This window comes from Schistocerca americana, unplaced genomic scaffold (assembly GCF_021461395.2).
Source record: "Schistocerca americana isolate TAMUIC-IGC-003095 unplaced genomic scaffold, iqSchAmer2.1 HiC_scaffold_41, whole genome shotgun sequence".
NCBI classification, from domain to species: domain Eukaryota; kingdom Metazoa; phylum Arthropoda; class Insecta; order Orthoptera; family Acrididae; genus Schistocerca; species Schistocerca americana.
Genome location: NW_025726137.1, coordinates 706244 through 778332, shown reverse-complemented (window position 1 = coordinate 778332; position 72089 = coordinate 706244).

Below are 72089 nucleotides of genomic sequence, written 5' to 3'. Positions count from 1 at the left end.
GAAACACAGAAATTGGATCGGAATTAAAAACAAAAGGCACAATGCCGACTTACGTACAAAAGACCTAGTCTTCTTACCGTCTATGTTTTGGGCCTTCCCTGTGAGACCAATTTGAGATTCCAATGCTTCACTTCAGGTTTACTGTATCCCTTGGACCTTCACTTTGACCATGGATCAAAAAAATTGAATCGGAATTAAATACAAAAGGCACAATGACGGCTTAAGTACAAGAAGACTGAGTCTTCTTACTGTCTATACTTTGAGCCATTCCTGTGTCACCAGTTTTAGATTCCGATACTGCACTTCAGGGTTACTGTATCACTTGGACCTTCACATTTACGATGAAACACAGAAATTGCATCGAAATTAAATACAAAAGGCACAATGCCGGCCTAAGTACTAGAAGACTGAGTCTTCTTATCGTCTATGATTTGAGCCTTTCCTGTGAGACCAGTTTTGGAATTCGATGCTTCACTTCAGGTTTAGTGTATCCCTTGGACCTTCACTTTGACGATGAAACACAGAAATTGCATTAGAATTAAATACAAAAGGCACAATGCTGACTTAAGTACTAGAAGACTGAGTCTTCTTATCGTCTATGTTTTGAGCCTTTCCTGTGAGACCAGTTTTAGAATTCGATGCTTCACTTCAGGTTTACTGTATCCCTTGGACCTTCACTTTGACGCTGAAACACAACAATTGAATCGAAATTAAATACAAAAGGCATAATGCTGAATTAAGTACAGGAACACCGAGTGTTACTGTTTACGATTTGAGCCTTCCCTGTGAGACCAGTTTTAGATTCCAATGCTTCGCTTCGGTTCACTGTATCCCTTGGACATTCACATAGACGATGAAATACAGAAGTTGCATCGGAATTAAATAAAAAAGGCACAATGCCGACTTAAGTACAAGAATACTGAGTCTTCTTACTGTCTATGTTTGAGCCATTCCTGTGTCACCAGTTTTAGATTCCGATGCTTCACTTCAGGTTTAGTGTATCATTTCTACCTTAACTTTGACGATGAAACACAGAAATTGCATTGGAATTAATTACAAAAGGCACAATGCCGACTTAAGTACAAGAAGACTCACTTTTCTTTGTGTCTACGTTTCGAGACTCTCCTGTGTCACCAGTTTAGAATCCGATGCACAACTGCAAGTTCACTGTATCCCTTGGACCTTCACTTTGACAATGAATCACAGAAACTGCATCGCAATTAAATACTAAATGCACAATGCAACTTAAGTACAAGAAGACTGACTTTTCTTAGCGTCTAAGTTTTGAGCCTTTCCTATGAGACCAGTTATATATTCCGATGCTTCACTTCAGGTTTACTTTATCAATTGGACCGTGACATTGACGATGAAACGCAGATATTGCATCGGAATTAATTACAAAAGGCACAATGCCGACTTAAATACAAGAAGACTGACTTTTCTTTGTGTCTATGTTTTGAGCCTTCCCTGTGAGACCAGTTTTAGATTCCGATGCTTCAATTCAGGTTTACTGTATCCCTTCGACCTTCACATAGACGATGAAATACAGAAGTTGCATCGGAATTAAATAAAAAATGCACAATGCCGACTTAAGTACAAGAAGACTGAGTCTTCTTACTGTCTATGTTTGGGCCATTCCTGTGTCACCAGTTTTAGATTCCGATGCTTCACTTCGTGTTTAGTGTATCACTTCGACCTTCACTTTCACGATGAGACACAGAAATTGCATTGGAAATAATTACAAATGGCACAATGCCGATTCAAGTACAAGAAGAGTGACTTTTCTCAGTGTCTATGTTTTGAGACTCTCCTGTGTCACCAGTTTTAGAATCCGATGCAGAACCGCACGTTCACTGTATCCCTTGGACCTTCACTTTGACAATGAAACACAGAAACTGCATCGCAATTAAATACTAAGTGCACAATGCGAATTAAGTACAAGAAGACTGACTTTTCTTAGCGTCTATGTTTTGAGCTTTTCCTATGAGACCATTTATAGATTCCGATGCTTCACTTCAGGTTTACTGCATCCTTTGGACCTTCACTTTGACGATGACACTCAGAAATAGCATCGGAATTAAATTCAAAAGGCACAATGCCGACATAAGTACTAGAAGACTGAGTCTTCTTACTGTTTATGACTTGAGCCTTTCCTGTGAAACCAGTTTTATATTCCGATCCTTCACTTCATGTTAACTGTATCCCTTGGAGCTTCACGTAGACGATAAAACACAACAATTGCATCGGAATTAAATACAAAAGGCGCAATGCCAAATTAAGTACAAGGAAACTGAGTTTTCTTAGTGTCTATGTTTCCAGCCTTTCCTGTGTTACCAGTTTTAGATTCCGATGCACGAATGCGGGATTACTGTATCTCTTGCACCTACACATTCACCATGAAACACAGATATTGCAACGGAATTAAATACAAAAGCACAATGGCGACTTAAGTACCAGAAGACTGTGTCTTCTTAATGTCTATGATTTGAGCCTTCCCTGTGAGACCAGTTTTATATTCCGAAGGTTCACTTCAGTTTTACCGTGTCTCTTGGACCTTCACTTTGACGATGAAACATAGAACTTGCATCGGAATTAAATATAAATGGCTCATGGCCGACTTATGTACAAGAAGACTGACTTTTCTTAGTGTCTATGTTTTGAGCCTTTCCTGTGTCACCAGTTTTAGATTCCGATGCGCAACTGCTGGTTTACTGTATCCCTTGGACCTTCACATTGCCGATAAAACACAGTAATTGCATCGGAATTAAATACAAAAGGCACAATGCCGACTTAAATACAAGAAGACTGACTTTTCTGTGTCTATGTTTTTAGCCTTTCCTGTGAGACCAGTTATAGATTCCTATGCTTCACTTCAGATTTACTGTATCCCTTGATCCTCAACATTGACGATGAAATACGGTAATTGCATCGGAATTAAATACAAAAGGCACATTGCCGACTTAAGTACAAGACGACTGACTTTTCTTAGTGTCTATGTTTACAGCCTATCCTGTGTGACCAGTTTTAGATTCCGATGGACAACTGCAGGTTTACTGTATCCCTTGGACCATCACTTAGACGATAAAAAACAACAATTGCATCGGAGTTAAATACAAAAGGCACAATGCCGACTTGAGTACAAGAAGACTGACTTTTATTAGTGTCTATATTTTGAGCCTTTCCAGTGAGACCAGTTTTAGATTCCGATGAATCACTTCGGCTTTACTGTATTCCTCGGACCTTCACATTGACGATGAAACACAGTAATCGTATCGGCATTAAATACAAAAGGCATAATGCCGACTTAAGTACAAGACAACAGTCTTTTCTTAGTGTCTATGTTTTGAGCCGATCCTGTGAGGCCACTTTCAGATTCCGATTCACAACTGCAGGTTTACTGTATCACTTCGACCTTCACACTGACGATGAAACACAGAAATTGCATCGGAATTATATACAATAATCACAATGCGGACTTATGTACAAGAGGACTGAGTCTTCTTACTGTCTATGATTTGAGCCATCACTGTGAGACCAGTTTTAGATTCCTATGCTTCACTTCAGATTTACTGTATCCCTTGATCCTCAACATTGACGATGAAATACGGTAATTGCATCGGAATTAAATACAAAAGCACAGTGCCGACATACGTACTAGAAGACTGTGTCACCTTACTGTCTACGATTTGAGCCTTCCCTGTGAGACCTGTTTTAGATTCCGATGCTTCACTTTATGTTTACTGTGTCCCATGCACCTTCACATTGACAATGAAACACAGAAATTTCATCGAAATTAAATACAAAAGGTACAATGCCGACTTAAGTTCAAGAAGACTGACTTTTCTTAGTGTCTATGCTTTGAGCCTTTTCTATGTCACCAGTTTCGGATTCCGATGCACAACTGCTAGTTTACTGTATCCCTTGGACCATCACATTGACAATGAAACACAGTAATGGCATCGAAATTAAATACAAATAGCACAGTGAGGCCTTAAGTACAAGAAGACTGACTTTTCTTAGTGTCTATGTTTTATACCTCCCCTGTGAGACCAGTTTTAGACTACGATGCTTCACTTCAGGTTTACTGTAACCCTAGGACCTTCACATTGACGATGATACATAGAAATTTCATCGGAATTAAATACAAAAGGCACAATGCTGCCTTAAGTACAAGAATACAGACTTTTCTTAGTGTCTATACTTTGAACCATCTCTGTGAGACCAGTTTTGGAATCCGATGCTTCACTTCAGGATTACTGTATCCCTTTGAACTTCACATTGACGATGCAACACAGTAATTGCATCGGATTTAAATACAAAGCGCACAATGCCGACCTAAGTATTGGAAGACTGAGTTTTCTTACCGTCTATGTTTTGAGCCTTTCCTGAGAGACCGGTTTTAGATTCCAATGCTTCACTTTAATTTTACAGTACCCCTTCGATCTTCACATTGACGAAGAATCACAGAAATTGCATCCGAATTAAATGCAAAAGGCACAATGCCGACTTAAGTACAAGAGGACTGAGTCTTCTTAATGTCTATGTTTTGAGCCTTCACGGTGAGAAAAGTTTTACATTCCGAAGCTTCACTTCTGGTTTACTGCATCCCTTCGACCTTCACATTGACGATGAAACACGGTAATTGCTTTGGAAGTAAATACAAAAGGCACTATGCCGACTTAAGTATAAGACGACTGTGTTTTCTTAGTGTCTATGCTTGAGCCTTTCCTATGAGACCAGTTTTAGGTTCAAATGCTTCACTTCAGGTTTACTGCATCACTTGGACGTTCACATTGACGATGAAACACAGTAATTGCTTTGGAATTAAATACAAAAGGCACAATGCCGACTTAAGTACAAGACGACTGAGTTTTCTTAGAGTCTATGTTTTGAGCCAATCCAGTGAGACCAGTTTTAGATTGCGGAGCTGCACTTTAGGTTTACAGTATCCCTTTTACCTTCACATTGACGATGAAACACAGAAATTGCATCGGAAATTAATACAAAAGGCACAATGCCGATTTAAGTACTAGAAGACTGTGTCTTCTTACTGTCTATGATTTGAGCCTTCCCTGTGTCACCAGTTTTAGATTCCGATTGACAACTGCAGATTTACTGCATCACTTGGACCTTCACATTGACGATGCAACACTGTAATTGCATCGGAATTAAATGCAAAAGTCACAATGCCGACATAACTACAAGAAGACAGACTTTTCTTAGTGTCTATGTTTAAGCCGTTCCTGTGTCACCAGTTTTAGATAACGATGCACGACTGCAGGATTACTGTATCCCTTAGACATTCACTTTGACGATGAAACACAACAATTGCATCGGAATTAAATACAAAAGGCACAATGCAAACTTAATTGCAAGACAACTGAGTTTTCTTAGTGACTACGTTTTGAGCCTATCCTCTGAGACCGGTTTTAGTTTCTGATGCTTCACTTCAGGTTGACTGTATCTCTTGGATCTTCACATTGACGATGAAACACAGAGATTGCATCGAAATTAAATACAAAAGGCACAATAACGACTTAAGTTCAAGAAGACTGACTTTTCTTAGAGTCTATGTTTTGAGCCTTTTCAATAACACTAGTTTTGGATTCCGATGCACAACTGCTGGATTACTGTATCCCTTGGACCTCCACATTGACGATGAAACACAGTAATTGCATCAGAATGAAGTACAAAAGGCACAATGTCGCCTTAAGTACAAGAAGACTGAATTTCCTTAGTGTCTATGATTTGAACCTTCCTTGTGAGACCAGTTTTAGATTACGATGCTTCACGTCAGGTTTGCTGTATCCCTTGGACTTTCACATTGACGATGACACACAGTAATTGCATCGGAATTAATTACAAAATACACAATGCCAACTTAAGTACAAGAAGACTGAATTTTCTTAGTTTCTATGATTTGAGCCTTTCCTGTGAGGCCAGTTTTAGATTCCGATGCTTCGCTGAAGGATTACTGTATCCCTTGGACCTTCACATTGACGATGAAACACTGACATTGCATCGGAAATAGATACAAAAGGCACAATGCCGACATAAGTATTAGAAGACTGTGTCTTCTTAGTGTCTATGATTCCAGCCTTCCCTGCTTGACCTGTTTTGGGTTCCGATGCTTCACTTCAGGTTTACTGTATCCTTTGGACCTTCAAATTGACGATGCAACTCAGTAATTGCATTGGAATCAAACACAAAAGGCACAATGCCGACTTAAGTACAAGAATACTGACCTTTCTTAGTGTCTATGTTTAAGCCTGTCCTGTGTCACCAGTTTTCGATTCCGATGCACGACTGCAGAATTACTGTATCCCTTGGACCTTCCCTTTGATGATGAAACACAACTATTGCATCGGAATTAAATACAAGAGGCAAATGCCGACTTAAGTACAAGAAGACTGACTTTTCTTAGTGTCTATGATTTGAGCATTCCCTCTGAGACCAGTTTTGGATTCCGGTGCTTCACTTCAGGTTTACGGTATCCTTTGGTCCTTCACGTTGGCGATGGAACATAGTAATTGCATCATAATTAAATACAAAAGTCACAATGCCGACTTAAGTACAAGAGGACAGACTTTTCTTAGTGTCTATGTTGAAGCCTTTCCTGTGTCACCAGTTTTAGATTCCAATTCACGACTGCAGTATTACTGTATCCATTGGACCTTCACTTTGACGATGAAATACAACAATTGCATCGGAATTAAATACAAATCGCACAATGCCGACATAAGTACAAGAAGACTGACTTTTCTTATTGTCTATGTTTTGAGCCTATCCTGTGAGACCAGTTTTAGATTCAAATGCTTCGCTTTAGGTTTACTGCATCCCTTGGACCTTCACATTGACGACGAAACACGGTAATTGCATCATAAATAAATACAAAAGGCACGATGCCGACTTAAGTACAAGAAGACTTACTTTTTTTAGTGTCTATGTTTAAGCCTGTCCTGTGTCACCAGTTTTAGATTCCGATGCACGACTGCAGAATTACTGTATCCCTTGGACCTTCACCTTGACGATGGAACACAACTACTGCATCGGAATTAAATACAAATAGCACAATGCCGACTTAGGTACAAGACAACTGAGTTTTCTTAGTGTCTATGTTTTGAGCCTATCCTGTGAGTCCAGTTTTAGATTCCGAAGCTTTACTTCAGTTTTACAGGATCCCTTGGACCTTCGCATTGACGAAGAACACATAAATTGCATCGGAATTAAATACAAAATACACAATGCCGACTTACGTTCTACAAGACTGTGTCTTCTTTCTGCCCATGGTTTCCGCCTTCCCTGTGAGACCAGTTTTACATTGCGATGCTTCACTTCAGCCTTACTGTATCCCTCGGACCTTCACTTTGACGATGAAACACAAATATTGCATCGGAATTAAACACAAAATGCCCAATGCCAACTTAAGTACTAGAAGACTGTGTCTTCTTACTGTCTATGTTTTGAGATTCCCTGTGAGAGCAGTTTTGGATTCAGATGCTTCACTTCTGGTTCACTGTATTGTTTGGACCTTCACATTGACAATGCAACTCAGTAATTGCATTGGAATTAAATACAAGAGGCAAATGCCGACTTAAGTACAAGAAGACTGAATTTTCTTAGTTTCTATGTTTTGAGCCTTTCCTGTGAGGCCAGTTTTAGATTCCGATGCTTCGCTGAAGGATTACTGTATCCCTTGGACCTTCACATTGACGATGAAACACTGACATTGCATCGGAAATAGATACAAAAGGCACAATGCCGACTTAAGTACTAGAAGACTGTGTCTTCTTAGTGTCTATGATTTCAGCCTTCCCTGCTTGACCTGTTTTGGGTTCCGATGCTACAGTTCAGGTTTACTGTATCCTTTGGACCTTCAAATTGACGATGCAATTCAGTAATTGCATTGGAATCAAATACAAAAGGCACAATGCCGACTTAAGTACAAGAATACTGACCTTTCTTAGTGTCTATGTTTAAGCCTTTCCTGTGTCACCAGTTTTCGATTCCGAGCACGACTGCAGAATTACTGTATCCCTTGTACCTTCACTTTGATGATGAAACACAACAATTGCATCGGAATTAAATACAAGAGGCAAATGCCGACTTAAGTACAAGAATACTGACTTTTCTTAGTGTCTATGATTTGAGACTTCCCTCTGAGTCCAGTTTTGGATTCCGATGCTTCACTTCAGGTTTACGGTATCCTTTGGTCTTTCACGTTGACGATGCAACACAGTAATTGCATTATAATTAAATACAAAAGGCACAATGCCGACTTAAGTACAAGAGGACAGACTTTTCTTAGTGTCTATGTTGAAGCCTTTCCTGTGTCACCAGTTTTAGATTCCAATTCACGACTGCAGGATTACTGTATCCATTGGACCTTCACTTTGACGATGAAATACAACAATTGCATCGGAATTAAATACAAAACGCACAATGCCGACATAAGTACAAGAAGACTGACTTTTCTTATTGTCTATGTTTTGAGCCTATCCTGTGAGACCAGTTTTAGATTCAAATGCTTCGCTTTAGGTTTACTGCATCCCTTGGACCTTCACATTGACGACGAAACACGGTAATTGCATCATAAATAAATACAAAAGGCACGATGCTGACTTAAGTACAAGAAGACCGACTTTTTTTAGTGTCTATGTTTAAGCCTGTCCTGTGTCACCAGTTTTAGATTCCGATGCACGACTGTAGAATTACTGTATCCCTTGGACCTTCACCTTGACGATGGAACACAACTACTGCATCGGAATTAAATACAAATAGCACAATGCCGACTTAGGTACAAGACAACTGAGTTTTCTTAGTGTCTATGTTTTGAGCCTATCCTGTGAGTCCAGTTTTAGATTCCGAAGCTTTACTTCAGTTTTACAGGATCCCTTGGACCTTCGCATTGACGAAGAACACATAAATTGCATCGGAATTAAATACAAAATACACAATGCCGACTTACGTTCTACAAGACTGTGTCTTCTTTCTGCCCATGGTTTCCGCCTTCCCTGTGAGACCAGTTTTACATTGCGATGCTTCACTTCAGCCTTACTGTATCCCTCGGACCTTCACTTTGACGATGAAACACAAATATTGCATCGGAATTAAACACAAAATGCCCAATGCCAACTTAAGTACTAGAAGACTGTGTCTTCTTACTGTCTATGTTTTGAGATTCCCTGTGAGAGCAGTTTTGGATTCAGATGCTTCACTTCTGGTTCACTGTATTGTTTGGACCTTCACATTGACAATGCAACTCAGTAATTGCATTGGAATTAAATACAAGAGGCAAATGCCGACTTAAGTACAAGAAGACTGAATTTTCTTAGTTTCTATGTTTTGAGCCTTTCCTGTGAGGCCAGTTTTAGATTCCGATGCTTCGCTGAAGGATTACTGTATCCCTTGGACCTTCACATTGACGATGAAACACTGACATTGCATCGGAAATAGATACAAAAGGCACAATGCCGACTTAAGTACTAGAAGACTGTGTCTTCTTAGTGTCTATGATTTCAGCCTTCCCTGCTTGACCTGTTTTGGGTTCCGATGCTACAGTTCAGGTTTACTGTATCCTTTGGACCTTCAAATTGACGATGCAATTCAGTAATTGCATTGGAATCAAATACAAAAGGCACAATGCCGACTTAAGTACAAGAATACTGACCTTTCTTAGTGTCTATGTTTAAGCCTTTCCTGTGTCACCAGTTTTCGATTCCGAGCACGACTGCAGAATTACTGTATCCCTTGTACCTTCACTTTGATGATGAAACACAACAATTGCATCGGAATTAAATACAAGAGGCAAATGCCGACTTAAGTACAAGAATACTGACTTTTCTTAGTGTCTATGATTTGAGACTTCCCTCTGAGTCCAGTTTTGGATTCCGATGCTTCACTTCAGGTTTACGGTATCCTTTGGTCTTTCACGTTGACGATGCAACACAGTAATTGCATCATAATTAAATACAAAAGGCACAATGCCGACTTAAGTACAAGAGGACAGACTTTTCTTAGTGTCTATGTTGAAGCCTTTCCTGTGTCACCAGTTTTAGATTCCAATTCACGACTGCAGGATTACTGTATCCATTGGACCTTCACTTTGACGATGAAATACAACAATTGCATCGGAATTAAATACGAAAAGCACAATGCCGACTTAGGTACAAGACAACTGAGTTTTCTTAGTGTCTATGTTTTGAGCCTATCCTGTGAGTCCAGTTTTAGATTCCGAAGATTTACTTCAGATTTACAGGATCCCTTGGACCTTCGCATTGACGAAGAACACATAAATTGCATCGGAATTAAATACAAAATACACAATGCAGACTTACGTTCTACAAGACTGTGTCTTATTTCTGGCCATGGTTTGCGCCTTCCCTGTGAAACCAGTTTTAGATTCCGATGCTTCACTTCAGCCTTACTGTATCCCTCGGACCTTCACTTTGACGATGAAACACAAAAATTGCATCGGAATTAAACACAAAATGCACAATGCCGACTTAAGTACTAGAAGACTGTGTCTTCTTACTGTCTATGTTTTGAGATTCCCTGTGAGACCAGTTTTAGATTCTGATGCTTCACTACAGGATTACCATATCCCTTGGACCTTCACATTGACGATGCCACACTGTAATTGCTTCTGAATTAAATACAAAGGGCACAATGCCGACTTATGTACTAGATGACTCAGTCTTCTTACCATCTATTATTTTGAGCTTTTCCTGTGAGACCTGTTTCAGATTCCGATGCTTCACTTCAGGTTAACTGTATCCCTTAGACCTTCACATTGACGATGAAACACAGTAATTGCATTGGAATTAAATACAAAAGGCAAAATGCCAACTTAAGTACAAGAGGACTGAGTGTTCTTACTGTCTATGTTTTGAGCCTTCACTGTGAGACCATTTTTAGATTTTGATGCTGCACTTCAGGTTTACTGTATCCCTTGGACTTTCACTTTGACGATGAGACACAGAAAATGCATCGGAATTAAATACAAAGGCACAATGAAGACTTAAGTACTAGTATACTGAGTCTTCATTCTGTCTATGTTTTGAGCCTTTCCTGTGAAACGAGTTTTAGATTCCGATGCTTCACTTCAGGTTTACTGTATCCTTTGGACCTTCACATTGACGATGAAACACAGTAATTGCATCGGAATTAAATACAAAAGGCACAATGCCATTTAAGTACAAGAAGACTGACTTTTCTTAGTGTCTATGTTTAAGCCTTTCTTGTGTCACCAGTTTTAGATTCCGATGCACGACTGCAGGTTTACTGTATCCCTTGGACCTTCACTTTGACGATGAAACACATAAATTGCATCTGAATTAATTACAAAAGGTACAACGCCTACTTAAGTACTATAAAACTGTGTCTCCTTACTATCTGTGATTTAAGCCTTCCCTGTGAGAGCAGTTTTGAATTTGGATGCTTCACTTCGGTGTTACTGTACCCTTAGGACCTACACATTGACGATGCAACGCAATATATGCATCGGAATTAAATACAAAATGCACAAAGCCGACTTAAGTACAAGAAGACGGACTTTTCTTAGTGTCTATGTTTAAACCTTTCCTGTGTCACTAGTTTTATATTCCGATGCACGACTGCGGGATTTCTGTATCCCTTTGACATTCTCTTTGACGATGAAACACAACTATTGCAACGGAACTAAATACAAAACACACAATGCCGACATAAGTACAAGACGACTGACTTTTCTTAGTGTCTATGTTTTGAGCCTTTCCTGTGAGACCACTTTTAGATTCCGATGCTTCACTTCAGGTTTACTGTATCCCTTGGACCTTCACATTGACGATGAAACACAGAAATTGCATCAGAATTAAATACAAAGGGCACAATGCCGACTTATGTACAAGACGACTGAGTCTTCTTACAGTCCATGATTTGAGCCTTTCCTCTGAGACCGGTTTGAGTTTCTGATGCTTCACTTCAGGTTTACTATGTCACTTGGAACTTCACATGGACGATGAAACACAGAAATTGCATCGGAATTAAATAGAAAAGGCACATTGCCGACTTAAGTACAACAAGACTGACGTTTCTTAGTGTCTATGTTTCGAGGCCTTTCTGTGTCACCAGTTTTAGATTCCAATGCACAACTGTAGGTTTACTGTATCCCTTTGAACTTCACATTGACGATGAAACACAAATATTGCATCGAAATTAAATACAAAAGGCACAATGCCGACTTAAGTTTAAGAAGACTGACTTTTCTTGATGTCTATGTTTAGAGCCTTTTCTATGTCACCAGATTTGGATTCCGATGCACAGCTGCTGGTTTACTGTATCCCTTGGACGTTCACATTGACGATGAAACACAGTAATTGCATCGGAATTAAATACACAAGGCACAATACCGCCTTAAGAACAAGAAGACTGAATTTTCTTAGTGTCTACGTTTTGAAACTTTCTTGTGAGATCAGTTTTAGATTCCGAAGCTTCACGTCAGGGTTATTGTTTCCCTTGGACCTTCACATTGACGATGCTACACAGAAATTGCATCGGAATTAAATACAAAAGGCACAATGCCGACTTAAGTACAAGAAGACTGAGTCTTCTTACTGTAAATGTTTGAGCCTTTCCTGTGTCACGAGTTTTAGATTCCGATGCTTCACTTCAGGTTTACTGTATCCCTTGGACCTTAACATTGACGATGAAACACAGTAATTGCATCGGAATTAAATACAAAAGGCACAATGCGGACTTAAGTACAAGACAACTAAGTTTCCTTAGTGTCTATGCTTTGAGCCTATCCTGTGAGACCAGTCTTTGATTCCGAAGCTTCACTTCAAATTTACAGTATCTTGGACCTTCACATTGACGAAGGAACACAGAAATTGCATCCTAATTAATTACAAAAAGCACAATGCCGACTTAAGTTCTGGAAGACTGTTTCTTCTTTCTGTCTATGATTTGAGCCTTCCCTGTGAGACTAGTTTTAGATTCCGATGCACGACTGCAGGTTTATTGTATCCCATGACCTTCACTTCGACGATGATATACAGTAATTGCATCGGAATTAAATACAAAGGGCGCAATGCTCACTTTTGTACAAGAAGACTGCGTCCTCTTACCGTCTACGTTTTGAGCCTTTCCTGTGAGACCAGTTTTAGATTCCGAAGCTTCACTTCAGGTTAATTGTATCCCTTGGACCTTCACATTGACGATGAAACACAGTAATTGCATTGGAATTAAATACAAAAAGCAAAATGCCAACTTAAGTACAAGAGGACTGAGTGTTCTTACTGTCTATGTTTTGAGCCTTCACTGTGAGACCAGTTTTAGATTATAATACTTCACTTCAGGTTTACTGTATTCCTTGGACTTTCACTTTGACGATGAGACACAGAAAATGCATTGGAATTAAATACAACAGGCAAAATGCCAACTTAAGTACAAGAGGACTGAGTGTTCAAACTGTCTATGTTTTGAGCCTTCACTGTGAGACCAGTTTTAGATTATGATGCTTCACTTCAGGTTTACTGTATCCCTTGGACTTTCACTTTGACGATGAGACACAGAAAATGCATCGGAATTAAATACGAAGACACAATGAAGACTTAAGTACTAGTTGACTGAGTCTTCATTCTGTCTATGTTTTGAGCCTTTCCTGTGAAACGAGTTTTAGATTCCGATGCTTCACTTCAGGTTTACAGTATCCCTTGGTCCTTCACATTGACGATGTAACACAGTAATTGCATCGAAAGTTAATACAAAAGGCACAATGCCGACTTAAGTACAAGAAGACTGACTTTTCTTAGTGTCTATGTTTAAGCCTTTCCTGTGTCACCAGTTTTAGATTCCGATGCACGACTGCAACTATACCGTATCCCCTGGACCTTCACTTTGACGATGAAACACAAAAATTGCATTGGAATTAAATACAAAAGGCTCATGGCCGACTTAAGTACAGGAAGACTGACTTTTCTTAGTGTCTATGTGTTGAGCCTTTCCTGTCTCCCCTGTTTTAGATTCCGATGCACAACTGCTGGTTTACCGTCTCCCTTGGACCTTCACATTGACGATGAAACACAGTAATTGCATCGGAATTCATTACAAAAGGCACAATGCCGACATCAGTGCAATAATACTGACTTTTCTTAGTTTCTATGCTTCTAACATGTCCTGTGTCACCAGTTTTAGATTCCGATGCACAACTGCATTTTTACTGTATACCTTGGACCTTGACATTGACAATGAAACACAGAAATTGCATCGGAATTAAATACAAAACGTATAATGCCGACTGAAGCACAAGAGGACTTAGTCTTCTTACTGTCTATGTTTGAGCCTTCACTGTGAGACCCGTTTTAGATTACAATGCCTCACTTCAGGTTTACTGTATCCCTTGGACTCTCACTTTGACGATGCGACACAGAAAATGCATCGGAATTAAATACAAAAGCCACAATGAAGACTTAAGTACTAGTAGACTGAGTCTTCATACTGTCTATGCTTTGAGCCTTTCCTGTGAAACGAGTTTTAGATTCCGATGCTTCACTTCAGGTTTGCTGTACCCCTTTCACCTTCACATTGATGATGCAACACAGTAATTGGATCGGACATAACTACAAAAGGCACATTGCGGACTTCAGTACAAGGAGACTGACTTTTCTTAGTGTCTATGTTTCGAACCTGTCCCGTGTCACCAGTTTTAGATTCCGATGCACAACTGCAGGTTAACTGTATCCCTTGGACCTTCACTTTGACGATGAAACACAAAAATTTCATCGGAAATAAATATAAAAGGCTCATGGCCGACTTACGTACAAGAAGACTGACTTTTCCTAGTGTCTATGATTTGAGCCTTTCCTGACTCATTAGTTTTAGATTCCGATGCGCAACTGCTGGTTTACCGTATCCCTTGGACCTTCACATTGACGATGAATAACAACAATTGCATCGGAATAAAATACAAAGGGCACAATGCCGACTTAAGTACAAGACGACTGACTTTTCTTAGTGTCTATGTTCTGAGCCTTTCCTGTGAGACCAGTTTTAGATTCCGATGCTTCACTTCAGGTTTACTGTATCCCTTGGACCTCTACTTTGACGATAAAGCTCAAAAATTGCATCGGAATTAAACTAGAAGACTGTGTCTTCTTCCTGTCTGTGATTTGAGCCTTCCGTGTAAGACTAGTTTTAGATTCCGATGCTTCACTTCAGGTTTACTGTATCCGTTAGAACTTCACATTCACGATGCTTCACAGTAATTGCATCTGAATTAAATACAAAATGCACAATGCCGACTTAAGTACAAGATGACTGACCTTTGTTAGTGTGCATGTTTAAGCCTTTCCTGTGTCACCAGTTTTAAATTCCGATGCACGACTGCAAGTTTACTGTATCCCTCGGACTCTCACTTTGACGATGAAACACAGAAAATGCTTCGGAATTAAACACAAAAGGCACAATGCCGAGTTAAGTACTAGTAGACTGACTCTTCTTACTGTCTATGCTTTGAGCCTTTCCTGTGAAACCAGTTTTAGATTCCGATGCTTCACTTCATCTTTACTGTATCCCTTGGACCTTCACTTTGGCGATGAAAAACAACAATTGCATCGGAATTAAATACAAAAAGCACAATGCCGACTTAAGTGCAAGAAGACTGAGTCTTCTTACTGTCTATGTTTCGTTCCATCCCCGTGAGACCAGTTTTAGATTCCGATGCTTCGCTTCAGGTTTACTGTATCCCTTTGACCTTCACATTGACGATGAAACACAGATATTGATATCGGAATTAGATACAAAAGGCACAATGCCGACTTAAGTACAAGAAGAATGACTTTTGTTAGAGTCTATGCTATGAGCCTTTTCTGTGTCACCAGTTTTAGATTCCGATTCTTCCCGTCAGGTTTACTGTATCCCTTGGACCTTCACTTTGACGATGAAACTCTGAAATTGCATCGGGATTAAATTCAAAAAGTACAATGCCCACTTAAGTACAAGAAGACTGAGTCTACTTACCGTCTATGATTTGAGCCTTTACTTTGAGACCTGTTTTAGATTCGGATGCTTCACTTCAATTTTACTGTATCCCTTAGATCTGCACATTGACGATGAAACACAGATATTTCATCGGAATGAAATACAAAAAGGCAGAATGACGACTTAAGTACAAGAAGACTGTGTCCTATAACTGTCTATATTTAAACCCTTTCCTGTGGGACCAGTTTTAGAGTCCGAAGCATAACTGCATGTTTACTGTACCCCTTGGACCTTCACATTGACGATGAAATACAGATATCGCATCAGAATTAAAAACAAAAGCCACAATGCCGACTTAAGTACAAGAAGACTGACTTGTCTTAGTGTCTATGAATCGAGCTTTTCCTGTATCACCAGTTTTAGATTCCGATGCGCAGCTGCAGGTTTATTGTATCCCTTGGAACTGCACATTCACGATTAAACACAGAAATTGCATCTGAATTAAATACAAAAGGCACAATGCCAACTTAAGTACAAGATGACTGACAATCTGACTTTCTATGATTTGAACCTCTCCTGTGAATCCAGTTTTAGATTCCGATGCTTCACTTCAGGTTTACTGTATCTCTTGGAACTTCTTATTGACGATGAAACACAGAAATTGCATCCGAATTTAATACAAAAGGCACAATGATGACTTAAGTACAAGATAACTGACACTCTAATTTTCTATGGTATGAACCGCTCCTGTGAGTCCAGTTTTAGATTCCGATGCTTCACTTCAGGTTTACTCTATCCCTTGGACCTTCTTAATGACGATGAAACAGAAATTGCATCCGAATTTAATACAAAATGCACAATGCCGACTTAAGTACAAGATGCCTGACACTCCAACTTTCTATGATTTGAACCTCTCCTGGGAGTCCTGTTTTGGATTCCGATACTTCACTTCAGGTTTACTGTATCCCTTGGACCTTCTTATTGACGATGAAACACAGAAATTGCATCCGAATTTAATGCAAAAGGAACAGTGCTGACTTAAGTACAAGAGGACTGACACTCTAACTTTCTATGAAATGAACCGCACCTGTGAGTCAAGTTTTAAATTCCGATGCTACACTTCAGGTTTACTGTATCCCTTGGACCTTCTTATTGACGATGAAACACAAAAATTGCATCCGATATTAATACAAAGGGCGTAATGAGACTTAAGTACAAGATGACTGACACTCTAACTTTCTATGATTTGAAACTCTCCTGCGAGTCCAGTTTTAGATTCCGATGCCTCGCTTCAGGTTTACTGTATCCCTTGGACCTTCTTATTGACGATGAAACACAAAAATTGCATCCGAATTTAATACAAAAGGAACAATGCCGACTTAAGTACAAGAGGACTGACACACTAACTTTCTATGATATGAACCTCTCCTGTGGGTCCAGTTTTAGATTCCGATGCTTCACTTCAGGTTTACAGTATCCCTAGGACTTTCTTATTGACGATGAAACACAGAAATTGCATCCGAATTTAATACAAACTTCACAATGCCGACTTAAGTACAACAGGACTGACACTAACTTTCTATGATATGAACCTCTCCTGTGAGACCAGTTTTAGATTCCGATGCTTCACTTCAGGTTTACTGTTTACCTTAGACCTTCTTATTGACGATGAAACACAGAAATTGCATCCGAATTTTATACAAAAGGCACAATGGCGACTTAAGTACAAGAGGACTGACACTCTAACTTTCTATGATTTGAACCTCTCCTGTGAGTCAAGTTTAAAATTCCGATGCTTCACTTCAGGTTTACTGTATCCCTTGGACCTTCTTATTCACGATGAAACACAGAAATTGCATCCGAATTTAATACAAAGGCACAATGCCGACTTAAGTACAAGAGGACTGACACTCTAACACTCTATGATTTGAACCTCTCCTGTGAGTCCAGTTTTAGCTTCCGATGATTCTCTTCAGGTTTACTGTATCCCTTGGACCTTCTTATTGACGATGGAACACAGAAATTGCATCGGAATTTAATACAAAAGGCACAATGACGACTTAAGTACAAGAGGACTGACACCCTAACTTTTGATGATTTGAACCTCTCCTGTGAGTCCAGTTTTAGATTCTGATGTTTCACTTCAGGTTTACAGTATCCCTTCGACCTTCTTATTGACGATGAAACACAGAAATTGCATCCGAACTTAATACAAAAGGCACAATGCCGACTGAAGTACAAGAGGACTGACACTCAAATTTCCTATGATTTGAACCTGTCCTGTGAGTCCAGTTTTAGAATCCGATGCTTCACGTCAGGTTTGCTGTATCCGTTGGACCTTCTTATAGACGATGAAACACAGAAATTGCATCAGAATTTAATACAAAAGGCACATGCCTACTTAAGTACAAGAGAACAGACACTCTAAATTTCGTTGATTTGAACCTCTCCTGCGAGTCCAGTTTTAGATTCCGATGCTTCACTTCAAGTTTACTGTATCCCTCGGACCTTCTTATTGACGATGAAACACAGAAATTGCATCCGAATTTAATACAAAAGGCACAATGCCGACTTAAGTACTAGAGGACTGACACTCTAACTTTCGATGATTTGAACCTCTCCTGTGAGTCCAGTTTTAGTATCTGATGCTTCACTTCAGGTTTACTGTATCCCCGGGACCTTCTTATTGACGATGAAACACAGAAATTGCATCCAAATTTATTACAAAAGGCACAATGCCGACATAAGTACAAGAGGACTGACACTCTAACTTTCGATGATTTGAACCTCTCCTGTGAGTCACGTTTTAGATTCTGATGCTTCACTTCAGGTTTACTGTATACCCGAGACCATCTTATTGACGATGAAACACAGAAATTGCATCCGAATTTATTACAAATAGCACAATGCCGACATAAGTCGAAGAGGACTAACACACTAACTCTCAATGAATTGAACCTCTCCTATGAGTCCAGTTAGGTTTACAGTATCCCTTGGACCTTCTAATTAACGATGAAACACAGAAATTGCATCCGAATTTAATACAAACGGCACAATGCCGTCTTAAGTACAAGAGGACTGACACTCTAACTTTCGATGATTTGAACCTCTCCTGTGAGTGCAGTTTTAGATTCCGATGCTTCACTTCAGGTTTACTGTATCCCTTGGACCTTCTTAATGACGATGAATCAGAAATTGCATCCGAATTTAATCCAAAAGGCACAAGGCCGACTTAAGTACAAGATGACTGACAATCTGACTTTCTATGATTTGAACCTCTCCTGTGAGTCCAGTTTTAGATTCCGATGCTTCACTTCAGGTTTACTGTATCCCTTGGACCTTCTTATTGACGATGAAAGACAGAAATTGCATCCGAATTTAATACAAAAGTCACAATGCCGACTTAAGTACAAGATAACTGACACTACTACTTTCTATGATTTGAACCTCTCCTGGAAGTCCAGTTTTAGATTCCGATACTTCACTTCAGGTTTACTGTATCCCTTGGTGCTTCTTATTGACGATGAAAAACAGAACTTGCATCCGAATTTAATGCAAAAGGAACAGTGCCGACTGAAGTACAAGAGGACTGACACTCTAATTTTCTATGGTATGAACCGCTCTTGTGAGTCCAGTTTTAGATTCTGATGCTACACTTCAGGTTTACTGTGTCCCTTGGACCTTCTTATTGACGATGGAGCACAGAAATTGCATCCGAATTTAATACAAAAGGCACAATGCCGACTAAAGTACAAGATAACTGACACTCTAACTTTCGATGATTTGAACCTCTCCTGTGAGTCCAGTTTTAGATTCCGATGCTTCACTTCAGGTTTACTCTATACCTGGGACCTTCTTATTGACGATGAAACAGAAATTGCATCCGAATTTAATACAAAAGGCACAATGCCGACTTAAGTACAAGATGCCTGACACTCCAACTTTCTATGATTTGAACCTCTGCTGGGAGTCCAGTTTTAGATTCCGATACTTCACTTCAGGTTTACTGTATCCCTTTGACCCTCTTACTGACGATGAAACACAGAAATTGCATCCGAATTTAATACAAAAGGAATAATGCCGACTTAAGTACAAGAGGACTGACACTGTAACTTTCTATGATATGAACCTCTCCTGTGTGTCAGTTTTAGATTCCGATGCTTCACTTCAGGTTTACTGTATCTCTTGGACCCTCTCATTGCCGATGAAACACAGAAATTCCATCCGAATTTAATACAAAGGGCATAATGCGACTTAAGTACAAGATGACTGACACTCTAACTTTCTATGATTTGAAACTCTCCTGCGAGTCCAGTTTTAGATTCCGATGCCTCGCTTCAGGTTTACTGTATCCCTTGGACCTTCTTATTGACGATGAAACACAAAAATTGCATCCGAATTTAATACAAAAGGAACAACCGACTTAAGTATAAGAGGACAGACTCTCTAAATTTCTATGATATGAACCTCTCCTGTGAGTCCAGTTTTAGATTCCCATGCTTCACTTCAGGTTTGCTGTATCCCTTTGACATTCTTATTGACGATGAAACACAGAAATTGCATCCGAATTTAATACAAAAGGAACAATGCCGACTTAAGTACAAGAGGACAGAACCTAACATTCTATGATATGAACCTCTCCTGTGAGACCAGTTTTAGATTCCGATGCTTCACTTCAGGTTTACTGTTTACCTTGGACCTTCTTATTGACGATGAAACACAGAAATTGCATCCGAATTTTATACAAAAGGCACAATGGCGACTTAAGTACAAGAGGAATGACACACTAACTTTCTATGACTTAAACCTCTCCTGTGAGTCAAGTTTTAGATTCCGATGCTTCACTTCAGGTTAACTGTATCCCTTTGACCTTCTTATTCACGATGAAACACAGAAATTGCATCCGAATGTAATACAAAAGGCACAATGACGACTTAAGTACAAGAGGACTGACACCCTAACTTTCGATGATTTGAACTCTCCTGTGAGTCCAGTTATAGATTCTGATGTTTCACTTCAGGTTTACAGTATCCCTTCGACATTCTTATTGACGATGAAACACAGAAATTCCATCCGAACTTAATACAAAAGGCACAATGCCGACTTAAGTACAAGAGGACTGACACTCAAATTTCCTATGATTTGAACCTCTCCTGTGAGTCCAGTTTTAGATTCCGATGCTTCACTTCAGGTTTACTGTATCCCTTTGACCTTCTTATTGACGATGAAACACAGAAATTGCATCGGAATTAAATACAAAAGGCACAATGCCGACATAAGTACAAGAAGACTGAGTCTTCTTACGGTCTAAGCTTTGAGCCTTTCCTGTATCACCAGTTTTGGATTCCGATACATCACTTCAGGTTTATTGTATCCCTTGGACCTCCACATTCACGATGAAACACAGAAATTGCATCGGAATTAAATACAAAAGTTACAATGCCGACTTAAGAACAAGAAAAACTGAGTATTCTTACTGTCTAAGTTTGAGCCATCCCTGTGAGACCATTTCTAGATTCCGATGCTTCACTTCAGGTTTACTGAATAACTTGGACATTCACATTGTCGATGAAAGACAGAAATTGCATCAGAATTAAATTCAAAAGGCACAATGCCGACTTAAGTTAAAGAAGACTGAGTCTTCTTACTGTCTATGCTTTGAGCCTTTCCTGTGTCACGTTTTGGATTCCGATGCTTCACTTCAGTTGTACAGTATCTCTTGGACCTTCACTTTCATGATGATACACAGAAATTGCATCGGAATTAAATACAAATGTCACAATGATTACTTAAGTACTAGAATACTGAGTCTTCTTACCGTCTATGTTCTGAGCCATTCCTGTGAGACCAGTTTTAGATTCCGATTCTTCACTTCAGGATTACTGTATCGCTTGGACCTTCGCTTCGACGATGAAAGACAACAATTGCATCGGAATTAAATACAAAAAGCACAATGCCGTCTTAAGTACAAAAATACTGACTTTTCTTAGTCTCTATGGTATGAGCCTTTCCTGTGAGACAAGTTTTAGATTCCGATGCTTTACTTCAGGTTTACTGTATCCCTTGGACATTCACATTGACGATGCAACACAGTAATTGCATCGGAATTAAATACAAAACGCACAATGCCGACATAAGTACGAGACGACTGACTTCTCTTACGGTCTATGTATTGAGCCTTTCCTGTGAGACCAGTTTTAGATTCGGATGCATCACTTCATGTTTACTGTATCCCTTGGACCATCACTTTGACGATGAAACACAAAGATTGCATCGGAATTAAATACAAAAGGCACAATACCGACAAAAGTACAAGAAGATTGAGTCTTCTTTCTGTCTAGGTTTTAGGTCTTCCCTGTGAGACCAATTTTATATTCCGATGTTTCGCTTAAGGTTTACTGTATCCCTTGGAACTTCACATTGACCATGAAAAAGGCAATTGCAGCGGAATTAAATACAAAAGGCACAATGCCGACTTAAGTACAAGAAGACTGACTTTTCTTAGTGTCTATGTTTTAAGCTTTTCTTGTGTCGCCAGTTTTAGATTCAGAAGCACAACTGCAGGTTTACAGTATCCCTTGGAACTTCACATACACGACTAAACACAGAAATTGCTTCGGAATTAAATACAAAAGGCACAATGCCGACTTAAGTACAAGAAGACTGTCTTTTCTTAGTTTTTAAGCTGTGAGCATTTCCTGTGATACCAGTTTTAGATTCTAATGATACAATTCAGATTTTCTGTTTCCCTTGGTCCTTCACTTTGACGAAGAAACACAGAAATTGCATCGGAATTACATACAAAAGGCACAATGCCGTCTTAAGTACATGAAGACTGACTTTTGTTAGTGTCTATGTTTCGAGCTTTTCCTGTGTCCCCGGTTTTAGATTCCGATGCACAACTCGAGATTTACTGTATCCCTTCGACCTTAACATTGGCGATGATACACAGAAATTGCAGCGGAATTAAATACAATAAGCACAATGCCGACTTAAGTACATAAAGACTTACTTTTCTTAGTGTCTATGATTCGAGCCTGTCCTGTGTCACCAGATTTTAGTTTCCGATGCACATCTGCAAGTTTACTGTATCCCTTGGACCTTCACAATGACAATGAAACACAGTAATTGCATCGGAACTAAACACAAAAGACACAATGCAAACTTAAGTACCAGACGACTGACTTTTTTTTGTGTCTACGTTTTGAGCCTCTCCTGTGAGACCAGTTATAGGTTCCGATGCGTCATTTCTGGTTTAGTGTCTCCCTTGGACCTTCACTTTGACTACGAAACACAAAAATTGCATCGTAATTAAGTACTAAAACGCACAATGCCGACTTAAGTACAAGAAGGCTGAGGCTTCTTACTGTCTATGATTTGGGCCTTCCCTGTGAGACCAGTTTTAGAATACGATGCTTCATGTCAGGTCTACTGGTTCCCTTGGACCTTCACTTTGACGATGAATTACGGAAATTGCATCGGAATTAAATACAAAAAGCACAACGCCGACTTAAGTACAAGAAGACTGACTTTTCTTAGTGACAATGATTGAGCCTTTCCTGTGAGACCAGTCTTAGAATCCGATGCTTCACTTCAGGTTCACTGTATCCCTTGGACCTTCACATTGACGATAAAACACAGTAATTGCATCGGAAGTAAATACAAGAGGCACAATGCCGACTTAAGTACAAGAACACTGAGCCTTCTTACTGTCTATGATTTGAGCCTTCCCTATGTGAGCAGATTTAGATTCCGGTACTTAGTTTCAGGTTTACTGTATACCTTGGACCTTCACTTTGAAGATGAAACACAAAAATTGCATCGGAGTTATATACAAAAGGCACAGTGCCGACTTAAGTACAAGAAGACTGAGTCTTCTTACTAACTATGCTTCGAGAGTCTCCTGTGCCACCAGTTTTTAGATTCCGATGCTTCACTTCCAATTAACTGTATCCCTTGGACCTTCACTTTGGCGATGAAATACAAAATTTGCATCGGAATTAAATACAAAGGCCACAATGCCGACTTAAGTACAAGAAGACTGACTTATCATAGTGTCTACGTTTTGAGCCTTTCGTGTGAGACCAGTTTTAGATTGCGATGCTCACTTCAGATTTACTGTATCCCTTGGACCTTCACATTGACGATGCAACACAGAAATGGCATCGGAATTAAGTACAAAATGCACAATGCCGACGTAAATACAAGAAGACTGACTTTACTTAGTGTCTACGTTTAGTCTTTCCTGTGTCACCAGTTTTAGATTCCGACGCTGCACTTCAGGTTTACTGTATCCCTTGGACCTTCACATTGACGATAAAACACAGTAATTTGCATCGGAAGTAAATACAAGAGGCACAATGCCGACTTAAGTACAAGAACACTCAGCCTTCTTACTGTCTATGTTTTGAGCCTTCCCTATGTGAGCAGATTTAGATTCCGGTACTTCGTTTCAGGTTTACTGTATCAGTAGGACCTTCACTTTGACGATGAAACACAAAAATTGCATCGGAATTAAATACAAAAGCACAATGCCGCCTTTAGTACAAGAAGACTGACTTTTCTTATTGTCTATGTTTTGAGCTGGTTCTATGTCACCAGTTTTAGATTTCGATGAACAACTGCTGGTTTACTGTATCCCTTGGACCTTCACATTGACGATGAAACACAGTACTTGCATCGGAAGTAAATACAAGAGGCACAATGCCGACTAAAGTACAAGAAGACCGACTTTTCTTAGTGTCTGTGTTTTGAGCCTCTCCTGGTGTCACCAGTCTTCGATTCCGTTGCACAACTGCTGGTTTTCTGTATCCCTTAGGCCTTCACATTGACGATGAAACACAGTAATTGCATCGGAATTAATTACAAAAGGCACAATGCCGACTTAAGTACAAGAAGATTGACTTTTCTTAGTGACTATGTTTTGAGAATCTCCTGTGAGACTACTTTTAGAATCCTATGCTTCACCTCCAATTTACTTTATCCCTTGGATTTTCACTTTGACGATGAAACACAGAAATTACATCGGAATTGAATACAAAAGGCACAATGCCAACCTAAGTACAAGGAGACTGAGTCTTCTTACGGTCTATGCTTCGAGACTTTCCTGTGTCACCAGTTTTTAGATTCCGATGCTTCACTTCCAATTTACTGTATCCCTTGGACCTTCCGTTTGACGATGAAACACAGAAATTGCATCGGAATTAATTACAAAAGGAACAATGTTGACATAAGTACAAGAAGACTGACTTTTCTTAGTGTCTATGTTTTGAGCCTTTCCTGTGAGACCAGTTTCAGATTCCGATGGTTCACTTCACATTTAATTTATTCCTTGGACCTTCACTTTGACAATGAAACACAAAAATTGCATCGGAATTAAATACAAAAGGCACAATGCCGCCTTTAGTACAACAATACTGACTTTTCTTAGTGTCTATGTTTAAGCCTTTCCTGTGTGACCAGTTTTAGATTCCGATGCTTCACTTCAGGTTTACTGTATTACGTGGTCCTTCACTTTGGCGATGAAACACAAACATTGCATCGGAATTATATACAAAAGGCACAATGCCGACTTAAGCACAAGAACACTGAGCCTTCTTACTGTCTATGATTTGAGCATTCCCTATGAGACCAGATTTAGATTCCAGTACTTCGCTTCAGGTTTACTGTATCCCTTGGACATTCACTTTGACGATGAAGCACAAAAATTGCATAGGAATTAAATACAAAAAGCACAATGCCGACTTATGTACAAGAAGACTGAGTCTTCTTACGGTCTATGCATCGAGCCTTTCCTGTGTCACCAGTTTTTAGATTCCGATGCTTCACTTCCAATTTACTGTATCGCTTGGACCTTCAGTTTGACGATGAAACACAAAAATTGCATCGGAATTAATTACAAAAGGCACAATGTCGACTTAAGTACAAGAAAAATGACTTTTCTTAGTGTCTATGTTGTGAGCCTTTCCTGTGAGACCAGTTTTAGATTCCGATGCTTCACTTCAGGTTTAGTGTATCCCTTGGACCTTCATTTTGACGGTGAAACACAGTAATTGCATCGGAATATAATACAAAAGGCACAATGCCGACTTAAGTACTAGAAGACTGACTATACATAGTGTCTATGCTTTGAGAATTTCCTGTGAGACCAGTTTTAGATTCTGATGCTCCACTTCAGGTTTACTGAATCCAATAGACCATAACAATGACGATGTTGTACAGTAATTCCATCGGAATTAATTACAAAAGGCACACTGCCGACTTCAGTACAGGACGACTGACTTTTCTTAGTGTCTATGATTTAAGCCTTTCATAGGAAACCAGTTTTAGATTCCGATGCTTCACTTCAGGTTTACTGTATCCCTTGGACTTTCATTATGACAATGAAGCACAGTAATTGCATCGGAATTAAATAGAAAAGGCACAATGCCGACTTAAGTAGAAGAAGACTGAATTTTCTCAGTGTCAATGATTGGAGCCTTTCCTGTGAGACCATTTTTAGATTCCAATACCTCACTTCAGGTTTACTGTATCCCTTGGACCTTCGCTTTGACGATGAAACACAGAAGTTGCATCGTAATCAAATACAAAAAAACCACTACCCTGACTTAGGTACAAGAAGACTTAGTCTTCTTACCATCTATGTTTTGAGCCTTTCCTGTGAGAACAGTTTCAGATTCCGATGCTTCACTTCAGGATTACTGTACCCCTTGGACCTTCACTTTGACGATGAAACACAGTAATTGCATCGGAATTGAATAAAAAAGGCACAACGCCGACTTATGTACAATAAGGCTGAGTCTCCTTACCGTCTATGTTTTGAGCCTTTCCTGTGAAACCAGATTTAGATTCCGATGCTTCACTTCAGGTTTACTGTATCCCTTGGACCTTCAAATTGGTGAAATGGCTCAGAGCACTATGGGACTCAACATCTTAGGTCATAAGTCCCCTAGAACTTAGAACTACTTAAACCTAACTAACATAAGGACATCACACACAGCCATGCCCGAGGCAGGATTCGAACCTGCGACCCTAGCAGTCCCGCGGTTCCGAACTGCAGCGCCAGAACCGCATAACCACCGCGGCCGGCCCTTGGCCCTTCACATTGACGATGAAACACAGAAATTGCATTGGAATGATATATAAAGGCACAATGCCGACCTAAGTACTAGAAGACTGAGTCTTCTTACCGTCTATGTTTTGAGCCTTTCCTGTGAGAACAGTTTTGAATTTCAATGCATCATTTCAGCTTTACTGTCTCCCTTGGAGCTTCACTTTGACTATGAGACACAAAAATTGCACCGGAATTAAATACTAAAATCACAATACCGACTTAAGTACAAGAGGACTGAGTCTTCTTACTGTCTATGCTTTGAAAATTTCCTGTGTCACCAGTTTTAGATTCCGATTCTTCACTTCAGGTTTACTGTATCCCTTGGACGTTCACTTTGACAACGAAACACAGAAATTGCATCTGAATTAAATACAAAAGGCACAATGCCAACTTATGTACATGATGACCGAATTCTCTTAGTGCCTATGCTTTGAGCCTTTAGTGTGTCACCAGTTTTAGATTCCGATGCGCAACTGCAGGTTTACTGTATCCCTTGGAATTTCACATTCACGATTAAACACAGAAATTGCATCGGAATTAAATACAAAAGGCCCAATGCCGACTTAAGTACAAGAAGACTGACTTTTCATAGGGTCTATGCTTTGAGCTTTTCCTGTGTCACCAGTTTTAGATTCCGATGCACAACTGCAGAATTAATGTATCACTTCGAACTTCACATTGACGATGAAACACAGAAATTGCATCGGAATTAAATACAAAACGCACAATGCCGACTTAAGTACAAGAAGACTGACATTTCTTAGTGTCCATGATTTGAGCCTTTCCTGTGAGACCTGTTTTAGATTCCGATGCTTCACTTCAGGTTTACTGTATGACCTGGACCTTCACTTTGGCCATGAAACACAGAAATTGCATCTGAATTAAATACAAAAGGCACAATGCTGACTTAGGTACATGATGACCGAATTCTCTTAGTGCCTTTTCTTTGAGCCTTTAGTGTGTCACCAGTTTTAGATTCCGATGCTTCACTTCACGTTTACTGTATCCCGTGGTCCTTCACGTTGGCGATGAAACAAAAACATTGCATCGGAATTCAATACAAAAGGCACAATGCCGACTTAAGTACAAGAACACTGAGCCTTCTTACTGTCTATGTTTTGAGCCTTCCCTATGAGACCAGATTTAGATTCCAGTACTCCGCTTCAGGTTTACTGTATCCCTTGGACCTTCACTTTGACGATGAAGCACAATAATTGCATCGGAATTATATACAAAAGGCACAATGCCGACTTATGTACAAGAAGACTGAGTCTTCATACGGTCTATGCTTCGAGACTTTACTGCGTCACCAGTTTTTAGATTCCGATGCTTCACTCCAGTTTACTGTATTCCTTGGACCTTCCGTTTGACGATGAAACACAAAAATTACATCGGAATTAAATACAAAAGGCACAATGTCGACTTAAGTATAAGAAGACTGACTTTTCTTAGTGTCTGTGTTTTGAGCCTTTCCTTTTTGACCAGTTTCAGATTCTGATGCTTCACTTCAGGTTTACTGTATCCCTTGGACTTTCATTATGACGATGAAGCACAGTAATTGCATCGGAATTAAATAGAAAAGGCACAATGCCGACTTTAGTAGAAGAACTCTGAGTCTTCTTACTGTCTTTGTATTGAGCCTATCCTGTGTGACTAGTTTTTGACTGCTATGCTTCAATTCCAATTTACTGTATCCTATGGACCTTCACTTTGACGACGAAACACAGAAATTGCATCGCAATCCAATACAAAAGCCACTAAGCCGACTTAGGTACAAGAAGACTGTGTCTTCTTACCGTCTATGTTTTGAGCCTTTCCTGTGAGATCAGTTTCAGATTCTGATGGTTCACTTCAGGTTTAATTTATCCCTTGGACCTTCACTTTGACAATGAAACACAAAAATTGCATGGGAATTAAATACAAAAAGCACAATGCCGCCGTTAGCACAAGAATACTTACTTTTTTAGTGTCTATGTTTAAGCTTTTTTTGTGTGATCAGTTTTAGTTTCCGATGCACGACTGCAGGTTTATTGTATCCCTTGGACCTTAACTTTGACGATGAAACACTGTAATTGCATCGGAATTGAATACAAAGGGCACAACGCCGACTTATGTACAGGAAGACTGAGTACTCTTACCGTCTATGTTTGAGCCTTTCCAGTGAGACCTGTTTCAGATTCCGATGCTTCACTTCATGGTTACTGTATCCCTTGGACCTTCACTTTGACGATGAAACACAAACATTGCATCTGAATTAAATACAAAAGGCACAATGCCAACTTTAGTGCAAGATGACTGGTATTTCTTAGTGTCTATGATTTGTGCCTTTCCTGTGAGACCAGTTTTAGATTCTGATGCTTCACTTCAGGTTTACTGTGTCACTTGGACCTTTATTTTGACGAAGACACACAGTAAAATACAAAAGGCACAATGCTGACTTAAGTACAACAAGACTGACTTTTCATAGTCTCTATGCTTTGAGCCGTTCCTGTGAGACCAGTTTAAGAATCCGATGTATCACATCAGGTTTATTGAATCCCTTTGACCTTCACATTGACGATGAATTACAGAAATTGCATCGGAATAAACTACAAAAGGCACAATGCCGACTTAAATACTAGATGACTGAGTCTTCTCACTTTCTATGTTTTGAGCCCTTCCTGTGAAACCAGTCTTAGAATCCGATGCTTCACTTCAGGTTTACTGTATCCCTTGGACCTTCACATTGACGATAAAACACTGTAATTGCATCGGAAGTAAATACAAGAGGCACAATGCCGACTTAAGTACAAGAACACTGGGCCTACTTACTGTCTGTGTTTTGAGCCTTCCCTATGTGAGCAGATTTAGATTCCGGTACTTCGTTTCAGGTTTACTGTATACCTTGGACCTTCACTTTGAAGATGAAACACAAAAATTGCATCGGAATTATATACAAAAGGCACAGTGCCGACTTAAGTACAAGAAGACTGAGTCTTCTTACTGACCATGCTTCGAGAGTCTACTGTGCCACCAGTTTTTAGATTCCGATGCTTCACTTCCAATTAACTGTATCCCTTGGACCTTCACTTTGGCGATGAAATACAAAATTTGCACCGGAATTAAATACAAAGGGCACAATGCCGACTTAAGTACAAGAAGACTGACTTATCATAGTGTCTATGTTTTGAGCCTTTCGTGTGAGATCAGTTTTAGATTGCGATGCTCACTTCAGATTTACTGTATCCCTTGGACCTTCACATGACGATGAAACACAGAAATGGCATCGGAATTAAGTACAAAATGCACAATGCCGACGTAAATACAAGAAGACTGACTTTACTTAGTGTCTACGTTTAGCCTTTCCTGTGTCACCAGTTTTAGATTCCGAAGCTGCACTTCAGGTTTACTGTATCCCTTGGACCTTAACATTGACGATGAAACACAGTACTTGCATCGGAAGTAAATACAAGAGGCACAATGCCGACTAAAGTACAAGAAGACCGACTTTTCTTAGTGTCTGTGTTTTGAGCCTCTCCTGGTGTCACCAGTCTTAGATTCCGTTCCACAACTGCTGGTTTTCTGTATCCCTTAGGCCTTCACATTGACGATGAAACACAGTTATTGCATCGGAATTAATTACAAAAGGCACAATGCCGAATTAAGTACAAGAAGACTGACTTTTCTTAGTGACTATGTTTTGAGAATCTCCTGTGAGACTACTTTTAGAATCCTATGCTTCACCTCCAATTTACTTTATCCCTTGGATTTTCACTTTGACGATGAAACACAGAAATTACATCGGAATTGAATACAAAAGGCACAATGCCAACCTAAGTACAAGAAGACTGAGTCTTCTTACGGTCTATGTTTCGAGACTTTCCTGTGGCACCAGTTTTTAGATTCCGAAGCTTCACATCCAATTTACTGTATCCCTTGGACCTTCCGTTTGACGATGAAACACAGAAATTGCATCGGAATTAATTACAAAAGGAACAATGTTGACATAAGTACAAGAAGACTGACTTTTCCTAGTGTCTATGTTTTGAGCCTTTCCTGTGAGACCAGTTTCAGATTCCGATGGTTCACTTCACATTTCATTTATTCCTTGGACCTTCACTTTGACAATGAAACACAAAAATTGCATCGGAATTAAATACAAAAGGCACAATGCCGCCTTTAGTACAACAATACTGACTTTTCTTAGTGTCTATGTTTAAGCCTTTCCTGTGTGACCAGTTTTAGATTCCGATGCTTCACTTCAGGTTTACTGTATCCCGTGGTCCTTCACTTTGGTGATGAAACACAAACATTGCATCGGAATTATATACAAAAGGCACAATGCCGACTTAAGCACAAGAACACTGAGCCTTCTTACTGTCTATGTTTTGAGCCTTCCCTATGAGACCAGATTTAGATTCCAGTACTTCGCTTCAGGTTTACTGTATCCCTTGGACCTTCACTTTGACGATGAAGCACAAAAATTGCATAGGAATTAAATACAAAAGGCATAATGCCAACTTATGTACAAGAAGACTGAGTCTTCTTACGGTCTATGCATCGAGCCTTTCCTGTGTCACCAGTTTTTAGATTCCGATGCTTCACTTCCAATTTACTGTGTCGCTTGGACCTTCAGTTTGACGATGAAACACAAAAATTGCATCGGAATTAAATACAAAAGGCACAATGTCGACTTAAGTACAAGAAAACTGACTTTTCTTAGTGTCTATGTAGTGAGCCTTTCCTGTGAGACCAGTTTTAGATTCCGATGCTTCACTTCAGGTTTACTGTATCCCTTGGACCTACACTTTGATGATGAAACACAAAAATTGCATCGGAATTAAATACAAAAGGGACAAGGCCGACTTAAGTACCGGAAGACAGATTCATCTTACTGTCTATGATTTGAGCCTTTCTTGTGAGACCAGTTTTAGATTCCGATGCTTCACTTCATGTTTACTGTATCCCTTGGACCTTCACATGGCGATGAAACACAGAAATCGCGTCGGAATTAATTACAAAAGGCACAATGTCGACATAAGTACAAGAAGACTGACTTTTCTTAGTGTCTATGTTTTGAGCCCCTCCAGTGAGACTAATTTTTGATTCCTATGCTTCACGTCCTATTTACTGTATCTTTTGGACCATCGCTTTGATGATGAAACACAGAAATTACATTTGAATTGAACACAAAAGGCACAATGCCAACTTAAGTACAAGAAGAGTGAGTCTTCATACTGTCTATGTTTTGAGCCTTTCCTGTGTCACCAGTTTTAGGTTCCGATTTTTCACGTCCAAGTTGCTGTATCCCTTGGACCTTCACTTTCACGATGAAACACAAAAATTGCATCGGAATCAAATACAAATGACACAATGCCGACTATAGTACGAGAAGACTGACTATTCATAGTGTCTACGCTTTGAGAATTTCCTGTGAGACCAGTTTTAGATTCCGATGCTCCACTTCAGGTTTACTGAATCCAATAGACCATCACAATGACGATGTTGTACAGTAATTCCATCGGAATTAATTACAAAAGGCACACTGCCGACTTAAGTACAGGACGACTGACTTTTCTTAGTGTCTATGATTTAAGCCTTTCATAGGAAACCAGTTTTAGATTCCGATGCTTCACTTCAGGTTTACTGTATCCCTTGGACTTTCATTATGACAATGAAGCACAGTAATTGCATCGGAATTAAATAGAAAAGGCACAATGCCGACTTAAGTAGAAGAAGACTGAGTTTTCTCAGTGGCAATGATTGGAGCCTTTCCTGTGAGACCAGTTTTAGATTCCAATACTTCACTTCAGGTTTACTGTATCCCTTGGACCTTCGCTTTGACGATGAAACACAGAAGTTGCATCGTAATCAAATACAAAAAAACCACTACGCTGACTTAGGTACAAGAAGACTTAGTCTTCTTACCATCTATGTTTTGAGCCTTTCCTGTGAGAACAGTTTTGAATTTCAATGCATCATTTCAGCTTTACTGTCTCCCTTGGAGCTTCACTTTGACTAAGAGACACAAAAATTGCACCGGAATTAAATACTAAAATCACAATACCGACTTAAGTACAAGAGGACTGAGTCTTCTTACTGTCTATGCTTTGAAAATTTCCTGTGTCACCAGTTTTAGATTCTGATGCTTCACTTCAGGTTTACTGTATCCCTTGGACGTTCACTTTGACAACGAAACACAGAAATTGCATCTGAATTAAATACAAAAGGCACAATGCCAACTGAAGTACATGATGACCGAATTCTCTTAGTGCCTATGCTTTGAGCCTTTAGTGTGTCACCAGTTTTAGATTCCGATGCGTAACTGCAGGTTTACTGTATCCCTTGGAATTTCACATTCACGATTAAACACAGAAATTGCATCGGAATTAAATACAAAAGGCCCATTGCCGACTTAAGTTCAAGAAGACTGACTTTTCGTAGGGTCTATGTTTTGAGCTTTTCCTGTGTCACCAGTTTTAGATTCCGATGCACAACTGCAGAATTAATGTATCACTTCGAACTTCACATTGACGATGAAACACAGAAATTGCATCGGAATTAAATACAAAACGCACAATGCCGACTTAAGTACAAGAAGACTGACATTTCTTAGTGTCAATGATTTGAGCCTTTCCTGTAAGACCTGTTTTAGATTCCGATGCTTCACTTCAGGTTTACTGTATGACCTGGACCTTCACTTTGGCCTTAAACACAGAAATTGCATCGGAATTCAATACAAAAGGCACAATGCCGACTTAAATACAAGAAGACTGAGTCTTCTTACCGTCTATGTTTTGAGCCTTTCCTGTGAGAACAGTTTTGGATTCCAATGCATCTTTTCAGCTTTACTGTCTCCCTTGGAGCTTCACTTTGACTATGAGACACAAAAATTGCACCGGAATTAAATACTAAAATCACAATACCGACTTAAGTACAAGAGGACTGAGTCTTCTTACTGTCTATGCTTTGAAAATTTCCTGTGTCACCAGCTTTAGATTCCGATGCTTTACTTCAGGTTTACTGTATCCCTTGGACGTTCACTTTGACAACGAAACACAGAAATTGCATCTGAATTAAATACAAAAGGCACAATGCCGACTTAGGTACATGATGACCGAATTCTCTTAGTGCCTATGCTTTGAGGCTTTAGTGTGTCACCAGTTTTAGATTCCGATGCGCAACTGCAGGTTTACTGTATCCCTTGGAATATCACATTCACGATTAAACACAGAAATTGCATCGGAATCGAATACAAAAGGCCCAATGCCGACTTAAGTACAAGAACACTGAGTAATCTTACCGTCTATGAATTGAACCATTCCTGTGAGACCAGTTTTGTATTCCCATGCTTGACTGCAGGTTTATTGTATCACATGGACCTTCACATTGACGATGAAGCACAGAAATTGCATCGCAATTAAATACAAAAGGCACAATGCCGACTTAAGTACTGGAAGACTGAGTCATCTTACAGTCTATGTTTTGAGACTTTCCTGTGAAACCAGTTTTAGATTCAGATGCTTCACTTCAGGTTTACGGTATCCCTTGGATCTTCACATTGACGATAAAACATAGTAATTCCTTCGGAATTAAATACAAAAGGCAGAATGCCGACTTAAGTACAAGACGATTGACTTTTCCTAGTGCCTATGCTTTAAGCCTATCCTGTTAGACCAGTTTTAGATTCCGATGCTTCACTTCAGGATTACTGTATCCCGTGGCCCATCACTTTGATGATGAAACACAAACATTGCATCGGAATTAAATACAAAAGGCACAATGCTGACATAAGTACAAGAGCACTGAGTATTCCTACTGTCTATGTTTTGAGTCATCCCTATGCGACCATTTTTTGATTCCGGTGCTGCGCTTCAGGTTTACTGTATCCCTTGGACCTTCACTTTGACGATGAAACACAAAAATTGCAGCGGAATTAAATACAAAAGGCACAATGCCGCCTTTAGTACAAGAAGACTGACTTTTCTTAGTGTCGATGTTTAAACCTTTCCTGTGTCACCAGTTTTTGTTTCCGATGCACGTCTTCAGGTTTACTGTATCCCTTGGACCTTCACTTTGACGATGAAACAAAGAAATTGCATCGGAATGAAATACAAAAGGCACAATGCCGACTTAAGTACTACAAGACTGAGTCTTCATACTGTCTATGTTTTGAGCCTTTCCTATGTAACCAGTTTTAGATTCCGATGCTTCTCTTCAGATTAAGTGTATCCCTTGGACCCTCTCTTTGAGGATGAAACACAGAAATTGCATCGGAATTATATACAAAAGACACAATGCCGACTTAAATACTAGAGGACTGAGTCTTCTTACTGTCTATGATTTGTGCCTTTCCTGTGAAACCAGTTTTAGATTCCGATGCTTCACTTCTGGTTTACTGTATTATATGGACCTTCACATTGACGATGAATCACAGAAATTGCATCGGAATTAAATACAAAAGGCACAATGCCGCCTTAAGTACGTAAAGAGTGAGTCTTTTTACCATCTATGATTTAAGCCTTTCCTGTGAGACCAGTTTTAGATTCCGATGCTTCACGTCAGGTTTACTGTATCCCTTTGACCTGCACATTGACGATAAACACATATATTGCATCGGAATTAAATACAAAAGGCATAATGCCGACTTAAGTAAAAGAAGACTACATTTTATTAGTGTCTACGTTTCGAGCCTTTCCTGTGTCACCAGTTTTAGATTCCTGTGCACAACTGCAGGTTTACTGCATCCCTTGGATCTTCATATTTACGATTAACACAGAAATTGCTTCGGAATTAAAAACAAAAGGCACAATGCGGACTTAAGTACATGAAGACTGACTTCTCTTAGTGTCTATGTTTTGAGCCTTTTCTATGTCACCAGTTTTAGATTCCGATGCACAACTGCTGGTTTGCTGTTTCCCTTGAACCTTCACATTTATGATGAAACACAGTAAATGCATCTGAATTAAATACAAAGGGCACGATGCCGACTTAATTCCAATAAGATTGACTTTTCTTAGTGTATATGTTTTGAATCTTCCCTGAGAGACCTGTTTCAAATTCCGATGCTTCACACCAGGTTTACTGTATCCCTTGGACCTTCACATTGACGAGTAAAGACAGAAATTGCTTCGGAATTAAATACAAAAGGCACAGTGCCGCCTTAAGTACGAGAAGACTGAGTCTTCTTACCGTCTAATGTTTGAGCCTTTCCTGTGACACCAGTTTTAGATTCCGATGCTTCACTTCAAATTTCCTGTAACCCTTGGACCTTCACAATGTCGACGAAACACTGAAATTGCAACGGAATTAAATACAAAATGCACAATGCCGATTTATGTACAAGAAGACTTACTTTTCTTAGTGTCTATGTTCGAGCCTTTCCTGTGTCACCAGTTTTAGATTCCGATGCACAACTGAAGCTTCTCTGTATCTCTTGGATCTTCACATTGACGATGAAACACAGACATTGCATCGGAATGAAATACAAAAGGCACAGTGCCGACTTAAGTTCAAGAAAACTGTCCTTTCTTAGTGTTTATGTTTTGAGCCTCTCCAGTGAGACTAGTTTAGAATTCCGATGGTTAACGTCTATTTTACTGTATCCCTTGTACCTTCACTTTGACGTTGAAACACAGAAATTGCTAGGAATTAAATACAAAAGGCACAATGCCGACTTAAGTGCAAGAAGACTGAGTCTTCTTACTGTATATACTTTGAACCCTTCCTGTGTCACCAGTTTTAGTTTCCGATGCTTCACGGCCAATTTACTGGATCCCTTGGACCTTCACTGTGACGATGAAACACAAAATTGCATCGGAATTACATACAAAAGGCACAATGGCAACTTCAGTACAAGAGGACTGACTTTTCTTAATGTCTATGTTTTGAGCCTTTCCTGTTAGACCAGTTTTAGATTCTGATGCTTCACTTCAGGTTTACTGTATCCCTTGGACCTTCATTTTGACAATGAAACACAGTAATTGCATCGTAATTAAATACAAATGGCACAGTGCCGACTTAAGTACAAGAAGGCTGATGTTTCATAGTGTCCATGATTTGAATCTCTCCTGTGAGACCAGTTTTGGATTACGATGCTTCACTTCAGGTTTACTGTATTCCTTGGACGTTCAAGTTGACGCTGAAAATAAGAAATCGCATCAGAATTAAATACAAAAGGCACAATGCCGAATTTAGTGTAAGAAGACTGACTTTTCTTAGTGTCTATGATTCGAGTCTTTACTGTGTCTCCAGTGTTAGATTCCGATGCACAAATGCAGGTTTACTTTATGCCTTGGACCTTCACATTTACGATGAAACACAGTAACTGCATCGGAATTGAATACAAAAGGCACAATTCCGACTTAAGTACAAGGAGACTGACTTTTCTTATTGACTATGTTTGAGCCTTTTCTGTGTCACCAGTTTTAGATTCCGTTGTAGTCCTGCAGGTTTACTGCATGCTTGGAACTTCACATTCACGATTAATCACAGAAATTGCTTCGGAATTAAATGCAAAAGGTACAATTCCGACTTAAGTACATGAAGACAGAATCCTCTTACCGTCTATGATTTGAGCCTTTCCTGTGAGACCAGTTTTACAATCCGATGCCTGACTGCAGGTTTACTGTATCACTTGGACCTTCACATTGACGGTGAAACATAGATATTGCATCGGAATTAATTACAAAATGCACAATGCCGACTTAAGTACAAGTAGACTAACTTTTCTTAGTGTCTATGTTTCGAACCTTTTCTATGTCACCAGTTTTAGATTCCGATGCACAACTGCTATTTTACTGTATCCCTTGGACCTTCACATTGTCGATGAGACGCAGTAATTGCACCGGAATTAAATACAAAAGGCACAATGCCGACTTAAGTACAAGAAGAAAGACTTTTCTTAGTGTCCGTGTTCTGAGCCACTCCTGTGTCACCAGTTTTACATTCCGTTGCACAACTGCTGGATTTCTGCACCCCTTAGACCTTCACATTGACGAAGAAACAAATTAACTGCACGGAAATAAATACAAAGACACAATGCTGACTTAAGTACAAGAAGATTGAATTTTCATCGTGTCTATGTTTTGAGCCTCTCCTGTGTGACTGGTTTTAGATTCCGATTCTTCACGTCCAATTTACTGTATCCCTTGGACCTTCACTTTGACGATGAAACACAGTAATTGCATCGCAACTAAATACAAAAGGCACAATGCCGACTTAAGTACACGAAGACAGACTTTTCATAGTGTCTATGCTTTGTGCCTTTCCTGTGAGACTAGGTTTGGATTCCAAAGCTTCACTTCTGGTTTACTGAATCCTTTGGACCTTCACTTTGACGATGAAATACAAAAATTGCTTCCGAATTAAATACTAAAGGCACAATGGCGACTTAAGTACAAGAAGACTGATTCCTCTTACCGTCTGTGATTTGAGCCTTTCCTGTGGGACCAGTTTTAGATTCCGATGCTTGACTGCTGGTTTACTGTATCCCTTGGACCTTCACATTGTCGATGAAACACAGTAATTGCATCGGAATTAAATACAAAGGCACAATGCCGACTTAAGTACAAGAAAACTGACTTTTCTTAGTGTCCGTGTTTTGAGCCTGTCCTGTGTCACCAGTTTATGATTCCGTTGCACAACTGCTGGTTTTCTGTATCCCTTAGAACTTCACATTGACTAAGAAACACAGTAATTGCATCGGAATTAAATACAAAAGGCACAATGGCGACTTAAGTACAATAAGACTGACTTTTCTTAGTGTCTATGGTTTCAAACTTTCCTGTGAGACCAGTTTTTGATTACGATGCTTCACTTCAGTTTTACTGTACCCCTTGGACCATCACTTTGATGATACAACACAAAAATTGCATCGGAATAAAATAAAAAAGGCACAATGGCGACTTAAGTATAAGAAGACTAAGTCTTCTTACTGCCTATGCTTTGAGCCTTTCCTGTGTCACCAGTTTTAGATTCCAATGCATCACTACAGGTTTACTGTATCCCTCAAACCTTCACTTTGACGATGTAACACAGATATTGCATCGGAATTAAATACAAAAGGCACAATGCCGACTTAAGAACATGAAGACTGACTTTTCTTAGTGTCTACGTTTCGAGCCTTGACTGTGTAGCCAGTTTTAGATTCCGATGCACTACTGCAGGTTCACTGTACCCCATCGACCTTCACATTGACGGTGAACCACAGAAAGTGTTCTGGAATTTAATACAAAAGGCACAATGCTGACTTAAGTTGAAGGAGACTGACTTTTCTTAGTGGCTATGCTTTGAGCCTTTTCTATGTCACCAGTTTTGGATTACGATGCACAACTGCTGTGTTATTGTATACCTTGGCCCTTCGCATTGATGAAGAATCACAGCATTTGCTTCGTAATTAAATTCAAATGGCACAATGCCGACTTAAGTGCAGGAAGACTGACTTTTCTTAGTGTCTATGTTTTGAACTTCTGCTGTAAGACCAGTTTTATATTCTGATGCTTCACTTCAGTTTTACTGTATCCCTTAAACCTTAAATTGGACGATGAAACACAGTAATTGCATCGGAATTAAATACAAATGGCACAAGCCCGACTTAAGTACAAGAAGACAGACTGTTCATAGTGTCTATTCTTTGAGCCTTTCCTGTGAGACCAGTTTTAGATTCCGATGCTTCACTTCATGTTTACTGAATTCCTGGACCTTCAGATTGACGAAGAAACACAAAAATTGCATCGGAATTAATTATAAAAGGCACAATGCCGACTTAAGCACATGAAGACTGACTTTTCTTAGTGTCTATGTTTCGAACCTTTCCTGTGTCTCCAGTTTTAGATTACGATGCTTCCCTTCAGGTTTACTGTACACTTGGACCTTCACATTGCCGATGAAACACAGCAATTGCATCGTAATTAAATACAAATGGCACAATGCCGACTTAAGTACAAGAAGACTGACTTTTCTAAGTGTCTATGATTTGAGCCTTTCCTGTGAGACTAGTTTTATATTCTGATACAGGTTTACTGTATCCCTTAGACCTTCACTTTGTCGATGAAACTCAAAAATTGCATCGTCATTAAATACAAAAGGCACAATGCAGACTTATGTACAAGAAGATTGAGTCTTCTTACTGTCTGTGCTCTGAGCCTTTCCTGTGAGACCAATTTTGGATTCCGATGCTTCACTTCAGGTATACTGTATCCCTTGGACCTCCACTTTGACGATGATACACAAAAATTGCATCGAAATGAAATACAAAATGCACAATGCCGACTTAAGTACAAGAAGATTGACTTTTCTTAGTGGCTTTGCTTTGAGCCTTTGCTGTGAGACGAGTTTTACATTCCGATGCTTCACCTCAGGTTTACAGTATCCCCTGGACGTTCGCTTTGACGATGAAACACAAAAATTGCATCGGAATAAAATACAAAAGTCACAATGCCGACTCAAGTACAATAAGACTGAGTCTTCTTGCTGTCTATGTTTGAGCCTTTCTTGTGAGACCAGTTTTCGATTCCGATGCACAACTCCAGGTACACTGTATCCCTTGGACCTTCACATTGAACATGAAACACAGTAATGGCATCGGAATTTAATACATAAAGCACAATGCCGACTAAAGTACAAGAAGACTGAGTTTTCTTAGTGTCTACGTTTGAGCCTTTGCTGTGAGACCAGTTTTAGATTTCGATGCTTCACTTCAGGTTTACTGTATCCCTTGGACCTTCACATTGACGATGAAACACAGAAATTGCATCGGAATTAATTACAAAAGGCACAATGCCGGCTTAAGTACAAGAAGATTGAGTCTTCCTAAAAATCTATGTTTTGAGCCTTTCCTGTGAGACCAGGTTTAGTTTCAGATGCATCCCTTCAGGATTACAGTATCCCTTGGATCTCCTCATTTTCCATGAAACGCAAAAGTTGCAACGGAATTCATTACAAATTGCATAATGCCGACTTAAGAACAAGAAGACTGTCTTTTCTTACCATCTTTGTTTGAGCCTTTCCTGTGAGACCAGTTTTAGATTCCGATGCTTCACGTCAGGTTTACTGTATCCCTTTGACCTGCACATTGACGATGAAACACAGAAATTGCATCGGAATTAATTACGAAACCCACAATGCCGGCATAAGTACAAGAAGATTGACTTTTATTGCGTCTATGCTTCGAGCCTTTCCTGTGTCACCAGTTTTAGATTCCGATGCACAACTGCAGGTTTACTGTATCCCTTGGACCTACTCATTGACGATGAAACTCAGTAATTGCATCGGAATTAAATGCAAAACGCACAATGCCGACTTAAGTACAAGAAGACTGACTTTTCTTAGTGTCTATGTTTCTAGCCTTTCCTGTGTCTCCAGTTTTAGATTACGATGCTTCACTTCAGGTTTACTGTACCCTTGGATTTTCACATTGGCGATGAAACACAGCAATTGCATCGTAATTAAATACAAAAGGCACAATGCCGACTTAAGTACAAGAAGACTGACTTTTCTTAATGTCTATGATTTGAGCCTTTCCTGTGAGACTAGTTTTACATTCTGATGCTTCTATTCATGTTTACTGTATCCCTTAGACCTTCACGTTGTCGAAGAAACACAATAATTGCATCGTAATTAAATACAAAAGGCACAATGAAGACTTAAGTACAAGATGACTGACATTTCTTAGTGTCTATGATTTGAGCCTATCCTGTGAGACCAGTTTTAGATTCCGATGCTTCACTTCAGGTTTACTGTTTGCCTTTGACCTTCACTTTGACGATGAAACACAAAAACTGCATCACAATTAAATACAAAAGCCACAATGCCGACTAGAAGACTGACGCTTCTTACCGTCAATGTTTGAGCATTTGATGGGAGACCTGTTTTAGATTCAGATGCTTCATTTCAATTTTTCTGTCTCCCTTGTACCTTTACTTTGACTATGAAACACAAAAATTGCTTCGGAATTAAATACGAGAGGCACAATTCCTACTTAAGTACAAGTAGACCGAGTCTTCTTACAGTCTATGTGTTGAGCCTTCCTTGTGAGACCAGTTTTAGATTCCGATGCTTCACGTCAGGTTTACTGAATCCCATGGACCTTCACATTGACGAAGAAAAACAGAATTTATATCGGAATTAATTACAAAATCCACAATCCCGACATAAGTACAAGAAGATTGACTTTTATAGTGTCTATGTTTCGAGCTTTTCCTGTGTCACCAGATTTAGATTCGGATGCACAACTGCAGGTTTACTGTATCCCCTAAACCTTCACATTGACGAAGAAACACAGAAATTGCACCGAAATTAAATACAAAACGCACAATGCCGACTTAAGTACAAGAAGACTGACTTTTTTTAGTGTTTATGTTTTGAGCCTTTCCTTTGTCACCTGTTTTAGATTCCGATGCACAACTGCTGGTTTGCTGTATGCCTTGGACCTTCACATTGACGATGAAACACAGTAATTGCATAGGAATTAAATACAAAAGGCACAATGCCGACTGAGGTACAAGAAGACAGTCTTTTCTTAGTGTCTATGTTTTGAGCCGTTCCTGAGTCACCAGTATTAGATTCCGTTGCACAACTGCTGGTTACTGCATCTCTTCGACCTTCACATTGACGATGAAACACAGTAATTGCGTCGGAATTAAATGCAAAAGGCACAATGCCGACTTACGTACAAGAAGACTGACTTTTCGTAGTGCCTATGCTCCGAGCCTTTCCTGTGAGACCGGTTTTAGATTGTGATGCTTCACTTCAGGTTTACTGTATCTCTTGGACCTCCACATTGACGATGAAACACAAATATTGCATCGGAATTAAATACAAAAGCCACAATGCCGACTTAAGTACAAGAAGACTGACTTTTCTTAGTGTCTATGTTCTGATCCGTTCCTGAGAGTCTGGTTTCACATTCCGATGCTTCACTTCAGGTTCACTGTATTCCTTTGATCTTCCCTTTGACGATGAAACACAGGTATTGCATCGGAATTAAATACGAAAGGCACAATGCCGACTTACATACAAGAAGACTTAGTCTTCTTACTGTCTATGTTTTGAGCCTTTCCTTTGAGACCAGATTTGGATTCCAATGCTACACTTCCGGTTTACTGTATCCCTTGGACTTTCACTTTTACTTTGATACACAAAAATTGCATCGCAAGTAGATACAAAATGCACAATGCCGACGTAAGTACAAGAAGATAGACATTTCTTAGTGTCTATGATTTGGGCCTTTTATGTGAGACCAGTTTTAGATTCCGATGCTTCACTTCAGGTTTACTGCATCCCTCGGAACTTCACATTGGCGATAAAACACAGTTATTGCACCGGAATTAAATACAAAATGCACAATACCGACATAAGTTCGAGAAGACTGAGTCTTCTTACTGTCTATGGTTTGAGCTTTTCATGTGAGACCAGTTTTAGATTCCGATGCACAACTGCTGGTATACTGTATCTTTTGGACCATCACATTGAAAATAAAACACAGTAATTGCATTGGAATTTATTACAAAAAACACAATGCCGACTTAAGTACAAGTTACCTGACATTTCCTAGTGTCTATGCTTTGAGCTTTTCCTGTGAGACGAGTTTCAGATTCCGATGCACAACTGCAGGTATACTGTATCCCTTGGACCTTCGCATTGAAAATGAAACACAGCAATTGCATCGGAATTTAATGCAAAAAACACAATGCCGACTTAAGAACAAGAAGACTGAGTTTTCTTAGAGTCCATGTCTTCAGCCTTTGCTGTGAGACCAGTTTTAGATTCCGTTGCTTCAGTTCAGGTTTACTGTATTCCTTGGACCTCCACATTGACGATGAAACACAGGAATTGCATCGGAATTATATACAAAAGGCACAATGCCGACTTAAGTACAAGAAGACTGAGTCTTCTTACTTTCTATGATTTGAGCCTTTCCTTTGAGACCACATTTAGATTCCGATGCTTCACTTCAGGTTAACTGTATCCCTTGGACGTTCAATTTCACGATGATACACGAAATTGCAGTTGCATTAAATACAAAAGTCATAGTGGCCACTTAAGTACAAGAAGACATAGTCTTCTTACTGTCTATGTTTTGAGTCTTTCCATTGAGACCAGTATTAGATTCCGATCCTTAACTGCAGGTATACTGTATCCCTTGGACCTTCACAATGAAAATGAAACATAGGAATTGCATCGGAATTAAATACAAAAGGCACAATGCCGACTAAAGTACAAAGAGACTGAGACTTCTTAGTGTCTATGTTTTGAGCCTTCCCTGTGGGTCCAATTTTAGATTCCGATGCTTCACTTTGGGTTTACTGTATCCCTTGGACCTTCACTTTGATGATGAAACACCGAAACTGCATCGCAATTAACTACAAAAGGCACAATGACGACTTAAGTACAAGAAGACTGACTTTTCTTAGTGCCTATGTTTTGAGCCTTTCATGTGAGACCAGTTTTAGATTCCGATGCTTCACTTCAGGTTTACTGTATCCCGTGGACCTTCACATTGACTATGAAACACAGAAATTGGATCGGAATTAAATACAAAAGACACAATGCAGACTTATGTACAAAAAGACTGAGTCTTCTTACGTCTATGCTTTGACCCATACTTGTGAGACCAGTTTTAGATTCCGATGCTTCACTTCAGGTTAACTGTATCCCTTGGACGTTCTCTTTGACGATGAAACACAAAATTTGCATCGGAATAAAACTCAAAAATCACAATGCCGACTGAAGTACAATAAGACTGAGACTTCTTACTGTCTATGTTTTGAGCCTTTCCTGTGAGACTAGTTTTAGATTCCGATGCACAACTGCAGGTATACTGTATCCCTTGGATCTTCACATTGAAAATGAAACACAGTAATTGCATCGCAATTTAATACAAAAGGAACAATGCCGACATAAGTACAAAATGACTGACTTTTCTTAGTGTCTATGATTTGAGCCTTTGCTGTGAGACCAGTTTTCGATTCCGATGCTTCAGTTCGGGTTTACTGTATCCCTTGGACCTTCACATTGACAATGAAACACAGAAATTGCATCGGAATTAAATACAAAAGGGGCAATGCCGACTTAAGTACAAGAGGACTGAGTCTTCTTACCGTCTAGGTTTTGAGCATTTCCTGTGAGACCAGTTTTACATTCCGATGATTCTCTTCAGGATAACAGTATCCCTTGGACCTTCACATGGACAATGAATCACAGTAATTGCACCGGAATGAATACAAAAGACACAATGCCGACATAAGTGCAAGAAGACTGAAATTTCTTAGTGTATACGTTTTGAGCCTTTCCTGTGAAACCAGCTTCAGCTTCTGATGCTTCACATCAGGTATACTGTATCCCTTGGACCTACACTTCGGCTATGGAACACAGAAATTGCAACAGAATTAAATACAAAGGGCACAATGCCGACTTAACTACGAGAAGACTGACTCTTCTTACCGTCCAAATATTGAGCCTTTGCTGTAAGACCGGTGTGAGATTCCGATGCTTAACTTCAGTTTTACAGTACCCCTTGGATCTTCACATTGGCGATAAAAAACAAAAATTGCATCGGAATTAAATACAAATGACACAATGCCAACTTAAGTACAAGACGATTGTGTCTTCTTACCGTCTATGTTTTGTGTCTAACCTGTGATACCAGTTTTAGATTCCGATCCTTCACTTGAAGTTTACTGTATACCTTGGTCCTTCACTGTGACGATGAAATATAAAAATTGCATCGGAATTAAATACAAAAGCACAATGCCGACTTAAGTAGAAGAGGACTGAGTTTTCTTACTGTCTATGGTTTGAGCGTTCCCAGTGAGACCTGTTTTAGATTCCGATGCCTCACTTCAGGTTTACTGTATCCCTTGGACCTTCACATTAACGTTGAAACACAGAAATTGCATCGGAATTAAATGAAAAATGCACAATGCTAACTCAAGCACAAGAAGACTGACGTTTCTTAATTCCTATGTTTTGACCCTATCCTGTGCGACCAGTTTTAGATTCCGATGCTTCTCTTCAGGTTTACTGTATTCCATGGACCTTCACATTAACGATGAAACACCTAAATTGAATCGGAATTAAATACAAAAGGCACAATGCCGACTTTTGTACAAGAAGACTGACTTATCGTAGTGTCTATGTTATGAGCCTTTCCTATGTCACCAGTTTTAGATTCCGATGCTTCACTTCAGGTTTAATGTATCCCATCGACCTTCACATTGCCGATGAAACGAGGAAATTGCATCGGAATTAAGTACAAAATGCACAATGCCAACATAAGTACAATAAGAATGAGTCTTCTTACTGTCTATGTTTTGAGCCTTTACTGTGAGACCAGTTTTAGATACCGATGCTTCAGTTCAGGTTTACTGTATCCCCTTGGACCTTCACTTTGACGATGAAACACAAAAATTGCATTGGAATTAAATACTAAAGTCACAATGCCGACTTCAGTATAAAAAGACTGACTTTTCTTAGTGCCTATGCTTTAAGTCTTTCATGTGAGACCTGTTTTAGATTCCGATGCTTCACTTGAGATTTACTGATCCCTTGTACCTTGACATTGACGATGAAACACAGAAATTGGTTCGGAATTAAATACAAAAGGCACAATGCCTACATAAGTACAAGAAGACTGAGTCTTCTTGCTGTCTATGTTTTGCGCCTTTCCTGTGTCACCTGTTTTAGATTCCAATGCACAACTGCAGGTTTACTGTATCCCTTGGACCTTCACTTTGACGATGAAACACAAAAATTGCATCGGAATTAAATACAAAAGGCACACAGCCGACTTAAGTACAAGAAGACTGACTTTTCTTAGTGTCTATGTTTTCAGCATTACCTGTGTATCCAATTTCAGATTCCAACACACAATTGCACGTTTACTGTATCCCTTGGACCTTTACATTGACGATGAAACACAGATATTGCATCGGAATTAAGTACAAAAGGCACAATGCCGACTTAAGTACAAGAGGACTGAGTCCTCTCACTGTCTATGGTTTGAGCCTTTCCTGTGAGACCAGTTTTAGATTCCGTAGCTTCACTTCAGGTTTCCTGTATCCCTTGGACCTTCATTTTGACGATGAAGCGCAAAAATTGCATTGGAATTAAATACAAAAGGCACAATGCCGACGTAAGGACAAGAAGACCTACTTTTCTTAGTGTCTATGTTTTGAGCCTTTCCTGTGTCACCAGTTTTAGCTTCCGATGCACAACTGCAGGTTTACTGTATCCCCTGGACCTTCACATTGGCGATGAAACACAGAGATTGCATCGGACCTAAAGACAAAAAGCACAATGCCGACTTAAGTACAATATGACTGACTTTTCTATGTGTCTATGTTTAGAGCCTTTCCTGTGTCACCAGTTTTAGATTCCTATGCACAACTGCAGGTTTACTGTATCCCTTGGACCTTTACTTTGACGATGAAACACTAAATTGCATCGGAATTAAATAAAAAAGACACAATGCCGCCTTAAGTACTAGGAGACTGACTTTTCTTAGCGTCTATGTTTTCAGACTTCCCTGTGTCACCAGTTTTAGAGTCCGAAGCACTAATGCAGGTTAACTGTATCCATTGGAGCTTCACATTTGTTATGAAACACAGATATTGCATCGGAATTAAGTACAAAAGGCACAATGCCGACTTAAGTACAAGAGGACTGAGTCCTCTCACTGTCTATGGTTTGAGCCTTTCCTGTGAGACCAGTTTTAGATTCCGTAGCTTCACTTCAGGTTTCCTGTATCCCTTGGACCTTCATTTTGACGATGAAGCACAAAAATTGTATTGGAATTGAATACAAAAGGCACAATGCCGACTAAAGTACAAGAAGACTGACTTTTCTTAGTGTCTATGATTTTAGCGTTTCCTGTTTCACCAGTTTTAGTGTCCGATGCACAAATGCAGGTTCACTGTATACATTGGAGCTTCACATTAGCTATGAAACACAGAAATTTCATCGGAATTAAGTACAAAAGGCACAATGCCGAATTAATTACATGAAGACTAAGCCTTCTTAGTGTCTATGTTTGAGTCTCTCCTGTGTCGCCTGTTTTAGATTCCGATGCACAACTGCAGGTATACTGTATCCCTTGGATCTTCACATTGAAAATGAAACACAGTAATTGCATCGCAATTTAATACAAAAGGAACAATGCCGACATAAGTACAAAATGACTGACTTTTCTTAGTGTCTATGATTTGAGCCTTTGCTGTGAGACCAGTTTTCGATTCCGATGCTTCAGTTCGGGTTTACTGTATCCCTTGGACCTTCACATTGACAATGAAACACAGAAATTGCATCGGAATTAAATACAAAAGGGGCAATGCCGACTTAAGTACAAGAGGACTGAGTCTTCTTACCGTCTAGGTTTTGAGCATTTCCTGTGAGACCAGTTTTACATTCCGATGATTCTCTTCAGGATAACAGTATCCCTTGGACCTTCACATGGACAATGAATCACAGTAATTGCACCGGAATGAATACAAAAGACACAATGCCGACATAAGTGCAAGAAGACTGAAATTTCTTAGTGTATACGTTTTGAGCCTTTCCTGTGAAACCAGCTTCAGCTTCTGATGCTTCACATCAGGTATACTGTATCCCTTGGACCTACACTTCGGCTATGGAACACAGAAATTGCAACAGAATTAAATACAAAGGGCACAATGCCGACTTAACTACGAGAAGACTGACTCTTCTTACCGTCCAAATATTGAGCCTTTGCTGTAAGACCGGTGTGAGATTCCGATGCTTAACTTCAGTTTTACAGTACCCCTTGGATCTTCACATTGGCGATAAAAAACAAAAATTGCATCGGAATTAAATACAAATGACACAATGCCAACTTAAGTACAAGACGATTGTGTCTTCTTACCGTCTATGTTTTGTGTCTAACCTGTGATACCAGTTTTAGATTCCGATCCTTCACTTGAAGTTTACTGTATACCTTGGTCCTTCACTGTGACGATGAAATATAAAAATTGCATCGGAATTAAATACAAAAGCACAATGCCGACTTAAGTAGAAGAGGACTGAGTTTTCTTACTGTCTATGGTTTGAGCGTTCCCAGTGAGACCTGTTTTAGATTCCGATGCCTCACTTCAGGTTTACTGTATCCCTTGGACCTTCACATTAACGTTGAAACACAGAAATTGCATCGGAATTAAATGAAAAATGCACAATGCTAACTCAAGCACAAGAAGACTGACGTTTCTTAATTCCTATGTTTTGACCCTATCCTGTGCGACCAGTTTTAGATTCCGATGCTTCTCTTCAGGTTTACTGTATTCCATGGACCTTCACATTAACGATGAAACACCTAAATTGAATCGGAATTAAATACAAAAGGCACAATGCCGACTTTTGTACAAGAAGACTGACTTATCGTAGTGTCTATGTTATGAGCCTTTCCTATGTCACCAGTTTTAGATTCCGATGCTTCACTTCAGGTTTAATGTATCCCATCGACCTTCACATTGCCGATGAAACGAGGAAATTGCATCGGAATTAAGTACAAAATGCACAATGCCAACATAAGTACAATAAGAATGAGTCTTCTTACTGTCTATGTTTTGAGCCTTTACTGTGAGACCAGTTTTAGATACCGATGCTTCAGTTCAGGTTTACTGTATCCCCTTGGACCTTCACTTTGACGATGAAACACAAAAATTGCATTGGAATTAAATACTAAAGTCACAATGCCGACTTCAGTATAAAAAGACTGACTTTTCTTAGTGCCTATGCTTTAAGTCTTTCATGTGAGACCTGTTTTAGATTCCGATGCTTCACTTGAGATTTACTGATCCCTTGTACCTTGACATTGACGATGAAACACAGAAATTGGTTCGGAATTAAATACAAAAGGCACAATGCCTACATAAGTACAAGAAGACTGAGTCTTCTTGCTGTCTATGTTTTGCGCCTTTCCTGTGTCACCTGTTTTAGATTCCAATGCACAACTGCAGGTTTACTGTATCCCTTGGACCTTCACTTTGACGATGAAACACAAAAATTGCATCGGAATTAAATACAAAAGGCACACAGCCGACTTAAGTACAAGAAGACTGACTTTTCTTAGTGTCTATGTTTTCAGCATTACCTGTGTATCCAATTTCAGATTCCAACACACAATTGCACGTTTACTGTATCCCTTGGACCTTTACATTGACGATGAAACACAGATATTGCATCGGAATTAAGTACAAAAGGCACAATGCCGACTTAAGTACAAGAGGACTGAGTCCTCTCACTGTCTATGGTTTGAGCCTTTCCTGTGAGACCAGTTTTAGATTCCGTAGCTTCACTTCAGGTTTCCTGTATCCCTTGGACCTTCATTTTGACGATGAAGCGCAAAAATTGCATTGGAATTAAATACAAAAGGCACAATGCCGACGTAAGGACAAGAAGACCTACTTTTCTTAGTGTCTATGTTTTGAGCCTTTCCTGTGTCACCAGTTTTAGCTTCCGATGCACAACTGCAGGTTTACTGTATCCCCTGGACCTTCACATTGGCGATGAAACACAGAGATTGCATCGGACCTAAAGACAAAAAGCACAATGCCGACTTAAGTACAATATGACTGACTTTTCTATGTGTCTATGTTTAGAGCCTTTCCTGTGTCACCAGTTTTAGATTCCTATGCACAACTGCAGGTTTACTGTATCCCTTGGACCTTTACTTTGACGATGAAACACTAAATTGCATCGGAATTAAATAAAAAAGACACAATGCCGCCTTAAGTACTAGGAGACTGACTTTTCTTAGCGTCTATGTTTTCAGACTTCCCTGTGTCACCAGTTTTAGAGTCCGAAGCACTAATGCAGGTTAACTGTATCCATTGGAGCTTCACATTTGTTATGAAACACAGATATTGCATCGGAATTAAGTACAAAAGGCACAATGCCGACTTAAGTACAAGAGGACTGAGTCCTCTCACTGTCTATGGTTTGAGCCTTTCCTGTGAGACCAGTTTTAGATTCCGTAGCTTCACTTCAGGTTTCCTGTATCCCTTGGACCTTCATTTTGACGATGAAGCACAAAAATTGCATTGGAATTGAATACAAAAGGCACAATGCCGACTAAAGTACAAGAAGACTGACTTTTCTTAGTGTCTATGATTTTAGCGTTTCCTGTTTCACCAGTTTTAGTGTCCGATGCACAAATGCAGGTTCACTGTATACATTGGAGCTTCACATTAGCTATGAAACACAGAAATTTCATCGGAATTAAGTACAAAAGGCACAATGCCGAATTAATTACATGAAGACTAAGCCTTCTTAGTGTCTATGTTTGAGTCTCTCCTGTGTCGCCTGTTTTAGATTCCGATGCACAACTGCAGGTTTACTGTATCCCTTGGACCTTCACTTTGACGATGAAACGCAAAAATTGCATCGGAACTAAGTACAAAAGGCATACAGCCGAGTTAAGTACAAGAATACTGACATTTCTTTGTGTCTATATTTGAACCTTACCTTCGTCTGCAGTTTTAGATTCCAAAGCACAACTGCAGGTTTACTGTATCCATTGGGCCTTCACATTGGCGATGAAACACAGAAATTGCATCGGACCTAAAGACAAAAAGCACAATACCGACTTAAGGACAATATGATTGACTTTTCTTTGTGTCTAAGTTTGAGCCTTTCCTGTGTCACCAGTTTTAGATTCCGATGCACAACTGCAGGTTTACTGTATCCCTTAAATCTTCACTTTGACGATGAAACACTAAATTGCATTGGAATTAAATACAAAAGGCACAATGCCGATTAAAGTACAAGAAGACTGACTTTTCTTAGTGTCTACGATTTTAGCGTTTCCTGTGTCATCAGATTTAGTGTCCGATGCACAAATGCAGGTTTTCAGTATCCATTGGAGATTAACATTGGCTATGAAACTCAGAAATTTCATCGGAATTAAGTACAAAAGGCACAACGCCGAGTTAAATACAAGAAGACTGAGTCCTCTTACTGTCTATGTTTTGAGCCTTTCCTGTGAGACCAGTTTTAGATTCCGATGCTTCACTTCAGGTTTCCTGTATCTCTTTGACCTTCATTTTGACGATGAATCACTAAAATGCATCGGAATTAAATAAAAAAGGCACAATGCCGCCTTAAGTATTAAGAGACTGGCTTTTCTTAGTATCTATGTTTTCAGATTTCCCTGTGTCACCAGTTTTTGAGTCCGAAGCACAAATGCAGGTTAACTGTGTCCATTGGAGCTTCACATTTTCTATGAAACACAGAAATTTCATCGGAATTAAATACAAAGGGCACAATGCCGACTTAAATACGAGAAGACTGAGTTTTCTTACTGTCTATGTTTTGAGCCATTCCTGTGTCACGTGTTTTGGATTCCGATGCACACCTGCAGGTTTACTGTATTTTTTGGACCATCACATTGACGATGAAACAGAGAAATTGCATCGAAATTAAATTCAAAAGCACAATGCCGACTTAAGTACAAGAAGACTGAGTCTTCTTGCTGTCTAAGTTTTGAGCCTTTCATGTGAGACCAGTTTCAGATTCCGATCCTTCACTTCAGGTTTCCTGTATCCCTTGGACCTTCATTTTGACGATGAAACACAAAAATTGCATTGGAATTAAATACAGAACGCACGATGCCAACTTAAGTACAAGAAGACTGACTTTTCTAATTGTCTATGCTTTGAGCGTTTCCTGTGTCACCAGTTTTATAGTCTGATGCACAACTGAATGTCTACAGTATCCCTCGGACGTTCACATTGACGATGAATCACAAAAATTGGATGGGAATGAAATACAAAAAGCACAATGCCGACTTAAGTACAAGAAGTCTGATGTTTCTTAGTGTCTATGCTTTGATGTTTTCCTGAGTCACCAGTTTTAGAGTCCGATGCACAACTGTAGGTTTACTGTATCCCTTGGACGATTACATTGACGATGAAACACAGAAATTTCATCGGCATTAAATACAAAATGCACAATGCCGACTTAAGTACAAGAAGACTGACTTCTCTTAGTGTCTATGTTTTAAGCCTTTCCTGTGTCACCTGTTTTAGAGCACGATGCACAACTGCATGTTTACTGTATCCCTTGGAATTTCACATTGACGATGAAACAGATATTGCATCGGAATGAAATACAAAAGTCACAATGCCGACTTTAGTACAAGAAGGCTGAGACTTCTTACTGTCTATGTTTTGAGCCGTTCCTGTGAGACCAGTTTAAGATTCCGATACTTCACTTCAGGTTTCCTGTACCTCTTGGACCGTCACTTTGACGATGAAACACAAAAATTGCATCGGAATTAAATACAAATGCACAATGCCGACTTAAGTACAAGTAGACTTACTTTTTTTGTTTCTTTGATTTGAGCCTTACCTGTGTCACCAGTTTTAGAATCCAATGCACAACTGCAGGTTTACTATATGCCTTTGCCGTTCACTTTGACGATGAAACACCAAATTGCGTCGGCACTAAATAAATATGCACAATGCCGATTTAAGTACAACATGGATGACTTTTCTTAGTGTCTATGATTTGAGCCTTTCCTGTGTCACGAGTTTTAGATTCTGTCGCGCAACTGCAGGTTTACTGTATCCCCTGGACCTTCACATTGACGATGAAACACAGAAATTGCATCAGAATTAATTACAAAAGGTACAATGCCGACTTAAGTACAAGAAGACTGACTTCTCTTAGTGTCTATGTTTTGAGCATTTTCCTGTGTCACCTGATTTAGAGTACGATGCGCATCTGCAGGTTTACTGTATCCCCTGGACCTTCACATTGATGATCAAACAATGAAATTGCATTGGAATTAAATACAAAAGGCACAATGCAGACTTAACTACAACAAGGCTGAGCCTTCTTTCTGTCTATGTTTTGTGCCTTTCCTGTGTCACCAGTTGTAGAGTCTCATGCACAACCGCAGGTTTACTGTATCCCTTGGACCTTCACATTGACGACGAAGTCCAGAAATTGCATCGGAAACAAATACAAAAATCACAATGCCGACTTAAGTACAAAAAGACTGAGTCTTCTTACTGTCTATGTTTTGTGCCTTCCCTGTGTCACCATATTTAGATTCCGATGCGCAACTGCAGGTTCACTGTATCCCCTGGCCCTTCACATTGACGATGAAACACAAAAATTGCATCGGTATTAAACACAAAAGGCACAATGCCGACTTAAGTACAAGAAGACTGAGTCTTCTCACTGTCTATGCTTTGAGCCTTTCCTGTGAGACCAGTTTTAGATTCCGGTGCTTCACTTCAGGATTACTATTTCCCTTGAACCTTCACATTGAAGATAAAACACAAAAATTGCATCGGAAATAAATACAAAAGGCACAATGCCGACTTAAGTACAAGAAGACTGACTTTTCTTAGTTATTATCCTTTGAGCCTTTCCTGTGTCACCAGTTTTTGATTCCGATGCATAGCTGCAGGTTTACTGTATCCCTTGGACCTTCACATTGACGATGAATCACATAAATTGTATCGGAATTAAATACAATAAACACAATGCCGACTTAAGTGCAAGATGACTGACATTTCTTAGTGTCTACGTTTTGAGCCTTTCCTGTGTCACCAATTTTAGATTCCGATGCTCAACTGCAGGTTCACTGTATCCATTGGAAGTTCACTTTGACGATGAAACACAAAAATGGCATCGGAATTAAATACAAAATGCACACTGCCGAGTTAAGTACAAGAAGACTGACTTTTCTTAGTTTTTTGGTTTTGAGCCTTTCCTGTGTCACCTGTTTTAGATTCCGATGCACAAATGCAGGTTTACTGGATCTCTTGTACGTTCACTTTGACGAAGAAACACAGCAATTGCATCGGAATTAAATACAAAAGGCACACTGCTTAGTTAAGTACAAGAAGACTGTCTTTTCTTAGTTTTTATGGTTTGAGCCTTTCCTGTGTTACCAGTTTTAGATTCGGAGGCATAACTGAAGGTTTACTGTATCTCTGGCACCTTCACATTGACGATGAACCACAGAAATTGCATCGGAATTAAATACAAATGGCACAATGCCGACGTAAGTACAAGAAGACTGAGTGTTCCTACTGTCTATGCTTTGAGTCTTTCCTTTGAGACCAGTTTTAAATTCCGATGCTTCACATCAGTTTTCCTGTATCTCTTGGACCTTCACTTTGACGATGAAACACAAATATTGCATCGAATTTAAATAGAAAAAGCACAATACCGACTCAAGTTCAAGAAGACAGACTTTTTTAGTTTCTATGATTTGAGCCTTCCCTCTGTCACCAGTTTTAGGTTATCATGCACAATTGCAGGTTTACTGTATCCCTTGGACGTTCACTTCGACGATGAAACACAAAAATTGCATCGGAATTAAATACAAAAGGCACACTGCTCAGTTAAGTACAAGAAGAATTGCGTCTCTTTGTATTTGTGTTTTGAGCCTTTCCTGTGTCACCAGTTTTAGATTCCGATGCGCAACTGCAGGTTATTGTATCCCATGGACCTTCACATTGGCGATGAAACACAGAAATTGCATGGGAATTAAATACAAAAAGCACTATGCCGACTTAACAACAAGAAGCCTGAGTCTTCTTAGCGTATATGGTTTGAGCCTCTCCTGTGACACCAGTTTTAGAATCTGACGCTTCACTTCATAATAACTGTATCCCTTGGACACTCACATTGACGATGAAATACAAAAATTGCATCGGAATTAAATACAAAAAGCACAAAGCCGACTTAAGTACAACAAGAATGACGTCTCTCAGTGCCTATGCTTTGAGCCTTTCGTGTGTCACCTGTTTTAGAGTACGAAGCACAACTGCAGGTTTACCGTATCCATGGGACCTTCACATTGACGATGAAACACAGAATTGCATCGGAATTAAATACAAAAGGCACAATGCCGACTTAAGTACAAGAAGACTGACACCTCTTACTGGCTATGTTTTGAGCCATTCCTGTGAGACCAGTTTCAGATTCCGATGCATCACTTTAGGTTTACTGTGTCTTTTGGCCCTTCATTTTGATGACGAAACACAAAAATTGCATCGGAATTAAATACAAAAGGCACATTGCCGACATAAGTACAAGAGGACTGACTTTTCTTAGTTTTTATGTTTTGAGCCTTTCCTGTGTCACCAGTTTTAGATTCCGATGCACAACTGCAGGTTTACTGTATCCCTTGGACCTTCACATTGACAATGAAACACAGATACTTAATCGGAATGAAGTACAAAAAGGCAGAATGCCGACGTAAGTACAAGAAGACTGTGTCCTTTACCAACTATGTTTAAACCCTTTCCTGTCAGACCAGTTTTAGAGTCCGAAGCACAACTGCAGGTTTACTGTACCCCTTGGACCTTCACACTGACGATGAAACACAAAAATTGTATCGGAATGAAATACAAAAGGCAGACTGCCGACTTAACTACAAGAAGACTGAGTCTTCTTACTGTCTATGATTTGACGCTTAGCTGTGAGACCAGTTTTAAATTCCGGTGGATCATTTCATGTTTACTGTATCCCCTGGACCTTCACATTGACGTTGAAACAAAAAAATTGCATCGGATTTAAATACAAAAGGCACAATGCCGACTTAAGTACAAGAAGACTGACTTCTCTTTGTGCCTATGCTTTGAGCCGTTCCTGTATCACCAGTTTTACATTCTGATGCACAACTGCATGTTTACTGTATCCCTTGGACCTTCACTTTGACGATGAAACACTATATTGCGTCGGAATTAAATACAAAAGGCACAATGCCGACATAAGTACAAGAGGACTGACTTTTCTTAGTTTTTATGTTTTGAGCCTTTCCTGTGTCACCAGTTTTAGATTCCGATGCACAACTGCATGTTTACTGGATCCCCTGGACCTTCACATTGACGAAGAAACACAAAAATTGCATCGGAATTAAATACAATAGGCACACTACCGAGTGAAGTACAAGAAGACTGACTTTTCTTAGTTTTTATGCTTTGAGCCTTTCCTATGTCACCAGTTTTAGATTCCGATGCACTACTGCAGGTTTACTGTATCCCTTGGACCTTACCATTGACGATGAATCACAGAAATTGTATCGGACTTAAATACAATAAACACAATGCCGACTTAAGTGCAAGATGACTGACATTTCTTAGTGTCTGCGTTTTGAGCCTTTCCTGTGTCACCAGTTTTAGATTCCGATGCACAACTGCAGGTTTACTGGATCTCTTGGACGTTCACTTTGACGAAGAAACACAATAATTGCATCGGAAGTAAGTACAAAATGCACACTGCTTAGTTAAGTACAAGAAGACTGACTTTTCTTAGTTTTTATGGTTTGAGCCTTTCCTGTCTCACCAGTTTTAGATTCCGAGGCACAACTGAAGGTTTACTGTATCCCTTGGACCTTCACATTGGCGATGAACCACGGAAATTGCCTCGGAATTAAATACAAAAGGCACAATGCCGACGTAAGTACAAGAAGACTGAGTCTTCCTACTGTCAATGCTTTGAGTCTTTCCTTTACGACCTGTTTTAAAATCCGATGCTTCACATCAGTTTTCCTGTATCCCTTGGATCTTCACTTTGACGATGAAACACAAAAATTGCATCGCAATTATATACAAAATGCACAATACCGGCTTTAGTTCAAGAAGACTGACTTTTTTAGTGTCTATGAATTGAGCCTTTCCTCTGTCACCAGTTTTAGATTCCCATGCACAATTGCAGGTTTACTGTATCCCTTGGACGTTCACTTTGACGATGAAACACAAAAATTGCATCGGAATTAAATACAAAAGGCACACTGCTTAGTTAAGTACAAGAAGACTGACTTCTCTTCGTTTTTATGTTTTGAGCCTTTCCTGTGTCACCAGTTTTAGATTCCGATTCGCAACTGCAGGTTTACTGTATCCCCGTACCTTCACATTGACGATGAGACACAGAAATTGCATCGAAATTAATTACAAATGGCACGATGATGACTTAACTACAAGAAGACTGAGTCTCCTTACTGTCTATGTTTTGACCCTTTCCTGTGAGACCAGTTTTTGATTCCGATGCATCTCTTCAGGATTACTGAATCCCTTGGGCCTTCACATTGATGATGAAACACAAAGATTGCATCGGAATTAAATACAAAAGGCACAATGCCGACATAAGTACAAGAGGACTTGCTTCTCTTAGTGTCTATGTTTTGAGCCTTTATTGTGTCACCTGTTTTAGAGTACGATGCACAACTGCATGTTTACTATATCCATGGTACCTTCACATTGACGATGAAACACAGAACTTGAATCGGAATTAATTACAAATCTCACAATGCCGACTTAAGTAGAAGAAGACTGATTCTTCTTACTGTCTATCATTTGACATTTTCGTGTGAGACCGGTTTCAGATTAAGATGCTTCACTTCAGGTTTACTGTATCCCTAGGACATTCACATTGACGATGAAACACTGATATTGTATCGGAATTAAATACAAATGGCACAATGCCGACTTAAGTACAAGAAGACTGACTTTTCTTAGTGTCTATGTTTGAGCCTTTCCTCTGTCACCAGTTTCAGATTCCAATGCACAACTGCAGGTTTAGTGTATTCCCTGGACCTTCACATTGACGATGAAACACAGAAATTGTATCGGATTTAAATACAAATGGCACAATGCCGACATAAGTACAAGATGACAGACTTTTCTTAGTGTCTATGTTTTTAGCCTTTCCTGTATCACCAGTTTTACATTCCGATGCACAACTGCAGGTTTACTGTATCACTTGGACTTGCACTTTGAGGATGAAACACTAAATTGCGTCGGAATTAAATACAAAAGGCACAATGGCGACTTAAGTACAAGAAGACTGACTCTTCTTAGTGTCTATGTTTTGAGCATTTCCTGTGTCACCAGTTTAAGATTCCGATGCGCAACTGCAGGTTTACCGTATCCATGGGACCTTCACAATGACGATGAAACACAGAATTGCATCGGAATTAAATCCAAAAGGCACAATGGCGACTTAAGTACAAGAAGACTGACTCCTCATACTGGCTATGTTTTGAGCCATTCCTGTGAGACCAGATTCAGATTCCGATGTATCACTTTAGGTTTACTGTGTCATTTGGGCCTTCACTTTGATGATAAAGCACTAAAATTGCTATGGAATTAAATACGAAACGCACAATGCCGACTTAAGTACAAGAAGACTGACTTTTCTTAGTGTCTATATTGGAGCCTTTCCTGTGTCACCAGTTTTAGAGTCGGATGCACAACTGCAGGTTTATTGTATCCCTTGGACCTTCACATTGACGATGAAACACAGAAATTGCATCGGAAAGAAATACAAAACACACAATGCCGACTTACGTACAAGAAGACTGACATTGCTTAGTGTATATGTTTTGAGCCTTTCCTCTGTCACCAGTTTCAGATTCCGATGCACAACTGCAGGTTTATTGTATCCCTTGGACCTTCACATTGACGAAGAAACACAGAAATTGCATCGTAATTAAATACAAAACGCACAATGCTGACTTAGGTACAAGATGACCGACTTTTCTTATTGTCTATGTTTTGAGCCTTTCCTGTGTCACCAGTTTTACATTCCGATGCACAACTGCAGGTTTACTGGATCTCTTGGACGTTCACTTTGACGAAGAAACACTATAATTGCATCGGAATTAAATACAAAATGCACACTGCTTAGTTAAGTACAAGAAGACTGACTTTTCTTAGTTTTTTTGTTTTGAGCGTGTCCTGTGTCACCAGTTTTAGATTCCGATGCACAATTGCAGGTTTACTGTATCCCTTTGACATTCACATTGACGATGAAACACTAAATTGCGTCGGAATTAAATACAAAAGGCACAATGCCGTCATAAGTACAAGAGGACTGACTTTTCTTAGTTTTTATGTTTTGAGCCTTTCCTGTGTCACCAGTTTTAGATTCCGATGCACAACTGCAGGTTTACTGGATCTCTTGGACGTTCACTTTGACGAAGAAACAATATAATTGCATCGGAATAAGGTACAAAATGCACACTGCTTAGTTAAGTACAAGAAGACTGACTTTTCTTAGTTTTTATGGTTTGAGCCTTTCCTGTCTCACCAGTTTTAGATTCCGAGGCACAACTGAAGGTTTACTGTATCCCTTGGACCTTCACATTGGCGATGAACCACGGAAATAGCCTCGGAATTAAATACAAAAGGCACAATGCCGACGTAAGTACAAGAAGACTGAGTCTTCCTACTGTCAATGCTTTGAGTCTTTCCTTTACGACCTGTTTTAAAATCCGATGCTTCACATCAGTTTTCCTGTATCCCTTGGATCTTCACTTTGACGATGAAACACAGAAATTGCATCGCAATTAAATACAAAATGCACAATACCGGCTTCAGTTCAAGAAGACTGACTTTTTTAGTGTCTATGATTTGAGCCTTTCCTCTGTCACCAGTTTTAGATTCTCATGCACAATTGCAGGTTTACTGTATCCCTTGGACGTTCACTTTGACGATGAAACACAAAAATTGCATCGGAATTAAATACAAAAGACACACTGCTTAGTTAAGTACAAGACGACTGACTTCTCTTCGTTTTTATGTTTTGAGCCTTTCCTGTGTCACCAGTTTTAGATTCCGATTCGCAACTGCAGGTTTACTGTATCCCCGTACCCTCACATTGACGATGAGACACAGAAATTGCATCGAAATTAATTACAAATGGCACGATGATGACTTAACTACAAGAAGACTGAGTCTCCTTACTGTCTATGTTTTGACCCTTTCCTGTGAGACCAGTTTTTGATTCCGATGCATCTCTTCAGGATTACTGAATCCCTTGGGCCTTCACATTGATGATGAAACACAAAGATTGCATCGGAATTAAATACAAAAGGCACAATGCCGACATAAGTACAAGAGGACTTGCTTCTCTTAGTGTCTATGTTTTGAGCCTTTATTGTGTCACCTGTTTTAGAGTACGATGCACAACTGCATGTTTACTATATCCATGGTACCTTCACATTGACGATGAAACACAGAACTTGAATCGGAATTAATTACAAATCTCACAATGCCGACTTAAGTAGAAGAAGACTGATTCTTCTTACTGTCTATCATTTGACATTTTCGTGTGAGACCGGTTTCAGATTCCGATGCTTCACTTCAGGTTTACTGTATCCCTAGGACATTCACATTGACGATGAAACACTGATCTTCTTAATGTCCGTGCTTTGTGCCTTTCCTGTGAGACCAGTTATAGATTCCGATGCTTATAAAGGCACATTTGCATGCCGAGCGTGAGTTTCCTCCGAAACGCGAAATATTAATTAAATAAATAATCAGTGACAAATAAATAAAGCCTATGGCACACAACTGCAGCGCTGTGTCGCTGATAAAACAAAAGCACAATTACTTTACTCTTATGTTTGATTAAGAAAGGAGAGCTCTGGTTGAAGTGGTGCAAGAAGCACGTATTTTTTTTTATTGTCTGGCACACCGCCATATTTCATGTTATAGAAGAATACTGCGAGTTGCAACCACACTAGGCACTCGATTCTGTAAAGAATTTATATTTATAAAAGTAAGTAGGATTTGGCTTATTCATTGAATATATCTGATTTGACTAACTGTGTAATTTTTTTATGTTTAGTATACAATCACCTCTGTACGACGCATTGGCATGGCTGGCAAATTATTGAAATATTGAGATTTAGATTATGAGTCCGCACCTACCGCAGCAGTCTTTGGAAACGATTTAATTACGAAGTCCGATTATTCAGTTTTACATCACGGTCAACTACGAGTAACATTGCCTTTACGAAAAAGCCATTGTCAAGCGTCTGATAACGAATAATTAAACGTCCACGTTCCAGATAAGCAAATACAATTGCAATCACAATCACCATCATACAGATAGAATAATTAACATATTCAAAATAACATTTTTCATTTATTTTATTTATTTTATATTGGCGACTGCGTGTCGGACTTGTTATTTTGTCATTTGTTACATTGTTCTCTTTGTTTCATGTAAAAAATCAACTTTCTGGACCTGGATGTCAATGTATGAGAGATAACAAAATCTGAAGATATTTTCCAATTCTGAAATTTTGCCGGAAGACGCAATGAAACTTCCAGCAAAAAAGGTAAGACGCAGCATCTTTGCATTGGTAGGCTTGACCAGACGTATAATTCAGTGTATTAGCTTTTCAGTAAATTCTGTAGTGTTTCTTTTCTGCATAACAGTTTCAGTGATAAATTTCATTCTCAGTACTTTTCCCTAAACAATAACGTATGCAACAATATCAATACACGAGTGTACAATATGGCCGACTTCTGTACGATATCATGTAACATGGCCAGCAGCCATTACCAATAATCTCAAATTCAGTTTATATTTTTAAATTAACAGACAGCCATTGTTGCTACGAGCGAATCATGCTCAACTACATTTTATTTTAAAATCAGTGTCAAAAATTTTCTTGAAACATATATCACGTGTGGCATGGTAATAACTAGAAAACAATACGCAAAAATGGAACAGCAAGGACGTACTATTCAGACGCAATCCGACTCGGACGTGAGACAAGTGTTAGAAAATGACTTTACGACAGCAACCGGTAGTGACGATTCATCAAACATTGACGCAAGTGTTGACGAAAATTTTGACGATAGGCCGTCCACTACAAAAATTTCAAAATCTCAATCAGAGCCCATGTTAATGCATGACGTCACGTCTAATGACGCGGCGGGGGCAGAGACCTTGCAAACGGTAAACATTGCCGACATGTTACAAATGCTAATGAAACAAAACGCCTAAAACATGGCAACCTTAAAGGCACAATTAGAGACACAAAATGAACAGTTAAAAACACAAAATGACGAAATCAAATCTGATCTCATAGCAATCAAGATAGGTAATGACACTTTATGTAAGCGTGTGGAACTTATAGACGCCACACTGACCAAACAGATGACCGAACTCAGTACTAAATTTTCCCAGCTCAATACGAGACAAGAAAAGACTACAACTGACGTAGCACTTTTACAGACACAAGTAAAAAACCTTAATGTCACGTGTGAAGTTCTTACTGAACAAATTCAAGCATATCCTTCAGTACATGACAATCTTGAAAAACGAATTACTGACGTACAGAATAAATTTGACAATGTTGAACAACACCTGACTGACATCTTACAATCAGATGTCTACATCTACATCTACATTGATACTCCGCAAGCCACCCAACGGTGTGTGGCGGAGGGCACTTTACGTGCCACTGTCATTACCTCCCTTTCCTGTTCCAGTCGCGTATGGTTCGCGGGAAGAACGACTGTCTGAAAGCCTCCGTGCGCGCTCTAATCTCTCTAATTTTACATTCGTGATCTCCTCGGGAAGTATAAGTAGGGGGAAGCAATATATTCGATACCTCATCCAGAAACGCACCCTCTCGAAACCTGGCGAGCAAGCTACACCGCGATGCAGAGCGCCTCTCTTCCAGAGTCTGCCACTTGAGTTTATTAAACATCTCCGTAACGCTATCACGGTTACCAAATAACCCAGTGACGAAACGCGCCGCTCTTCTTTGGATCTTCTCTATCTCCTCCGTCAACCCAACCTGGTACGGATCCCACACTGATGAGCAATACTCAAGTATAGGTCGAACGAGTGTTTTGTAAGCCACCTCCTTTGTTGATGGACTACATTTTCTAAGCACTCTCCCAATGAATCTCAACCTGGTACCCGCCTTACCAACAATTAGTTTTATATGATCATTCCACTTCAAATCGTTCCGTACGCATACTCCCAGATATTTTACAGAAGTAACTGCTACCAGTGTTTGTTCCGCTATGATATAATCATACAATGAAGGATCCTTCTTTCTATGTATTCGCAATACATTACATGCCACAGCTCATTTTCAAAATATTAATAAAGAATTTCATGATTGGGTTGAGAACAAAGACAAACATTTTGATAGATGCTTACGTGAAAATTTACCAACAATTGTGCACGACTCCGTAGCGCAATACATTACTAATAACAAACAGCTGATCAGTGACGCAGTACAATCCGTCACTGCACCCATGAGACAATTCACCGATCAACTACAGTCTGAATGTAACGAAAATATCAGTCAAAATGTACAGTTCAGAAACCAATATACATTCGAGTATGATACACACATTCCGCACACGACAAATACACAAGAACAAAACACACCACGACTACAACACATACCACGATGTGGAAACACAAACACAAGCTATTTTCATGGTAAACCACAGCAACATTATCGTAATTACTCGCCAGCTGAACATACCAGTAATTACAGTGGAATAAATCCATATCACAATGCGAAGGAAGATGAAAGCTTAATGAAACACAGGCAATTTCAGATTTTTATCCCAGAAAAACGAACCATTCATCCGGTGATTTTTCTTAAATCTTTTAGTAACGCATTTCCACGCACTTGGAGTGACCGAAAAAGATTTCATATATTGTCGGTTACATCCAAGGCGATGCAGCTGTCTGGGCATACAGTCAAGCTGACGTATGTACCACGTACAGTGAGTTTGGGCGTGCTTTTCTGAACAAATTCTGGTCGCAATCCTTCCAGGAGCGACTCAGAAGACAAATTTTAGAACCTGAAACTTTTAACAGTAAAAATGGTAACTTACGCAGATATTTTGAAAAATACTTGAACATGGGACACTTTTTAGACGAACCAGTCGCAACGCGTGATATACTCCGTGCGTTGAAGGCCAAATTGCCTTTCAACATTAAAGAAAAACTCCTACATATCCCGGATGACGATTCAGATTATTTTTTAACAGCTTTAGATTCGGTTGACATGTTACTTGAAGATCAGCGCTTCGCGCGGCAAAACAGCAGCCACAATGTTTACACTAGTGGTATGCAAAACATGCAGGCTTGCCAACACAATTCTGGCGCGCCCACAGTTGGATACGCGGTACAACAAAAACAGCAAACTCACATGCCGTCTCAGTACGGAAATCAAAATCAACACGCGTATTCCAATACAAACAATAGTTACAACAGTAATAACATTTCATGCGGCAATCCATACAAAAGGCACCACGGTAATAACTACAACGGTAACAACGGATACAAAGGTAATAACAAAAACACAAACAGAAATAGAAATAATAATAACTACGAGCCAAGACAGCATCAAGGTTGGACTCGTTACGATCAGTACTTTCATTCAAACTCTGCTTTACCACAGCAGCCACCAGGTCAAAATTGGAGCATACCTTACGACCGACAGGTAAGTTATAATGCGCAACAGCAACAACAACTGCAAAAGTTTGGAGATCATAATAGGCAATATCCGAATGTGAATATAACAGAAATGACACCTGATGCACAACCTCAATCTGTGTCAGTACCTAGTACAAATGATAATCCAACAAACTAGAAACAGTCACTACTTTGCCCCAGGTCGTGGCTGAAGAATTCTTGGGGGGCGACTTCAATGTTAATCAGTTATTTGACACCACACTTGAACAACAGAATAATGATATGCCGAGTAATTCTAAACAAAAACTACCTGTTTTATTTATAAGATACAACCACAATAACAATATATCAGATGAACTTTTACAAGACAGTACACAATGTCGTTTAAACACAAATGAAATTGTTTTAGCATCTACTACTGGTGTAGTAGGTGGGATTCCAACTACTATTATCCTAGATACAGGTGCAGCTGTGAGCGTTTTGTCTTTTAATTTCTATAAAAAGATGTGTGAATTGGAACCTGTGCCTGAGTTTCCTGCCCAAAACTGTAAAATAACTACTGCACTAGGTAATAAGTCATGTAGGGTTACGAAGCAAGTCTTTGTAAACGTTAAAATAGGTAATGGAACCGTACAATGGCCATTCCTGGTTGTACAAAACCTTGTGACAAATTGCATATTAGGAATAGATATTATGAGCGAGAAGGACTGAATTATAGACTTCTCCAAAGGTAAATGTATTTTAAATGATAAAGGCAGTGTAATTATTATTGATTTGGACAGGAGAACTCTAAAGCATGACAAACACTGTACAGGGTACAAGGTTCAGTTAGTACTTGACAATGACATTCAAGACATGCAAACACACTCATCTGACACAGAGACAATGGACTTGAAAACATTGCTTGATCATAAGATAAGTGAAGCTACAGCTCTCAGTGTACATGAACGTATAAAACTACAGGAAGTGTTATCCAAATATTTACAAGTTTTTACCAAACGATTAGGTGTTATCAACACGTATGTGTACAAGATTGAAGTTAAGCCTCACAAGATCTTCTACCATAAGACATATAACGTACCGTTATCTCAACAACCTGCTGTGTGGCAAGAATTAAAACAAATGTTAGACTGGAAGGTCATTGAACCATCCACCTCACCTTATTGTAGTCCTCTACTTGTTGTCAAAAATTCAAATGGAAGCATTAGGTTAGTGTTAGACGCACGAGCTATTAATGAAATAATTTTACCGGTTCACACAAAACCTGAAAATTTAGAAGAGCAATTACAGAAATTTCTAGATGCAAAATATTTTTCCACAATAGATCTCGCTAATTCGTTTTGGCAGGTGGGTATCACTCCTGATTCTCGGAAATATACTGCATTTATGTTCGGGGGGGCGAACCTATCAGTTTCGTGTTCTACCCTTCGGACTGAATGTCAGCTCTGGGGTATTCATTACAGCCCTGGATACCGTGCTTGGCACACTATGTAGATGATATACTGATAGCTACACAATCTTGGAATGAACACGTTGACACTCTTCAAAGAATTTTAGAAAAATTTGCACAAGCTGGAGTCACAGCCATTCTAAGAAAATCAAAGTTTGGTTGCAGTGAGATAAAGTATTTAGGACATATCATTAATTCACAGGGCATACGTCCGGATCCCAGTAAATTAGATGCTATCAGAAACTTTCCTAGCCCTCGAACTAAAAAGCAGTTAAAATCATTCCTTGGGCTATGTTCATTTTTCAGACGTTTTTTGCCACAACCACTTTTGAACAGTAAACATCTGCTAAATCTACTCAGAAAGAATCAAGTTTGGATCTGGTCGGAACAGTGCCAGAATGACTTTAATACAATTAAACATGCTTTAGTGAATGCTAACATATTGAGCCATCCAGATTTCAATTTAGATTTTTGTATGACTTGTGACGCTTCACGTACTGGCTTGGGCTGTTGCTTATTTCAAGTTGTAAAGAATAAAGAGGAGGAACAGATAAGAATTATTGGGTTTGCGAGTCGCACTCTAACTGAATGTGAGCGTACATACTCCACTACTGAGTTAGAAACACTTTCCATAGTATGGGCATTCAAGAAATTCAATTATTATTTATTTGGAAAACATACAGTAATTTACACCGATCACCAGGCCCTGACATTTTTGTTAACTTGTAAACTTGTACATCCTAGACTATCACGATGGGCAGTTACACTTCAGAACTACTCTTTTGAAATTAAGTACATAAGAGGTAAGGACAACACCATTGCAGACACTTTGTCTAGACTTCCACAAGGTATGAATGATACCAACAGTGACTTAGAAAATATAAATGACTACAGGATTCTCTTAATGCAAGACAAGCAGTATCACCAATATTATATTGATATGTGCAGAAACATGGCTGAATTACAAAAATCTGATCCTCACTGGTATAAGATAATAACATTACTGGTAGAAAAACACAATCATCCTTTGACTAAGTATTACAAGTTACACAATGATGTGCTACTTTATCGACGACATACAAATGCTACTAACTGGTGTGTATGCATTCCCAAAGAGTCTGAACGTAATTTAATTTGGCACACACACTTAGTTTGGGGTCATTATGGGACAAAAAAGTGTTTAGCGAAGCTCAGCACATACTGTTATTTTAGCAATATGAGAAGAAAAATGTACAGGGAACTGAAAACATGTGTCATATGTCAAAAATCAAAACCTCAGAATTTATCCACAAAAACAGATTTACATTCTATTTTACCCAGTAAACCCCTGGAAATTCTGTGTACTGACATCAGTGGACCGCATCCAGCAAGCTCTGGAGGCGTCAAATATATCTTAGCTTTTTACGATATATTTTCTAAACATGTAAAACTTTATGCTTTAAAATCCGCCACTGCAAATGCTATAATACGAAGATTCTCAAGTGATTACCTGACGCACGTGGGAAAACCATGAAGCAATTCTATCAGATAATGCAGCATACTACTCTGGGTACAAATGGAGAAATTTCTTGAAGGACAATAACATTAAAAGTATATTTATTTCGAGGTTTAGTCCACAATGTAACGCGACTGAGAGACTTTTCCGAGAATTAAACCGTTTCATGAGGACCTATATTTCATCAAAACATACTAATTGGGTGTCCTACCTAAGTCTTTTCGAAGACGTACACAATAACTTAAATATTTACGATACGAATTACACACCTAACGAGATCATGTTCAATTGCAAACAGAACGATCAGTGGATAGAACCATTACCTAAGTTGTCAGACAAGGAAATCACACCTGAACAGAAAATAAAAGAAGTATTGACTACATTGACACATCACGCACAAATACGAAACAAACATCACAGAAACATAATAAAAAGAAAACAAAAATTCGAGGTAGGAATGCTTGTACTACTTCGTACTCATCATAAATCTGTAGCACTCAAACGACGCAACGCAAAGTGGCGTCTGCTATATGAAGGACCTTATATAATTGTTAACATACCACATCCTGGTGCGTATCTGTTACAACATCCTAGAACTAACAAAATTATTGGGCTATACGCACACCGAGATCTTAGAGCATTTCATGCTGAATAATGTCAAAGTCATACCCATCAAAATATTGCTAAGCAACTCGAAAAACTCTGTTGTTACAACACAGATAATAAGTAGTATAGAAATTTTCATTTCAGCGGTTCCAGTGACGCAGTTGAAGACAGAAGAACTCTTCTTTCAGCGCGCGCCTCCACCTGAAAGTCGGAATATTAAAGTAAAATTTATGATTACGTAGCAGTGGATGACATATTAATTTTTCACGGAACATTTGTTACTGAAGGTACCACTGACTTGGTGTGACACCTGACGAACTGACAGATGTCATCTGTGAAGCGATCTTTTACTTTGAGAAATAGATTAGACGCACATCTCTCAACACGAAAAGCATCTATCAGTAGTCAAGGCCACACAGACACTCTACACACACGCACAAAACGCGAGGAATCGAACATTTTCTCTCTCTTACTATTTTGAATATTTATTGAGTAGTGAAAACGCCTGGTCTTGCCTACTGATGTAATGAATGTTGTGTCTAACCTATCTTAATTTCAGATGGCATCACAAAAAACATCGATAATATCCCAGCAAAACCGCTAAAGAGGATGTAAATATCTGCAATTCATGTAATCAAATGTGACACAATGTAATAATCTATAGCGATGTAATGATGATGTAAACATGTTTATGTGCAACTATATTATGTTTATGCTAAGAAAATATGTGACGTGTGTATGTATAATTACTTACTTTTTAACTGATGTATAGTGCAACTGTTACTATGTAAAAATTTGAACAAAACGAGTGACAAAAAGACATTGCATAGTGAACCACTGTTCACGGACATTAACGAACATTACTAACTCTGCAACTACGCGGAAACCTATGTGAAAGAAACTGTTAATGCCATTCATTATGCAGCGTATCTATGTGAACGCGATGAACGATTTCCTTGATTAATAACTACGAACATTTAGGTGAGCTATATTCAGCAAAAAAAAAAAAAAAAAAAACTGAAAATGTGAAGTGCATAATTCGTGCATCGTCTAGTGACATTACTACAGTACCCAACTTCAAGATGTTAACTGGATTAAATGGACACAAAGTGCCTGTCCAGAAAACAACACGACGGGTGGAAGAATTTTGGTTGGAACTTCAGGGAATGAAATGTTCTCGAAATGTGACGGACACTCTTACCTGGACTGTCCAAGGATCGACGCCAACTATGTGCCGTCCGAGGTTCTGCAACCAAGCTTCCACGGAATGTAAAAAACGAACTGCACGTGGACCAATTACTCGACGGGTCACATCTGATCTGTAATAAGCAATGCTTTTAGTCACAACGAACTGCATCACTACGACTATAATGGAAATGAGAAATGGACACGCTTATGTATTAATCACGTTGTTATACAACGATGTTACTGTGATCAAAAAACTTTACCACGACGATACTAACCTGTAAAAAATTATTGTGCAGCGGATGAATATGAACTGTAATAACGACACGATGTGTGTAGGTCAACGCAACTGAAAAATACGGACATTTTTCTTTGAAGTATTTCAAAACAATACTATGTAACTAAGAACATTCAACAATCTAAGTTGTATTGTGTTATAACAAATATTGTAAATTTAAAACTAAGTTACCTGTCATAGAATGTAGTCTTCATATGTAATCTTGGTTGAATATTTTCTTTGTGCAACGACTGAAAAACGCGCGCACACGAACAATATGATCTGAAATGCTGTGCCGCGTGATCTAACTGTACGATATAACGGCAGTGCCGCAGTTACACAGACGCTTCTGCGCATGCGCGCACTCTATCTGCCAACATTAGAACTTTTACGGCGCACCCGCGTCATTCAAATTTTGTATATAATGTGTATAATGTGTAATGTAAGTCATGTAAATAGTTGTAGATAACTTAGATTTTTCCTCCGAAACGCGAAATATTAATTAAATAAATAATCAGTGACAAATAAATAAAGCCTATGGCACACAACTGCAGCGCTGTGTCGCTGATAAAACAAAAGCACAATTACGTTACTCTTATGTTTGATTAAGAAAGGAGAGCTCTGGTTGAAGTGGTGCGAGTAGCACGTATTTTTTTTTATTGTCTGGCACACCGCCATATTTCATGTTATAGAAGAATACTGCGAGTTGCAACCACACTAGGCACTCGATTCTGTAAAGAATTTATATTTATAAAAGTAAGTAGGATTTGGCTTATTCATTGAATATATCTGATTTGACTAACTGTGTAATTTTTTTATGTTTAGTAGACAATCACCTCTGTACGACGCATTGGCATGGCTGGCAAATTATTGAAATATTGAGATTTAGATTATGAGTCCGCACCTACCGCAGCAGTCTTTGGAAACGATTTAATTACGAAGTCCGATTATTCAGTTTTATTTCACGGTCAACTACGAGTAACATTGCCTTTACGAAAAAGCCATTGTCAAGCGTCTGATAACGAATAATTAAACGTCCACGTTCCAGATAAGCAAATACAATTGCAAAAACAATCACCATCATACAGATAGAATAATTAACATATTCAAAATAACATTTTTTATTTATTTTATTTATTTTATATGCTTACTTTCAGGTTTACTGTATCCCGTGGACCTTCACTTTGACGATGAAACACAAAATTTGCATCGAAATTAAATACAGAAGTCACAATGCCGACTTAAGTTCAAGATGACTGACTTTTCTTAGAGTCTATGTTTTGAGCATTTCCTGTGTCACCTGTTTTAGATTGTGATGCACAACTTCAGGTTTTAATGTATCCCTTGGTCCTTCGCATTGACGATGAAACACAGAAATTGCATCGGAAATAAATACAAAAGGCACAATGCCGACTTTAGTACAAGAAGACTGAGCCTACTTGCTGTCTATGTTTTGAGCTTTTCCTGTGTCACCAATTTCTGATTCCGATGCACAACTGCAGGTTTACTGTTTCCCTCGGACCTTCACATTGACGATGAAACACATAAATTGCATCGGAATTAAATACAAAAGAAACAATTCCGACTTAATTACAAGCAGACTGAGTCTTCTTACTGTCTATGGTTTGAGCCTTTCCTGTGAGACCAGTTTTAGATTCCGATGCTTTACTTCAGGGTTACTGTATCCCTTGGACCTTCTCATTGACGATGAAGCACAGAAATTGAATCGGAATGATATACAAAAGGCACAATGCGGACTTAAGTACAAGAAGACTGAGTCCTCTTACTGTCTATGGTTAGA